The sequence below is a fragment of the Camellia sinensis genome, chromosome 6 (assembly GCF_055761805.1).
Source record: "Camellia sinensis isolate YWXY chromosome 6, ASM5576180v1, whole genome shotgun sequence".
In the NCBI taxonomy this organism is placed as follows: domain Eukaryota; kingdom Viridiplantae; phylum Streptophyta; class Magnoliopsida; order Ericales; family Theaceae; genus Camellia; species Camellia sinensis.
The window spans coordinates 33253075-33311758 of NC_138966.1; the positions used below are offsets into that span (position 1 = coordinate 33253075).

At 38.0% G+C, this 58684-nt stretch overlaps 1 protein-coding gene and 1 long non-coding RNA gene across 5 annotated transcripts; both read left to right on the forward strand.

Moving 5' to 3' along the window:
• The first annotated feature begins 8599 nt into the window (after nt 1-8599).
• Nucleotides 8600-20637, forward strand: LOC145792616 (uncharacterized). Of its 4 annotated transcripts, none has more exons than XR_014332162.1 (5): nt 8600-8695; nt 15130-15361; nt 15464-15657; nt 20018-20167; nt 20522-20637. It is a non-coding gene; the product is annotated as an uncharacterized LOC145792616 (long non-coding RNA). The 4 variants fall into 4 exon arrangements; XR_014332163.1 differs by lacking the exon at nt 8600-8695 and adding an exon at nt 13920-14040; XR_014332161.1 differs by lacking the exon at nt 8600-8695 and having other exon boundaries at nt 14946-15361.
• A 3389-nt stretch (nt 20638-24026) lies between these two features.
• LOC114268362 (receptor-like protein 6) lies at nt 24027-48826 on the forward strand. The gene is made up of 3 exons (XM_082876034.1): nt 24027-24089; nt 45871-47890; nt 48018-48826. Exons 1-3 carry the CDS (start codon nt 24027-24029, stop codon nt 48824-48826), a joined length of 2892 nt encoding a protein of 963 aa, XP_082732160.1.
• Nucleotides 48827-58684: the final 9858 nt, after the last annotated feature.

Below are 58684 nucleotides of genomic sequence, written 5' to 3' on the forward strand. Positions count from 1 at the left end.
TTTACCATCTCATCGAGAGATTGAGTTCTCTATTGATCTAGTGCCCGGCACGACGCCGATTTCTATGGCACCTTATCGTTTTACCCCAACCAAGTTGACTGAGTTGAAGATTCAGCTCCAGGAATTGCTAGCCAAGGGCTTTATTCGCCCTAGTGTTTCGCCGTAGGGAGCACCGGCCCTCTTTGCTAAAAAGAAAGATGGTGCCTTGAGACTTCGTATCGATTACCGAAAATTGAATCGAGCTACGATCAAGAATAAGTACCCTATGCCTCGTATTGATGATTTGTTTGACCAGTTGAAGGGTTCCCGTTGTTTCTTTAAGATAGACTTGAGATCGGGTTACCACTAGTTGAGGGTCAGGGAGGAGGATATTCCGAAGACGGCATTCCATATGCGGTATGGCCACTATGAGTTTCTGGAGATGCCTTTTGGGCTCACCAATGCACTGACAGTCTTTACGGACTTGATGAACCGGATATTCCGGGAATTCTTAGATCACTTTGTTGTCGTTTTCGTGGACGACATCCTGATTTATTCGCCTTCTGAAGAGGAGCACGAGGAACACTTGAGAGTGGTACTTGAGTTGCTTAGAACCCATAGGTTGTATGCCAAGTTTGGGAAGTGTGATTTCTGGCTAGGAGAAGTCAAGTTCTTAGGCCATGTGGTCTCTGGGGAAGGGGTGTCTGTTGATACATCCAAGATTGAGGCAGTGCAAGATTGGGCATAGCCTAAGAGTGTTTTTGAGATCCGTAATTTTTTGGGATTAGCTGGGTATTACCGCCAGTTTGTGAAGGATTTCTCTAGGCAAGCTTCACCATTGACTAGATTGACACGGAAAGGGGTCAAATTTGTATGGAGTGAGACTTGTGAAAAGTCATTCCAAGAATTGAAAGTTAGATTGACCACCGCTCCGGTCTTGATTATTCTGGAGAGAGTGTTGGGTTATGCGGTTTATTGTGATGCTTCACGAGAGGGTTTGGGTTGTGTGCTGATGCAAGAAGGGAAGGTCGTAGCCTATGGCTCGCGGCAGTTGAAAATACACGAGAGAAATTACCCTACACATGACCTAGAGTTTGCAGCTGTGATTTTTTCCTTGAAGATTTGGAGACACTACCTTTATGGTGAGAGGTTCGAGGTATTCTCGGATCATAAGAGTCTGAAATATCTATTTACACAGAAAGACTTGAACTTCAGGCAGAGGAAGTGGATGGAGTTTATTGAGGATTACAACTTCGATTGCATTATCATCCGGGGAAGGCCAATGTTGTGGCCGATGCCCTTAGCAGAAAATCCATTAGTGATGTAGCTTGTATAGCCATTCGGGAGTGGGAGATGTTGGGTGCACTTGACGAGTTTAATTTGCTTCTGGGCGAATCCGTTGAGGCTGCGGCCTTGTTTTCTGTTGTTGCGCAGCCTACACTTGTGACTCGAGTGTTAGAGGCACAGAGAGGTGACCTTGAGGTAGAATTCCTCCGAGAGAAGATCTCCAGTGGGAAGGTTGAGAAGGGTTTGTTTGTGTATCCCGACCTGAGTGTGAGATATCGAGACCGATTGTTTGTGCTGGAGTCTTGCCGAGAGGAGGTACACTGAGAGTTTCACCATTCACACCTTGCGGTGCATCCGGGAGGCACTAAGATGTATCGTGAATTGGGTCGCCAGTTTTGGTGGAGGGGCATAAAGAGAGATGCGGCAGTTTTTGTGTCTAAGTGCCTTACCTATCAGGAAGTGAAGGCCGAACATGTAATGCCCTCAAAATAGACATATAATACCCATCATTCAGACTTGCAGTAATATAAGAAAATCAACACCTTTCCATTCATCAGAGTAGTTCTTACAACAGTATTACATGTTAACAACAAAAGCAAATGCCCTACGGGCTTACAGCTTTCCAAGTCAACACTTGGTTACAAAAAGAAGAGTATTAACTCTATACAAAATAAACCCTTGGCTTGATATACATGTAATACAAACAAAATAATCAAAAAGAGTCTTCAACTCCCATAACCATCTAAGCTATGTCTTTGGAGGTGACATGCTACCTGTACCTGAAAATGATGTCCCATAAAGGGTGAGCCAACGCCCAGTAGAGATATGCTAAACACAATATGGGCAATAACTAAGACATTAGCAATTGATAAATGTTTAACTCCCATAAATCAATTCATAAACCATTTCCATTACATGACCACTATGTCTATATTTCATTTCATTTTCCATTTCTTATCCAATTTCCAAATTCATACCCATGGTTCAGAACCTGGCCACACACTCTAAACGAAATAATAATTCATAATAAACGTTTCCCATTTCGCAATAGATAAGCATACAAGCCGTATCAACACCTCAACAGATAAGCATATAAGCTACATCATCATCTCAACGGATAGGCATACAAGCTGTATCCACACTTCAACAGATAAGCATATGAGCTATATCAACACTTCTATAGATAAGCATATGAGCTATATCAACACATTAACTGATAAGCATATGAGCTGTATTAGTGGAGTCTATCCCCCATCTCCTCCCAAACAACATCCGGTTTAGAGGTCCATCCCCCATCTTTCCCTAAACTGTGGAGTACATCCCCTATCTCCTCCCACACACACAACGTATATACACATAGGTCATATACACAATCAATCAATACATAACGTTAATGTATTCTATCAACCGTCATACTCTATGACACATCCAATTGATTAGTTTTAGTTTGCCTAGTCACCATGCATTGTGTACAACAATCAAAACTACCCTCCACCGGTAGCCCAAAGCAATTATTTCTAAACAGATAATAAAAGCTCCAACAGATAAAATATCAATGTTTTCAAAAGTGAGTGATTAATAAATCCAACTTCACTAATCCATCTCATAATGAGCCAATTTCATTATATTCAACTCAATTCCACATTAACAACATTTCTTCCAAATTAATTATACCAATTAATTTATACAACAAATTAGGGCTCTCTACCCCATTTCTCAATATAGACCCAAGAGTCCAAATATCAACAACCAACAATAATATCATTATTTTGAAACCCAAAATACTCATTTTTGAATCAAAATAACAAACCCCCTTTTATACATTTTGAAACCCTAGATCCCAAAATCAAACCATTTAACAAAGTGCCCAAAATTCTAGGTCAAAACCCGTAAGAGTGAGTAGGAATCCTTACCTCAAAAGATGAAACCCAACGAAGGAGGTGATGAAAAAGAAGATGCTCCAAACCAAAAAATTCTCAGATCAAAAGATCGCCCTCGACGATCAACAACCTTTTTGTAAAGGCCAAAGGTGAGCAAACAACTCATACTAGATCAATACTTAGAGAGAAGGCAAGGTTTTAGAGAGAGAAGCTCTCAAATAGCCTAGCTGCCTTCTGATATACGACATTCCCGCTCGAGCAGAGAACAGGATGCTCGAGCATAAAGCACAAAAATCTGGACACGCTCGAGCGCAAGGAGGTCCGCTCGAGCGCTAAGAAATAAGAATAAAGTGTATCCGCTCGAGCGCGAAAACCAGTCCGCTCGAGGGTAGATTTTCCCCTCCTAGAACTTACATAAAAAACGTACTCCCCGCTCGAGCGCCAATAATCCCGCTCGAGCCCGACTCGCTCGAGCGCAGGAAATCCGCTCGAGTGTAGAAATCACACCTGCAGAAGTTTTGCAGAGCACCAAAAATACTAGGAGTGTGCAATATCCGCTCGAGCGCTAGACGACCCGCTCGACCGGAACGACCAAAAACCTAGCAACAAGAATTTAAACCAAGGCTCAACCCACCTGCTCGAAACATGCCCAACACATCCTAAAACTCAAACATACAGAATCAAAGGATGACACAAGGTATACAACCACCAACTCCACAGAACCAAAGTCCGGAATACAACTGAACAGTAAAGGGAATACCAGGATCGCTATAGAACATCAGAGGCCAGCGGGTTTGTTGCAACCTTTGCCTATTGCCGAGTGGAAGTGGGAGCATGTCACTATGGACTTCGTTGTAGGTCTTCCGAGGACTTAGCGGGGTAGTGATGCTATTTGGGTGGTTGTAGACCGGTTGACTAAGTCGGCGCACTTTATCCCTATGCGCGTGAGAGATTCGGTAAATCATCTTGCCGACTTGTATATTCGGGACATAGTGAGGTTGCAAGGGGTCCCAGGGTCAATCGTCTCAGATAGAGATCCACGCTTTACTGCTAGGTTGTGGCAGAGTTTGCAGAGTGCCTTGGGCACTAGGTTGACCTTTAGCACGGCTTATCGTCCTTAGACTGACGGGCAGTCCAAGCGTACTATTCAGATCCTTGAGGATATGCTTTGAGGTTGTGTTCTTGACTTTAGTGGGTCGTGGGAGAGGCACTTGCCCTTGGTGGAGTTTGCCTACAACAACAGTTTTCAGTCGAGTATCGGTATGGCACCGTTTGAGGCCTTGTATGGCCAACCTTGTAGGTCTCCAGTCTGTTGGGCCGAGGTGGGTGATGCACCTTTGTTGGGCCCGGAGTTGGTGAGGGAAACGACGGAGAAAGTTGAGCTTATTCATCGGAGGCTTGTTACAGTCCAAAGTTGTCAAAAATGTTATGCCGACCGTAGAAGGTGGCCTTTGGCATTTGAGGTAGGTGATCACATGTTTCTGAAGATATCACCCAAGCGGGGTTTGATGAGATTTGGTAAGAGAGGGAAGTTGTCCCCTCGATTTATTGGCCCTTTCGAGATCCTTGAGAAGATTGGCCAGGTTGCTTGTCATTTAGCTTTGCCGCCGTAGTTGTCCGGAGTTCATGACGTGTTTCATGTTAGTATGCTTCGGAAGTACGAGCTGGATCCATCGCATGTATTGGATTGGACCGACTTAGAGGTTGACGAGGATGCCTCATATGAGGAGAGACCGGTTCAGGTCTTGGATAGGCGGGATCAAGTCTTGCGAGGCAAGACCATCCCCTTGGTGAAAGTTTTGTGGAAACATCACGGAGTGGAGAAAGCCACTTGGGAACATGAGTTGGAGGTCCGAGAGAAATATCCTGATCTATTTGTGGATGTTTGAGTATATGTTGTATATTTTATTGTGTTGTTAAACTTTAAGAGCATTGAACGTGTCTTAAGTTGTAAAACATTGTATATGTTTCGGTTTATGGAAGTAATGTATAACTTGCCTTGAAATGAAAGTTTATTATAACATTGTATATGTTGAATGTGTTATAGAAATGGAAATATATCATGAACATGGAATATGTTATGGAATTGTAAATCTTGTATATTGGGAATTGTTGGATTTGAAGGAAATGCATGTTAATAATGCATGTTTGAATGTATATTGTAATATGCCTCTTGAATAGAGATGGAATGGCCAACAATGGGTCAATTTATGGAATTTTGAAATGTAATATTGTTGAAAATTGAGAAAAACTTGTTTTTGAAAACTCGTACTTAATTTCGGGGGCAAAATTCTTTAAGGGGGGGAGGTTATAGCGATCCCGGTCTTTCCCCATTTGGTTGTTGTATCAGGACTTAGGTTCTGTGGAGCTTGTTATTGTATATATCTTGTTGTCATCCTTTAATTCCTTATTTTTTAGTTATAGGATGTGTTGGGCAGGTTTGTTACAGGTTGGGTGTGATTGGGAACAAATGGTTGCTGCCCAGAATTTTGGTCCTTCGCTCGAGCGAGCCTTTCGTCGCTCGAGCGAGCTCTTTGTTTTAGATCCTTCGATCGAGCCAGGGTTTGTTCACTCGAGCGAGAGTTGAGATTTGTATCTGGTGGCTCGAGTGAGAAGTCCTTCGCTCGAGCTTGCGTCTGCGTCTAGTTCTGGACCTGAGAGTTGCATTTCTTGGCTCGAGCGAGCTTTCCTTCGCTCAAGCGAGCGAGGTGTATGTTTTGAGTTTCTTCGCTCAAGTGAGAATTCTGTCGCTTGAGCGTGCTTCTAGGTTGCAGACCTGAAGCTTCGAATTGTTGGCTCGAGCGAGACTTTCTTCGCTCGAGCGAGGGTTCTTTGTGTCTGGTCGCTCGAGCGACCAATCCTTCGCTCGAGCGAGCCTGTGTTATATCAGTAGACAGTAGCGGGTAAACATTTCACTTTTTCACCTCCTCTTTTGTATAAACCCTAGATCCGACTGCTCCTCTCTCTACACTTACCTTCTCTCTAGGGTTTCATCTATCTTTAGTGTGTACCTACCCTAAGTTCTTTGTAAGAAAGATAGAGGGTCGCGAGGGCTTCCTTTTAATCTAAAAATTTGGGAATTTGGAGCATTTTGGTTTTTGGTCATCCTCTCCATTTGAGCTCTTCATTTCGAGGTAGGGATATCCTACTCCATCTTATGAGTTTTGTCTTGAATTTTGGGCATTTTGATATATTGGTATTGTTAGGTAATTTTTTAGAAAGTAGGGTTTGGTTTGTAATTTATAAAAGAGGGGTTTTATGATATTAAACTCCATGTGTATGTAAGGGTTAGAAAATGGAACTATTGTTGTCAAATTGTTGAATTTGAGCCTTTGGGTTGATATATGATAAAGGGGGGAGAATGCCCTAATTATGAAATAAATTAATTTGTATAATTAATTTTGGGAAATGAGAAATTGAGTTGAGAATATTGAAATTGGAAAATTATGGGATTAAATGGTGTAGTTGGATTAATTTATCACTCACCTATGAAAATGTTGATATTATATCCATTTGATGCATTTATTTTCTGTTTAGTAATAACTGCTTTGGGCTATCGGTAGAGGATAGTCTTGAATGTTGTAGACAATGCATGATGATTAGGTGAACTAAAACTAATCAATTGAATATGTCATCGAATATGGCAGTTGGTATAATACATCAAATTTATGTATTGATTGACCTTGTATATGATATGTGTTTGTATACATTGTGTTGTGTGGGAGGAGATACGAGATGTACTCCACGGTTTAGGGAAAGATAGGGGATGGACTCCTAAACCGAACATTGTTTGGGAGGAGATAGGGGATGTACTCCATTGATACAGCAACTATGTGCATCTATTGAAGTATTGATGTAGCAAATCTGTATATCATATATGAAGTATGGAAGTGCTTTGTTGAGATTGATACAGCAATTATGTGTATCTATTGTGAAGTAAGAATTGTTTAATATGAGTTGTTATCCCAATTGAAATGGATGTACTATTAATATGAGATGTAATCTTATTTAAATTATCTGGCTAGGTTCTGAGCCACGTTTATGAAATGAGTTGATAAGTAAAGTAAAGTGGAATGTAACGTGGGCATGATTGTCATGGCACTGTAATATGATATAGATTGGTTTATAAGTGTTGACCATCCATCAAATGCTATAATTTTAGTCATTGTTTATAGTTGGTTTAGTTTATTTCTATTGGGCTGTGGCTCACCCTATATGGGACATCATTTTCAAGTACAGATGGTATGCCACCTCCAAGGACGTAGCTTGGGAGGCTAGAGGCTGACAGACTTTTTGTGTTATATCTTGATTTTATTACATGTAAATTCAAGCCGAGGGCTTAAAGTGTAATTGAGTTAGTACTCTATTTTGTGACCTAGTGTTGGCTTGGAAAGTTGTAAGCCCCTGGGGTATTTACTTTTGTTGTCAACATGTAATACTTCTGCACTTAATTACTCTGATGAATGGAAAGATGTCTATTTCTCTTATATCAATGAATGTCAGGAATAGTGGGTTTTATGTATTATTTTGAGGGCGTTACAACTTGGTATCAGAGCGTAACGGGTTCGAATACTTTGGGTACGCGGAAAGTGGTTAGTACCACAATGGGTTCGTCTCGCTTGTTAGAGACTTAGATGTACTGTTGTATGCTTATGTGATAACATGTTTACGTGACTACTTGGGTATGGAATGTAGTTTCTAGGATGTTGACTGGATCCTTGGGTTTCTGGGAGTCTTGTTGGAAAAGCACTTGATCAATGCTGTTTCTAACCGGAACTCTAGCAACGCCTCGGGACTGTCATTATCCAAAAATGAAATTCGTAAGTGTTTATGTGATTATATGCTTACGTGGAATGAATTACTGTTGTCCATGTATTAGGACGCGGGTGAAATAGCCTCGGCACATTTGTGAATATGCTAATGTTCTTTGTTACCTTTATTAGGATGTCAGGACGAGGACAAGGACGAGGACGTGGAGGTAGACGTGGTAGGCGTGGTAGGCGTGGTAGGCAGGAGATGCCTTTACCGGATGATGTTTCGGCGCAGCAGAAGGGTGTTGGCTAGGCCAATATAGCGGAGCCACTGGTTCAGCAGGCCATGGTTGCCTTAGCCCGCGAGGTAGCAGGAGCGTTGAGGGAATCCATGGGTATTCTCAGAGTTGAGAATCCAGTTCAGGCCCAGGTTGTTGATGTAGGGCCTTCCTTTCTGAAGAAAGAGTTTTTTCGGTCTAATCCGGATGAGTTTTTGGGGGATCCGAAAGAGCCACTTATGGCTGATGAGTGGTTGGAGTAGATGACTAAGACGTTTGAGATGCTTGGCATCGAAGACGGGGCTTTGAAGGTGACCTTGGCGTCTTTCCAGCTAAAGGGGGATGCGGGTCAGTGGTGGAAGTTCACGAGGGGTAGTATTGGTGGCATTTGCCACCTTTTTCTTGTCACTTTGTTCTTGTCACTTTGTTAGCACCTAAGGGGTTTCGATTCCTGAACCTTGAAGGGAGCACACACCCAAAGCCCAAGGCCTTGCTCCTTGACCAACCCCTTGGGATTCTGGTATGTAGAATTTATCTTTGAAACTTTATTTTGTTGGATTATCTCTTGTGGCTTCTATTTATAAACAAATTTACATTTACTTAAGTTTTTTATTTTAAAACTAGCTCCATGCCTTAAATTACTGAATAAAGCAATAGTATCTACTCGAAGGAGTGTTTGTCATAGTTATTGCATAATGAGTCTGGCCTGTTTGGGATATGGTTTGTTTTTGCTAAAATAGTCAATAAAGACAAAATAAGTTAAAATAATCAATAAGACAAAATGTCACAACCAAATCATAATCATTTCATTTTTTCTCCCACAATTATCAAATCAACTATAAAAAAAAGTCAACTATCATGCCAAACAAAACTTTTTTAGCCAGACTAAAATAGCCAAATAGCCAAAAAAATCAATTCAAATAGCCAAGTTCTTATCATAAAAATGAGTATGTAAGATCATAGCTCAATATTTAACCAAAATTGAAATGGAAAAAAATTATAACATGATGATGGGAAAGGTTTATATAAACTTGACATAAAGAGCCAAAGTCTAGACCTTGTATTGGTTGGATGACTTGGAAAATTTTCTCTCTTTTTATCCGCCCAAAGTTGGTTTGTCTTCCATTTACTCTTGCTTTCTAATAACAACTCTAACATTTTCTTGAGTTAGGACCAATCTGGACTTGCTTTGGAACCACTAGAATTAACGCGCAAAATATATTTGGGCAAATTTTATCAATAGTTTATGTATTCTAGTTTTTCATAACAAGAGTGATTATCAATTTTCTAATAAAATGAATCATAAATTGTATGACTTATTTTATTTAATTTTAATATAATATATTTACATATAAAATAATATATATAGTTCTTAAAATGGAAAAAATAAAACAATTTATATAAATAATAATAAATATATGGAAATGCTATGACGTGCACTCCATACTCCTTTAGGGGGGTACATGCCATATGCACTCTAGCACAAAATGTGTAATTCTACTACAAAATCTTATAACATTAACTATAAAATGCGTAATTTCGTCACAAATTGGCATAACAAAATGTGCAAAAAAAATTTAAAAATATATCAATAAATCTTATTTTCAGTAGTATTATTGAGTCTTATTTAATTTCAATGTAGACAACTAAGTGTTATTTTTTATTCTAAAAAAGTTCACTTTTCCCTAATAATTTATTTTATTCCAATTATACCATTGTTATTAAAATACGAACAACAATTATATAAACAATTTTAATTTACTTAAAAAAGTATAATTTTTAATTGAAAAAATTGAATAAACTATATCAAACAAAATCATACTCAACAATTTGATCAAACTATTCATCATCTTTTGTTGCCTTGTACCATGAAAAATATATATAGTAAACAATCGAAAAGGTCTATGTTTTTTTTTTTTAATATTTCATTAAAGAAATTTTGAAAAATAATACCCTAGCAAATTCATATACTTTTCAAACTGTATGATAACAAAAAATGATGAATCTTAAGCATATGCTTTTGTTCAATAAAAAAGCAAAGCAATCTCAAGAGTAATACTACACTTACCACCTTATTACACCATATTTAATGTACTATCTTATGTGTTAGCATATCATTTGACATAAACATGAATGGTGGAACCCATTACACCAATGATGGGTTGACACATGAGATGCTACAGTAAAAGTGGTATAAAAATGTGATAATTGTAGTATTATTGATCTCAAAATGTTCCGTTACTTGCTTTGTATATAGGTGGGGCAATTACCAACTTTTAATTGATTCATGGAAAATTATATTAGTAGTCTTTATATTTTTGCTCTTATGTCATTTTTGTCTTTATAATTTCAATGGACTGAATTTGGATATTAATTTATGATTTTGTCTCAATTTAGTTCAATTGATTACAACTATTAGTTCTTTTCGATGAAAAATAGGTACATGAGTGGCATGTGTCATGCTTTCATAGGCAAAAGAATCCTAATTAGCATTATCAATCGAACCAAATTAACACAAAATATAAAATTGAGCTCGAAATCGAGCTAATTAAAATTACTCAAACTAAAATGGTGCAATCGGCAAAACACATGTGATGTAATTTGCCCATTGGTTTATGGAAAACCATTCCTTACTTAATAGGTTTGGGATCACTGGAATTAAAGACACTCACTGTAACCAACTTTGAAGTCATGGCTGATGGTGGAAGTCATGATAGCTGATGGATACAATTACATAGTTGCGGTGCATCATGATGGCTGGGCTGGGCTTCTCCACCACCACCATAGAAAGACTTAGCAGTGTGCATAAGAACGAGTAATACATTTATTCCTTCTCCATCATCAAACTACTATCCTTCTTACTCTCCTCTCCTTTTCATATCTCTCTCTGAATCCTCCTACCTATAAGAAAACAAAATGAGTTCACTTATGTTTCTTCATCAATTTCTTCCAACATTTCTCTTGTTTTCTCAACTAGTATATATTACTATATGTTCTTCATCATCATCATCATGGTTGTCTTCTTCTATTTCCGCACGTCGTACTTGTCCTGAAGACCAGAGATTTTCACTTTTCCAATTTAAAAGAGCATTTACCATAACTGGTAATGCCTCTTCAGATTGTGAATCTGATTCTCATCCCAAAATGATGTTCTAGAATGAGGGCACTGATTGCTGGTCGTGGGAGGGGGTCACGTGCGACTGGTTGAATGGTCATGTGATTGGACTTGACCTCAGTTGCAGCTGCTTCAGAGCACCATCCAAGCCGACAACACCCTCTTCCAGCTTCTTCACCTTTAAAGCCTCAATCTCGCTTTCATTTACTTCAATTTGTCTAGAATTTCATCCGAGTTTGGCTTGTTTGCAAGTTTGATCTATCCAAATTGATTTCCCTTGATCTCTTTTATTTTTTTTCTCAGGTGAGACTTGAACAATGTACTTTCAATTTGCTCCTTTGAAACCTAACCCAATTAAGAGAACTACACCTTGATGAGCTGCATATCTCTTTCACCTTTACCTCATGCTTTGCTAAATCTATCGTCTTTGACATCTCTCAGTCTTGTTCATTGTTGACTGCGTGGGAAATTCCCAAAAAACATTTTTCACCTTTCAAAACTACAAGAGCTCAATGTGCGGGCAAATTGGGACCTCACAGGTAAACTTCCAAACTTTAATGTGACTAGTTCCCTTCAATTTCTTGATCTCTCTGATATAAGTTTTTCTGGCCAATTGCCTGAATCAATCAGCAATCTTAAAGCCTTGAATAGTTTGCACCTCTTTGCGTGTAACTTTTCAGGATCTATTCCAGCTTCTCTTTCGAACCTCACACAAATCACTAATTTAGACTTCTCGTGTAATAGTTTCATCTGTCAAATCCTCTCATCAATTTCAAACCTTGCAAAGCTTACTGACTTGGATCTTCGCCTAAAAAATTTGAACGGACAAATACCGGATTCCCTTGGCAACATGAGTCAACTTACTTACTTGGGGCCTTCATAGAAATCAGCTAACTGGTACAATACCATCTTTGTTGTTTGTTCTGCCTTCATTGGAAGGTATAGATTTGAGTTACAATAAGCTGCAGGGACCAATTCCAGGATGAGTTTATGAACTCCATAACCCAACATACTTGCTGCTTTCATCAAATAACTTAAGTGGTGTAGTGGAGTTAGATAAGCTTGTAAAGCTTAAAAATCTGTTCTATATGGATCTGCCAGATAATGGTCTCTCATTGAACATCAACAACAGTGTCAACTCTACCTTTACCAACTTTGACACTATAGGATTAGCTTCTTGTAACTTGAGCGAATTCCCAAACTTTTGGAGAGAACAAACTGAATTGTATGTTTTAGACCTATCAAACAACGAAATTCGTGGTGAAGTTCCAAAATGGTTATTCAATGTAGGGAAAGATTCACTGTATTATTTAAATCTTTCTCATAATTTCCTTACAAGTTTAGAGCGAATTCCATGGCAGAATTTACAATATATTGACCTACACTCCAACTTACTCCAAGGACCACTCCCAGTTTTACCCATCACTACAACTGTTTTCTCTATCTCAAACAATAAATTGACTGGAGAAATCCCCCTAACGATTTGCAATCTGATGTCACTTGAAATTCGTGATGTGTCTAAAAATAGTTTGAGTGGCTTGATTACACAATGTTTGGGAAACTTGAGCAATAGTCTCTCGGTGCTGAATTTAGGGAACAATAGATTGTCAGAATAGTGTTAGAATAAGAAATAATATTCCATATATTTTATTATTATTTGATTTTATTTTCCCTTGATTAATGTAATGGGCTGGCCCATAATTTATGCCTAATGGCACTCCTGTAATTACACATTATTAGCAATATAAAAGGGGATGAGGTCTCACTCATTCCCTATCTCTTTCTCTTCTCTAAACTTACATGGTATCAGAGCCATGCCATAGCCATCTCTCTTTCTCTATCACCCATCACCACCAGTTGCCTTCTTTCTCCTTCATACCATACGACACATCCTTTGCAATTCCTTCTAGCCACTTGACAACCTTCCAGCCATGCGACAGCCTCTTTCCTTCTTCCTTTTTCCCCGACAGCCTCCTCTAGCCCCACCCAGGCCTTGCTCTCCCCTCGACACCCCTTACCCAACCTTTCCTTTCCCTCAACATGCCCCTCCAGCCACTATCGAGGGCCCTCATGTGGCTGGCCAGCCTCCTTGCTAGTCTGGTCGAGTTCGATAGCCCTTCTAGGGTAGCCTGGGTTCGTTTCTTCCCTTCGGGGATCTTCTGGTGAAGTACCAAAAAAAAAAGGGGAGGGAGGGGGGAAGGGGGGGTTTACTGGATTCTTAATTTAATGAGTCCATAGTGACCGTTGTGCTTGTTCTTCCACTATCATCTTCTAGATTTGTGATTGGCATTGTGTTTGAGAAGTAATTAGTAGAGTCTTCATGACAGATTTGACTAGTGAATCTGCTACCTCTTAACCATCTAAGGGCGAGAGTTCTGTTATCCATTCTACTATGACTGATAATCTCAACCCTGGCCTTAAAATCATAACCTCTCTATTCAATGGTCAGAATTACCTAGTGTGAGCGCAGAGTTTGACTATTTTCTTGAAGAGTAGAGGGAAGATGGGATATGTTGATGAGAGGGTACAGGCACCCAACACCACATACTCTCGTTATGATCAGTGGGAGATCACCAATTCTCTGATTATCGGCTGGTTGATACATTCTATGGTACCGGAGATTAGAGAGGGCTACTTGTCTATAGACACTGTCCAGGATATTTGGGAGTCTGTAACTACTACTTACTCCAGGAAGGGGAACTTCTCACAGGCTTTCGAGTTACATTGCTCCATTGAAAGGTTGGTACAAGGTGAGATGACTATCCTCCAGTATTTTACCTTCCTTAGCAATGGGTGGAAGCGGCTTGATCACCTTCAGGATTACAGGCTTATCTATCCCACTAATTCTGCTGGTTATCGGAAGTTCGTGGAGTAGGGGCAGGGTTTTGGGTTGCATTATTTGGTTTATGTTGCATATGGTATTTTTCCTCATTTTATCTTCAATTGGTGCCACTTCTAACTTCATGCATTTGTTTCATATTTGCATGCCACTCATCATCTCAACATTTTCATTTCTAGAACCCTGAATTTTTTAAACATGTTACACTGATTTTTTGCCCATATAAATGAAAAATGTTTAGTGTTGTCCCTATAATATAGATAGTTAGTGTGAAAACTTTCAATAATATTTTATCTGCTGTCATTGAGAGTATAAGCCATAGCATTATTTCTTAAAAAGTAACATAAAATGTTCATCAAACAAGAATAGGGATCTTGTAGACCTAGCATCATGGTTAAAAAGCAAAAGAGGATGCATTGATATGGTTTTTGCCTAAATCTAAACAATCTGGCATCATTTTAGTGTCACCAACTTTGTGAAATAGGTGAACATGGTGTTGCTCGTGTGTTCTTTTTGTGTTATTCTCAGAGGTTATTTCTTTTCATCTATTTTTGAATTGGCTGTTGTTAACTCTTTTGAACAGATTTTTTTGATCTTGTTACTTGGTACTTCTTGTTATTTCTCTTAGTCTTAGAAGAAAAAGTACTATGAGATTTCAGTTATGATGTGTTTCTTCCACTATGTGAACATGGGCCATCTTAGTCTCTCAAATGTGGAAATATAGTGGGATACAAGCATTTGGGAGGTTGGGGAGAGAATTTGAAAAATTCATGGAACTACCCCCCTCTCTCTCTCTCTCTCTCTCTCTCTCTCTCTCTCTCTCAAACATAATTGTGATATAATTTTATCATTAAATTAGTTTTTGATAAAATTCATGCTTAATTGTTTTTAAAGTTGTATTCAGGTATTTATATCAATTGAAGTTTTAAATTTTTTATTTTACATCATTAAAATTTACGACATTGTTGTATCTCATATAGAGATCTATGTTTTGCAACAGGGTACCCCTACAATCTTGATTTCGATTATGGTGCTCTGGGATAGTTACAACATTTCACTATTAACAATCTTGGTGATCCATTTATAGAGAGCAACTATGGAGTCCATTCCGGGCAGTTTGAAGTGGGTGTATTGGATTGGTTTGCCCACCTATGGGAACTTGAGAAGAACAAATATTGGGGTTACATTACAAATTGTGGAACAGAAGGCAATATTCATGGTATATTAGTTGGGTTAGTATCAACAGGCTTCATTTTTGTGACCTTTTATTTTTATGATGTTTTGACCTATCGTGTATCTTGTCAAAGTTTAAAAAGATTGTACTAATTCTGCAGGAGGGAAGTGTTTCCAGATGGCATTCTGTATGGCTCACGTGAATTACATTGTTCTGTTTTCAAAGCTGCAAGAATGTACAGGATAGAATGTGAAAATGTCGACACTTTGGTCTCAGGTGAAATTGATTGCAAGGATTTCAAAACTAAACTCGTTTGCCACAAGTGTAAGCCAGTAATTATCAACGTAAACATTGGTACTTCCCTCCCTCCCTCTCTCTCTCTCTCTCAACATAAACATTGCAGTTTCATGTTTCCTCAACTCGTTGAACTGAGAAGTCTGTTGTTATCTACATGATCATCTTTCTATTAATTATTGACAAATAAGATTACACTCAACCATTTTGGCTATCTAAGTGTACAAGCAATGTTGTGATGTGAGATACTTTATGTCACTAGAGTTACATATACGTATATTAATTTTTAGAGTCTTTGTTTCTTCCAGTCAAGTGGAAATGGAAGTCTTCTGCTTCATTTGCCTTTATATTGGTCTTTAACAAGAGGGAAGGTACGAATTGTCCATGTGCTTCGTATCTTAGATTAGCTCTTGTTTTTTATTTCATTTACCTCTCTTTGCAAAGAGAATTTGTGAGTAGTGGGAGTTTAGGATGGTGAAGCACAATATTTTGTGAAATTGCCTGTTTGCCTTTATTTTAGAGAAAGTGTTATGGATTTGTTTTAGAAGAATACAGGGAGCACTAAAACAGTAGTCAGGCTTAATATAATTGAGTGATGAACAAGAAAGATTAGGCAGTCTAACACAAGATTTTCAAATTAAATAAGCTATAACAAACACCCCCATTAAAAGTAAGAGAAGGCTTGCCAAAATTTGGCAATTTGTCAAATCTTGTGCCATTTTTAGCATAAAAGAAAACAAAAATTTAGCAACTCAAATGGCAATTGTACTGAAGCTCTCTTTTTTGCCCAAGCGGCCATATAGTAATGACAATGCATTGAAGACGCTCATAACAACATCTGCTGATGAGCAAGTCCAAGAATTGATTGCGATGCAAAATTATTAGGTAGATGCAAAATTATTAGGTAGTTACAAAATATCATATGACATTGTTCATATGGTACTTCTAACCAATAAAAAAAATCACAAAACACACTAGGTAGACATTTTGTCTCCCAATTACTTTACAAAGGCAGGTCAACATTGTCCCACCTGCAAACATATTCGCTGCATCATTAGTTGGGAGCATTATATGAAAAACATCACGTGATACTCCAGGTTTACAGACACACGCAAAGATCAAAACATTTCCAAAAGACATTCACATGTTATGGTTCAAAACTTTCAAGCAAAACTACATTCTATCAGGTAAACAATCAGAAGGTCTTAGATTTGAGTTCGCATTTTGATATATGAGTTAGATTTTATGCCGAGTCTCACCATTGGTGGCATTAGGGGATTCCTTGTTATTAAAAAAATAAATAAAAATAAAAATAAAAACAGAAAATCCTATAAAACGAACCACGAAACTGCAGTGTCCCTGCAAGTGGCATCAAAATATAGCATATACAAAACAAGAGAACAAATCTTTGGACAACACAAATGCCGAAACAGAAAATTTCATGGACCATGCTAAGTCCATGTCTGCTCATACAATCACCAACAAATTGATCAACATGTCCAGTTCATAGACCTTGCTGTGAATCATAACAAAAGAGATGAACAAGAAGATAACTTACTAAGCTTCTTACTAATGCAATCTTTGTCTCAAAAATGACCATTAGACTAATAAACTTCAAAATGGAAGCAACTGATCACTTATATAATCCAACAAATCAACAGTGTTAGCTCAGGTACTAGAAAACAAACACGCCATAAAGGACAGAGATGCGGACCAGGAACCATCTAACTAACTGCACCAAAATCAAAAACAAAAAAAATAAGTGTCCAACAATTAGTTCTCCAAGCAAAATAATAATAATATTAATAATAATAATAATAATAATAATAATTCAGGCTAGTATTTTAAAATTAATGAACTGCAGAATGTACGAGTGGTCAAACATGAACATTTTCTCAGGTTAGAAAATATGTCCATAACAACAGAAAGTAACCTTGGAAACAAGATCATGACATTTTATTCTCTCTCTCTCTCTCTCTCTCTATATATATATATATATATATATATAATATTAGGCTCCCAAAAAATGCACTGTCAACATTATGAGGGTAACTTGGAACCAATACATGAAGCACCATTGATAAAGATGTAATGTAATTCCTATGCAAATTATTAAGCTCCAAAAAAATACGTCAACAATTAACAGCACTGCACACATGAAGGGGCATCAATCAGCTTGATTTAATGATTTTAGTATTTAACTCCTATCAGTTCCCTCTAATCGTGGAACATAGAAAGCTTTCAAAAATTTAGAAAGTTAGTTTAGTTCGTCACCATTAGCAATAAATTATCTCACTACCATTATTTTTGTCCTGATAATAAAGTCAGTACAAATTATAGGGAAATATTAGAAATAGACGATTAACGGCCAGAACTCTCTTTTAGTGTACATTGTAAGTAATAATAAAAAAAAAAAAATAAAAAAAAAAAGATAAAATTTTATTCAAAAAGCGACCATAAAAGTGGCTCAAACTAGTACACTAGATGTATATAGAAAACAAAACAGGACATATTAAATTGTATTGAACATGACATATTAAAATGCAAGGCCCTATTCTTCTTCTCCAACAGAAACTATCTGTAAGTCAAGGTCTTCTGATCAAAGTAGAAGGATGAATTGTCCACTTGCCTAAATAGGCGGTGAATTTGAGCCAAACCAAAGGCAGGAATTACCCAGAAGAGAAGAAAATAAGGAATTGGTAAGGAAGACATATAAAAGGGATAGTCCCGGTGCACAAGGCTCCTACTATCCTGGGGTGTGAAGAGAAATAGATGTACAGAGTTATAACCATCCATGTAGTGAGACTGTTTATGTGGTTTGAACCATGATGCCTATGTCGCAACGGTAAGAAAAGGCATAGCTATGTGTAAATCAAGAGGAAAAAAAAAGTAAAAGGCAAAACCCTAGGCAGTAGACTGGTGAAGCAAACTTCTGTAGCCAACTATGAACGGTTGGAATGAGATGTATGTATGATTAGACACACAAATTGAGACTAGAAGGACATGACAAAAAACTACAGATGGATAGGATCTTTGATTGTTGAAGAAGAGAGGATACATATACTCCACCAAAAGCACCACATTTTACCCAGCAACACCAACACCAACGCCACCACACCCATGCACAAAGTACAACTATTTAATTCACCAAGTGATTGTACTCTACCATGTTAACAGCCACTATTGCTCTCTAGCAATAGGGCTGTCCAGAAAAGAGGAGGAAAAGAAGAAAAAAGGACAGATATTCAAGGAAAGAAAGAAACTGTTGGCAGCTAGTATCCTTTGTCCTTCAAAAGAGGGAAGACATACCAACTATATAAAACTACCACTTCTTTTCCACCAGCAAGAAGTCCATGCGTCTCTGTACAAATCTTCAATAACTCTTCCATGCTGATTCCCATTACACCAAAGCTGCTGACACCCCGTTCACTTCTAGCAACCTCCATTAAAATGTCACAACCACCACAGCACACCACCACAAATGACCACCTCCACACAACAATCCCATTTGAAAATCTTGTAAAATTTATCAAACTTTTCCTTCCACAGCCTAGAGACATGATACTATAATAGTGTTATTTATATGCCTAGTTTGGACCAATACTCAAAAATATAAAAACAAAAACAATAGGGTAAAGCAATGTACGAAGCTCCAACTAAAGCAGCTGGGTATGATGAGGGCAATACATACACAACCTTACAGAGGTAGTTTTCGTCAATCAAATCTGCACCATCAAGAACCACTGGGCAAAGCAGCCCCCTTTAATACTAAAAAATATAAGATTAATAAAATTTCATTTGCAATCATGCAATATTCGCAGCAGTACAAATCCTTGATTGACCCTATAAAATTGTTTCTTAAGGTCAGGATTTACCCTTTGACCTAGAACTAAGAGTATCACAATGCAAGTGTCAATGTAGTTACATTATAAGTTCTCTGCTCTAATGAATTTAGATAATGAAAGGATGGAAAAAACTTGTGTGTTAATTTGGAGACATGAACACATGAATAGAGACAACATAATTAAAGAGGAATTAAGGTGAAGCATTCACTTGTAAAAGAAGAGTTTGTCTCAATTTCTAACTTTGCAGCAGATATATTCATGGTTGGAATATTGCTTACTTCTGTTAAAAAAGAGGGTAATTGCAGCATCTTTAAGAGATAAAAATAACAACAATAGAAGAGCTCAGTAAGTTGGCTTTTCTTTCTTTGGAATATGTATACCAATTGAAATTTGGGTGCTGGATAGATGTTGTGAAATGTCCATCTAGATAAGGTATGAACTTATTGCTAAACAAAATTACTTAAACATATTTTATATAGGTAGAATGATATCTACTACAGATTATGGTGCAGTAATTAAATATATTATGTTTTGATTCCAAGTTCTAATAAATTTTTGTTCCAATTTTTCTATAGTAGTACAACTATGGTGGAATCCAAGCTAGAATCAATAGTGAAACATTAGAAGGTATTTCTGAACCAGAAAATGGAATTGTGCATGATGAATCTCAAGTGGATATTGTTTCAAGCTGGAATATTGCTGAAAACTTACCCAAGGCAACTCAGGTAGTTACCCAACTATTGTTTTTCTATGTTACTAGTACTTTTAAGATATAAGTGATATTGAAACATTACTTTATGCAATTTAGTCACTAGCTTCATTAGCTACAATGTATTATTTTATATGATCTTCTTTCTTCATATTCTGACTGATATCATTGTCTTTTGGGCTGTTATATAGGATCACTTCATTTTGATTGTCTCTCATTTACATAAACACCTAACCTTACCGGGTTATCATATATATAGAAAATAAGAATTCATTCTTTGTTATGTCTAATTATATCTGGTTGTTGACTTTATAAATCAAACTTTTATTTGCACATGTAATTAAGTACATAATTAACTTCGTTTATACAGGTGGGTTAACAACTTTGGTTGACATGCCTCTTAACAGTTTTCCATCTACAGTTTCTGAAGAAACTTTTGAACTCAAGGTATGGATGGTTAACAACATTAATTTTTCATTTTTTTCCTTGGAGGCTCTGCTTAAAGTAAAAGCCTGTTTATATCTTTCTGTTGAGTATGAATTCCGTCACTTTGAAAGTTCAGCAAATAATAACTTCAAAGTATTCTATTATTTCCAAGAAGTTGTCTCGTGGCTATATTTCTATCTTAAAACAATGAAACACATAATTAGTTTGTCTAATATATATATATATATACATAAAAGAAGAGGAAAAACTAATTAAATATCTAATACAGTTGAATATAAGGTAGACGTATAAGATAATTATGACTTATTTCCAGTCACATTCCTTAGAAATCTCCCACCACCCACCCAAGTTGATTTCATCCTATTCAATCTCTTACAATTATTAAGGGGAATTAAAGCAATACTGTCCATTCAAAAATAAATTAATAATTCTTATTTTCATGTGTCAAGTCATAAATTGAATCATCAATTGATTTTTCAATAAAATAAATTATGAATTGTAAGATTCACATTATTTTATATTTTTAATAAAATGTATACATATAAAATCATATATATAGTTCTTAATTTTTTTTTTTTTAAAAAAAATCTATACATACAATATATAATATTAAAGTACAAGTGTACAATTAAGAATATATATATTAAATATAATATGAATTTTATTAATGTGTGTCCTTGAGACATGTAAAGAAATTTAAAAATATTATACATTATGTATAAAAATAAGTGCAATAAATTAGATATAATACTTTTAATCCATTTACAAAATTAACACAAATTTAAATAAGTTTCAGACAAATAAAATTGGCCGTGCTTAATGGTTTCAAGTTAAGCTTGTCAATTCTAAATTGAGTATGAATTCAGTTACTTTGAAAGTTCAATATGTATAAACTTCACAGTATCCCTTATTTTGAAAAGTTATCTGGCGGATCCATGTTTCAAGGTGGCGAGCGTGTTGTGCCTATAAGGCATAGCAAGCATAACATGGTGTTGTAAGGCTCATTGGATCCTTGTCTCGAGGTCATGTTATTGATCCCAACCTTTCACTGTCTAAGGTATTGAGTAGATCATTCATGAAAAAAATCAAACCACTTGGTTATTTATAACCTTAAAATAAGACTACATTTATTTTTAAAAAATAAACGGTTAATATAATTTTGATAATTTATTGTAAAACAGTTAGGACTTATTTTTTACAAGAATGATATCTTCGATGAATCTTATAATATGAATTGTTCATATCATCAAATAGGTTCGGGACAAGTCTCCATGATACATCAAAACATGCATGATGTGCCACAAGGCACAACACGCACCTCATATCCATGTTTCCATCTTATAACAATGAAACACATAATTAATTTGTCTAAAATATATATAATAAAAAAAAGATAAAAGAAAAACTAATTATATATCTAATATACTTGACTACAAGGCTAGACTTATAAGATAATTATGACTTATTTCCAGGCCGATTCCTTAGAAATCTCCCACCACCCATCCAATTTGGTTTTGTTATATTCTATCTATCTCTAACAATTAGTCAAGATAATGCAATCCATTAATAAGTCTTATTTTCAAATCGTAAAATTCATTTCATTTTATATTTTTTTAATATAATAATATATACTTATATATTTACATATAAAATCATATATATGGTTCTTAAAATGAAAAAAAAAATTATATATATTATTATTATGTTCATTCTAGGATTTGTGGATGATGCCAGTGAATTAAATTTCTTGTTACCCATTTATAAATGCTACTCATTCATAATCCGTTTATGAAATTAATAAAAATAAGTTTGAAATGAATAAAATTGGGCGTGGTTGACGGTTTCAAATTGAGCTTGTCAATACCAAATTGAGTATGAATTCCGCTACTTTGAAAGTTCAACAAATATCAACTTCAAAGTATTCCCCTATTTTCAAGAAGTTATCTCGTGGTTGTATTTCTATCTTAAAACAATGAAACACGTAATTAGTTTGTCTAAAATATATAAAAAAGAAAAAAGAAAAACTAATTACATATATATCTAATACACTTGAATATAGGCTAGACTTATAAGATAATTATGACTAAGGGTGTAAATTGCGCCTGACCCACCCGGGCTTGGGCTCGAGTCGGCCCATGTTGGGCCCCTAGGCTCCTGCTAAAATTCGGGTCGGGCCACAGGTCAGAAAATTAGGCCTAGGCCCAAACTCAGACTTAGGTGTCTTCAGGCCTTGAGCGGGTCAGGCCGACAGGTCTGGGCTCGGGCTTATTTTTTAACTAAAATTTTATTCTTTTCCACTAAAAATAACATTAGGCCTTGGGTGGGCTGTGCTTTGAGTAGGACTTGAGTGGGCCGATGGGCTGGACCATGGGCCGGGCCGGGTTTCAAAATGGCGACCTAGGCCTAAGGTCCCAGGCTGGGTCTGGCTCAGGCCTGGGCCCACCCCGGGCCACGGGTCATTTTTACACCCCTAATTATGACTTATTTCCAATGACATTCCTTAAAAATCTCCCACCACTCACCCAAGTTGGCTCTGTCCTATTCTATCTCTAACAATTATTAAGGGAAATTAGATAAATGTTGTCCATTCAAAAATAAATTAATAAGTCTTAGTTTCAATTGTCAAATCATAAATTGAATCATCAATTAATTTTTTAACAAAATAAATTATGAATTGTAAGACTCACGTCATTTTATATTTTTAATAAAATATATAAATGTAAAATCGTATATATAGTTCTTAAAATTAAAAAAAAAAATCTATACATATAATATATACTATTAAAGTGCAAGTGTACAATTATAGAATATAGAATATATATTAAATATTATATGAATTTTGTTAATATGTGTCCTTGAAACATGTGAAGAAATTTAAAAGTATTATACATTATGTATAAAAATGAGTACAATAAATTAGATATAATACTTTTAATCCATTTACAAAATTAACACAAATTTTAAAAAGTTTCATACGAATAAAATTGGTCGTGCTTAGGGTTTGTTTGGGAAGAAAAAGTCTGGGGGCTTTTTGGCTATTTTAGCCACAAAAAACAAAATAGGTTTTTTAGCCTAATAAGACAAAACATCACATTCAACCCATAATTATTACATTTTTTCTCTCACAAAAGTCAAAAAAGCCAAAAAGTCCATCCCAAACGAGGCTTTTTAGCCCCGGTCTAAAATAGTTAAAAAGCCAAAAAGCCAACCCACATCCCAAACTAACCCTTAATGGTTTTGATTTAAGCTTGGCAATTCTAAATTGGGTATGAATTTAGTCACGTTGAAAGTTCAACATATATAAACTTCACAATATCCCTTATTTCCAAAAACGTTATCTGGTGGATCCATGTTTCAAGATGGCTGTGCTTCCATGGAATTGGTGAGTGTGTTGTGCTTACAAGGTGCAACAGGCACAACACGGTACTATGAGGCTCATTGGATTCTTGTCCCACGCTCATATTATTGATCCAAACTTTTCATCGTGTAAGGTTTGTTGAGTAGATCATCTATGAAAAAAATTAAATCAGTTGGTTGTTTATAACCTTAAAATAAGACCACATTTATTTTTCAAAAAATAAACAATTAATACAATTTTAATAATTTATTTTAAAACAATTAGTATTTGATTTTTTACAAGGATGATATATTCGATGAACCTTACAATATGAATTGTTCAGATCATTAAATAAGCTCAGGACAAGTCTTCATGATACATCAAAACATGCATGATGTGCCACAAGGCACAACACCATGCACCTCAAATCCATGTTTCCATCCTATAATAATGAAACACATGGGTCTGTTTGATCTAATTTTAGAATTATGATTTGAGTATGGAGTTGTGTTTTGAGTTTTTGAATTATAGTTTGAAAAGAGAAAAATTGTTTGATTATGAGTTTTGAAAATAATTTTGGAATGATTTGTAATTTTTTTTTTGATTGATTGATGTATAAAATGTGAGAGAATGTGATAGGAGAGAGGAGAGATGAGAGAGAAAAAATGATTGATTGATTGATTAATAATTATAGCGATCTGGGTTTTCCTCTCATATTGTTGTATTCCGGACTCGGTTCCGTTGATAGTTGTTGTTGTATGTATTTCGTTTCCGTCCTTTAACTCTCTGTATTTGAGTTTAGAATTGTCTCGGATGTATTTCGAATGGATTGGTTGAGCTTTTGTCCCAACTCTTGTTGCCCAGATTTTCAGTGATCCACTCGAGCAGTTCTTTTTGCGCTCGAGCGGAGTTTGCACACCTTCAGTAGTTTGTCCTTCTGCAAAAGTACTGCAGATGTGTTTTTCACGCTCGAGCGGATTTCCTTACACTCGAGCGGGTTGCACTCAAGCGGGTGTTTGATGTCTATAAAAGTACTGGAAGAGTGTAATCTACGCTCGAGCGGGTTCCTTTTTGCGCTCAAGCGGGTGGTGTCTTGTTTTGTGCCTTGGCGCTCGAGTAGGTATTTTTGCGCTTGAGCGGGTGAAGTTTTTGTGTTTAACACTCGAGTGTCCTATTCTCCGCTCGAGCGGGTCATACGTATATCAATTGGCAGCTGGGTCATTTTAGATCACTTTTTCAACTCTCCCTCTCTCTCTTACTTTTCAAAATCTATTTTGAGAGCTTCTCTCACTACATTTCACCTTCTCTCTAAGGTTTGATCTAGTTTGAGTGATCTTCTACCTTAGTTCCTTTGCAAAAAGTGTAGAGCTTGGCTTGGGCTACCTATCAATCCGAAAATCTTGGGATTTGGAGCACTTTCGAAATTCTTCATCTTCTCCATTTGGTCTCATCTCTTGGGATAGGGATAACTACTCATGTTTATGGTTTTTGACATAATTTTGTAGTCATTTTGATGTAATGTTGTAGTTGGGAAAGTTTGGGAGTTAGGGTTTCAAACCCTTAAAATGTAAAAAGAGGGCTTTTCGTTTCATTGAACTATATATGTGTATGTGAGCCTTAAAATGAAGTCATTGAGGTCTATTGATGATATTTGGACCTTTGGGTCATTAGTGTAATTAATGACTTTCATTGTGAAATAATGAAATTGAGAAGTTATGAGAATAAATGGTGGAGTTGGATTGATTAATCACTCACCCTTGAAAATATGGGTAATTTATCTGTTGATGCATTTATTGTCTGTTTAAAAATAATTGCTTTGGGCTATCGGTGGAGGATAGTCTTGATTGTTGTAGACACTGCATGATGATTAGGTGAATTAAAACTAATCGGTTAATTATGTCATTGAAAATGGCGGTTGGAATAATACATCGAATTTGTGTATTGATTGATCTTGTATATGATAATTGTTTATATACATTGTGTTGTGTGGGAGGAGATAGGGGATGTACTCCACGGTTTAGGAGGAGATAGGGGGTGGACTCCTAAACGGGATGTTATTTGGGAGGAGATAGGGGATGGACTCCATTGATACAGCAAATCCATGTATCATTTATGAAGTATGGAAGTGTTTTGATATGACATTGATACAGCAAATATGTGTATCTATTGTGAAGTCAAAAATGCTTTAGAGCTCTAATATAGGAGCTCTAATAGCTCTAATGGGAAGGTGGGTCCCACCCTGATGTGATGTTTGTGCCTTGCTTTGTTTGTTTGTTTGTTTTTTTTTTTTTTTTTTTTGCTTTGACACATCATTAGAGCTCAAATTAGAGCTCTATATTTAGAGCTCTCTATCATTTCCCATTGTGAAGTATGGAAGTGTTTGTTATGAATTTTAATTCATTTGAATCGTTGATATTGGAAAGGTTTTTAACATGAGCCGTAGTCTCATGGGAATTGTTTGGCCAGGTTCTGAGCCATGTTTATAAATCGAAATTTGTTAAGTAAAGGAAAGTAAAATGAACATGGACATATTTGTCATGGGATTGGATGGTGTTGTAAGTTGGTTGATCAGTGTTAACATTTATCGAATGCTCATGTTTTAGTCATTGTTCATATTATGTTTAGCATATCTCTACTGGGCGTTGGCTCACCCTATATGGGACATCATTTTTAGGTACAGGTGATATGCCGCCTCCAAGGACTTAGCTTGGGAGATTTTAGAAGCTGAAGGCTTACTTTTGTAATTATTCTGTGTATTACATGTAATTCAAGCCAAGGGCTTATTTTGTGTTTTGAGTTAGTACTCTCCTTTTTGTAACCAAGTGTTGGCTTGGAAAGTTGTAAGCCCGTAGGGCATTTTCTTTTGTTGTCAACATGTAATACCTTTGGATTAAATACTCTGATGAATGGAAATATATTTATTTCTCTTATGTTTATGGATGTCACGAATGTATGATTTATGGGTTTATTTTGAGGGCGTTACAACTTGTTATCAGAGCGTACCGGGTTCGAATACTTTGGGTACGTGGGAAGTGGTTAGTACCACAATGGGTTTGTCTCGTTTGTTAGAGACTTAAGTGTAATGTTGTATGTGTATGTGATGACATGCTTATGTGACTACATGGGTATGGGATTTAATTTCTAGGATGTTGATTGGATCCTTGGGTCTCTGTGAGTTTTGTTGGAAAAACACTTGATCAATGTTGTTTCTAACCGAAACTCTAGTAATGCCTCGGGACTATCATTATCCGAAAATGAAATTCGTAAGTGCTTATGTGATTATGTGCTTACGTGGAATGAATTACAGTTGTCCATTGCATTAGGACGTGAGTGTTATAGCTTCGGCACATTTGTGAATGTGCTAATGTTCTTCGTTACCTTTGTTAGGATGTTAGGACGAGGACGTGGTGGTAGGCGAGGTAGGCCTAAGAGGCAGGAGATGCCTATACCGGATGAGATTCCGGCGCAGCAGGAGGGTGTTGGTCAGGCCAATATGGCCGAGCCAGTAGGTCAACAGGCCATAGGCACCTTAGCCCGCGAGATGGCAGGAGCTTTAAAGGAATCTATGGGCATTCTTAGGACAGAAAATCAAGCCCAGGCCCATGTAGTTGAGGCAGGGCCTTCCTTTTTAAAGAGGGAGTTCTTCCAGTCTAACCTGGACGAGTTTGTTGGAGATCCGAAAGAGCCACTTAAGGCTGATGAGTGGCTTGAGCAGATAACGAAGACGTTTGAGATGCTTGGCATCGAAGACGGGGCTTTGAAGGTGACCTTGGCGTCTTTCCAATTGAAGGGAGATGCGAGTCAGTGGTGGAAGTTCATGAGGGGTCGTGTTGGTGATACATGGGAGGCCTTTGTAGATGCTTTCCAAGAGAAGTTTTTGTCTCCAGCTATTAGAGAGAGGTTGAGGGACCAGTTTTGTCAGCTCAAGCAGCTAAGTATGCCAGTGGCCAAGTTTGAGGCCACATTTACCAGTTTATCCAGGTTTGCACCTGAGCTTGTGGCATCTAAGGAACGTCGTTGCATTGAGTTTGAGAGGAAGTTGAGACATGGACTTAAGACCAGAGTTGGGGGATCCATGACTCGGGAGTATGGGCGCCTTGTGGATGCCGCGACCCATATGGAGATTATGATGCAGGAGAAGGAGAAGAGGATGAGGGGCTCCAAGAAGAGTCAGGATGGCCAGGGGGATGGTCGGAGGCAGAGGGGTTCTAACCCTCAGCAGTCCGAGGGTGCTTTTGCGATATCTACCTTTCCAGTGCCGAGTGCAGGTTTTGGGAGAGGTAGTCTAGGAGACATTACCTGTTACAAATGTGGTCAGCTGCGCCACAAGTCTCCAGCTTACCCGCAGAGCGGAGGAGGTCAGAGAGCAGCTTCATCTTTGGCTTGACCTTAGAGCCAGAGTCAGGACAGAGGCCAGCCTCTCTCTTGTTACTAGTGTGGTCAGGCAGGGCACCTGAAGAGGTATTGCCCACAGTTGAGTGGCACATCAGGTGCGTCTGGTTCGAGGTAAACGCAGAGTTTTCAACCAGCATAGTCAGTTCAGGCCTCGAGGGCGAATCAGGGAGCTACATTGTCCCATTCTGTGCAGCAATCTTTAGCTCCGAGAGGTGAGCAGGTAGACCAGAGACCTTCTGGGCTCGTGTATGCTGTTACCGCGCAGGATCTTGTACCGGCTCCATCTGTTATGAGAGGTACTTTTTTATTTTGCAACTCGGTTGCCAATGTGTTGATTGATACGGGTGCATCCCATTCCTTTATATCTGCTGCATTTGCATCTGTTTTGGGTTTGGAGTTGGCGCAGTTAGCATCCCCTATTTGTGTTGTATCACCTATTGGGGGTGAGTTGATTTTGAAACAAGGGTGTCGGGGCTGTGATATAGAGGTCGCCGACCGTCGGCTTCCATTTTCTTTTATAGTTATGGTTATGTCGGGTTTTGATGTGATTTTGGGTATGAACTGGCTATCGTCGTACCGGGCTGTTATTGATTGTTACCGCCAGAGGGTCACTGTATGTACCTTAAGCGGGGATTGTTTCCATTTCTTGGGGGATTGGGTTGGTAGAGTGTTGCCACTGGTGTATGATCCGCGAGGGCGGAGTGAGCTTAGTGGTCTCCTCGCTGGCTTTATGGGTAGTGAGTGTGATGAGATTCAGATTGAGTTGCCCAGAGTGGTTTGTGAGTACTCAGATGTCTTTCCCGAGGATCTTGTTAGTTTGCCACCACATCGAGAGGTGGAGTTTTCCATTGATTTAGTGCCCGGCACGGCACCGATTTCCATGGCACCTTATCGTTTTGCCCCAGCCGAGTTGAGTGAGTTGAAGATTCAACTCCAGGAATTGCTAGATAAAGGCTTCATTCATCCTAGTACTTCGCCGTGGGGAGCACCGGCCCTCTTTGCTAAAAAGAAAGATGGTGCCTTGAAACTTTGTATTGACTACCGAAAATTGAATCAGGCTACGGTTAAGAACAAGTACCCTATGCCCCGTATAGATGATCTGTTTGACTAGTTGAAGGGGTCCTGTTGTTTCTCTAAGATAGACTTGAGATCGGGTTACCACCAGTTGAGGGTCAGGGAAGAAGATATCCCAAAGACGGCATTCCATACGCGGTATGGCCACTATGAGTTTCTGGTGATGCCTTTTGGGCTCACCAATGCACCGGCAGTATTTATGGACTTGATGAACCGGATCTTTCGGGAATTCTTAGATTGTTTCGTGGTCGTTTTCGTGGACGACATTTTGGTTTATTCACCTTCGGAGGAGGAGCACTTGAGAGTGGTGCTTGAGTTACTTAGAGCTCATAAGTTGTATGCTAAGTTTGAGAAGTGTGATTTCTGGCTAAGAGAGGTTAAATTCTTAGGCCATGTAGCCTCTAGGGAAGGGGTGTCTGTTGATACATCCAAGACAGAGGCAGTGCAGTATTGGGCACAGCTTAAGAGTGTTTTTGAGATCCGCAGTTTTCTGGGATTAGCTGGGTATTACCGTCGGTTTATGAAGGATTTCTCCAGGCTAGGTTCATCGTTGACTAGATTGACGCGGAAAGGGGTCAAATTTGTATGGAGTGAGACTTGTGAAAAGTCGTTCCAGGAGTTGAAAGTTAGACTTACCACCGCTCCAGTGTTGATTATTCCAGAGAGAGGTTTGGGTTATGCGGTTTATTATGATGCCTCACGAGAGGGTTTGGGTTGTGTGCTGATGCAAGAGGGGAAAGTGGTAGCCTATGGCTCGTGGCAATTGAAAATACACGAGAGGAATTACCCTACGCACGACCTAGAGTTAGCAGCTGTGATCTTTGCCTTAAAGATTTGGAGGCACTATCTGTATGGTGAGAGGTTCGAGGTGTTCTCGAATCATAAGAGTTTGAAATATCTGTTTACACAGAAGGACTTGAATTTGAGGCAGAGGAGGCGGATGGAGTTCATTGAGGATTATGACTTTGAGTTGTACTATCACCCGGGAAAGGCCAATGTTGTGGCCGATGCCCTTAGTAGGAAATCCATTAGTGATGTAGCTTGTATAGCCATCCGGGAGTGGGAGATGTTGGGTGCACTTGGCGAGTTTGATTTGCTTCTGGACGAATCTGTAGAGGCAGCGGCCTTGTTTTCTGTTATTGCGCAGCCTACACTTGTGAATCAAGTGTTAGAGGCACAAAGAGGTGTCCTTGAGGTAGAATCCCTTCGAGAGAAGATCTCTAGTGGGAAGGTTGAGAAGGGTTTGACTATGTATCCCGACTTGAGTGTGAGATACCAAGACCGTCTGTTGGTACCGGAGTCTTGCCGAGAGGAGGTACTCTGAGAGTTTCACCATTCGTGCCTTGCGGTGCATCCGGGAGGCACTAAGATGTATCGTGATTTGGGTCGCCAGTTTTGGTGGCGGGGTATGAAGAAAGATGTGGCAGTTTTTGTATCTAAGTGCCTTACTTGTCAGCAAGTGAAGGCTGAACATTAGAGACCAGCGGGTTTGTTGCAACCCTTGCCTATTGCCGAATGGAAGTGGGAGCATGTCACTATGGACTTCATTGTAGGTCTTCCGAGGACTTAGTGGGGTAGTGATGCTATTTGGGTGGTTGTAGACCGGTTGACTAAGTTGGCGCACTTCATTCCTATGCGCGTGAGAGATTCGGTAGATCATCTTGCCGACTTGTATATTCGGGACATAGTGAGGTTGCACGGGGTCCTAGTGTCGATCGTCTCAGATAGAGATCCACGTTTTACTGTTAGGTTGTGGCAGAGTTTGCAGAGTGCTTTGGGCACTAGGTTGACCTTTAGCACGGCTTATCATTCTCAGACTGATGGGCAGTCTGAGCATACTATTCAGATCCTTGAGGATATACTTCGAGGCTGTGTCCTTGACTTTAGTGGGACATAAGAGAGGCACTTGCCCTTGGTAGAGTTTGCCTACAACAACAGTTTCCAGTCGAGTATCGGTATGGCATCATTTGAGGCCTTGTATGGCCGACCGTGTAGGTCTCCAGTTTGTTGGGCCAAGGTGGGTGATGCACCTTTGTTGGGCCCAGAGTTGGTGAGGGAAACAACGGAAAAAGTTGAGCTTATCCGTGGGAGGCTTGTTGCAGCCCAGAGTCGCCAAAAGAGTTATGCCGACCGTAGGAGGGGGCCTTTGGCATTTGAGGCGGGTGATCATGTCTTTCTGAAAATATCACCTAGGCGGGGTTTGATGAGGTTTGGGAAGAGTGGGAAGTTGTCCCCTCGGTTTATCGGTCCCTTTGAGATCCTTGAGAGGATATGTGAGGTTGCATACCGTTTAGCTTTACCGCCGCGGTTGTCCGGGGTGCATGACGTGTTTCATGTTAGTATGCTTCGGAAGTACGAGCCGGATCCATCGCATGTATTGGATTGGACCGACTTAGAGGTAGATGAGGATGCCTCGTATGAGGAGAGACTGGTACAGGTCTTGGATAGGCGGAATCAAGTCTTGCGAGGCAAGACCATTCCCTTGGTAATGGTTTTGTGGAAACATCACGGAGTGGAGGAAGCCACTTGTGAACATGAACTGGAGGTCTGAGAGAAGTATCCGGATCTATTTATGGATGTTTGAGCATATGTTGTATATTTTGTTGTATTGATGAACTTTAAGAGCATTGAATATGTCTTAAGTTATAAAACATTGTAAATGTTTCGGTTTATGCAAGTATTGTGGAACTTGCCTTGAAATGGAAGTTTATTTTAACATTGCATATGTTAATTCTGTTTTAGAAATGCAAATATATTATGGGCATTGAATATGTAATTGAATGGTGGAATGCGTGTTGGAATTGGTACATTTCAAGGGGAAGCATGTTGATAATGCATATTGAGTAAGATATTGTGATTTGCCTTTTGAAAAGAGATGAGATGACCGGTAATGGGTCAGGTTGTTGAATATTGAATTGTATTATTGTTGAGAATTGAGAAAACTTGTTTTTTGAAAACTGGTATCTAATTTCGGGGACAAAATTCCTTAAGGGGGGGAGGTTATAGCGATCCCGGTTTTCGTCTCATGTTTACTATATTCCAGACTCGGTTCCGTTGATAGTTGTTGTTGCATGTATTTCGTTTCTGTCCTTTAACTCTCTGTATTTGAGTTTAGAATTGTCTTGGACGTGTTTTGAACGGGTTGGTTGAGCTTTTGTCCCGACTCTTGTTGCCCAGATTTTTAGTGATCCGCTCGAGCGGGTCTTCTTGCGCTCGAGCGGAGTTTGCACACCTTTAGTAGTTTGTCCGTCTGCAAAAGTACTATAGATGTGTTTTTCATGCTCGAGCGGATTTCCTTACGCTCGAGCGGGTTGCACTCAAGCGGGTGTTCGATGTTTGTAAAAGTACTGGAAGAGTGTAATCTATGCTCGAGCGGGTTCCTTTTTCCGCTCGAGTGGGTGGTGCCTTGTTTTGTGCCTTGGCGCTCGAGCAGGTATTTTTGCGCTCGAGCGGGTGAAGTTTTTGTGTTTGATGCTCGAGCGTCTTATTCTCCGCTCGAGCGGGTCATACGTATATCAGTTGGCAGCTAGGTCATTTTAGATCACTTTTTCAACTCTCACTCTCTCTCTTACTTTTCAAAATCTATTTTGAGAGCTTCTCTCATTACATTTCACCTTCTCTCTAAGGTTTGATCTAGTTTGAGTGATCTTCTACCTTAGTTCCTTTGCAAAAAGTGTAGAGCTTGGCTTGGGCTACCTATCAATCCGAAAATCTTGGGATTTGGAGCACCTTCGAAATTCTTCATCTTCTCCATTTGGTCTCATCTCTTGAGATAGGGATAAGTACTCATGTTTATGGTTTTTGACATAATTTTGTAGTCATTTTGATGTAATGTTGTATTTGGGAAAGTTTGGGAGTTAGGGTTTCAAACCCTTAAAATGTAAAAAGAGGGCTTTTCGTTTCATTGAACTATATATGTGTATGTGAGCCTTAAAATGAAGTCATTGAGGTCTATTGATGATATTTGGACGTTTGGGTCATTAGTGTAATTAATGACTTTCATTGTGAAATAATGAAATTGAGAAGTTATGAGAATAAATGGTGGAGTTGGATTGATTAATCACTCACTCTTGAAAATATGGGTAATTTATCTGTTGATGCATTTATTGTCTGTTTAAAAATAATTGCTTTGGGCTATCGGTGGAGGATAGTCTTGATTGTTGTAGACACTGCATGATGATTAGGTGAATTAAAACTAATCGGTTAATTATGTCATTGAAAATGGCGGTTGGAATAATACATCGAATTTGTGTATTGATTGATCTTGTATATGATAATTGTTTATATACATTGTGTTGTGTGAGAGGAGATAGAGGATGTACTCCACGGTTTAGGAGGAGATAGGGGATGGACTCCTAAACCGGATGTTATTTGGGAGGAGATAGGGGATGGACTCCATTGATACAGAAAATCCGTGTATCATTTATGAAGTATGGAAGTGTTTTGATATGACATTGATACAGCAAATATGTGTATCTATTGTGAAGTATGGAAGTGTTTGTTATGAATTTTAATTCATTTGAATCGTTGATATTGGAAAGGTTTTTAACATGAGCCGTAGTCTCATGAGAATTGTTTGGCCAGGTTCTGAGCCATGTTTATAAATCGAAATTTGTTAAGTAAAGGAAAGTAAAATGAACATGGACATATTTGTCATGGGATTGGATGGTGTTGTAAGTTGGTTGATTAGTGTTAACATTTATCGAATGCTCATGTTTTAGTCATTGTTCATATTATGTTTAGCATATCTCTACTGGACGTTGGCTCACCCTATATGGGACATCATTTTCAGGTGCAGGTGATATGCCGCCTCCAAGGACTTAGCTTGGGAGGGTTTAGAAGCTCAAGGCTTACTTTTGTAATTATTCTGTGTATTACATGTAATTCAAGCCAAGGGCTTATTTTGTGTTTTGAGTTAGTACTCTCCTTTTTGTAACCAAGTGTTGGCTTGGAAAGTTGTAAGCTCGTAGGGCATTTACTTTTGTTGTCAACATGTAATACCTTTGGATTAAATACTCTGATGAATGGAAATATGTTTATTTCTCTTATGTTTATGGATGTCACGAATGTATGATTTATGAGTTTATTTTGAGGGCGTTACAATAATAATAAGAGATGAGATGAGTTTTGAAAGTAATTTTGATTTGTATTTTAAAAATATTTTTGGTCAACACGTTACATTCAAATCATGATTTAAAAACAGTGTTGAATTTTGAAAAGTAAACCAAAGGCTGTCATAATTAATTTGTCTAAAATATAAATAAATAAATAAATAACTAATTATATATCTCATACACTTGAATATAAGGCTAGACTTGTAAGATAATTATGACTTATTTCCAGCCAGATTCCTTTGAAATCTCCCACCACCCATCCAAATTGGTTTTGTCATATTATCTATCTCTAACAATTAGTCAGGGTAATGCAGTCCATTAATAAGTATTATTTTCAAATCATAAATCGTAAAATTCACTTCATTTTATATTTTTCTAATATAGTAATATATTCTTATATATTTACATATAAAATCATATATATGGTTCTTAAAATGAAAAAAAAAACAATTTATTTATATAATATTAAATATAATATGAATTTTATTAATGTGCGTCCTTAAAGTACATGTTAAGAAATTTAAAAGTATTGCGCATTGTGTATGAAAATGAGTTCAATAAATATAATACTTTAAAGTTCTTTCAATATTTACTTTAAGGGCACACATTAACCAAACCAATTGGTTTGTATTTTTGAAATAATTTTGAAAAATAATTTTTTGGAAAAAGTTTACAAAGCTTAAAATTTTGTTTGGTTGCATGTTTTGAAAATAGTTTTGGAGTTTTGGAGGTTGGGATAATTTGTAGTTGAATAGATGGGTGTGAGAGAAAAAATCATTGATTGATATGTAGGATGTGAGAGAAAGAGAAAAGAGAGAAAAAGTGATTGATTGATGTATAGTAAAGAGAAAAATGATTTTGAATTTTTTTTCCAAAAATTTCAACCAAACAAATTTTTGAAATTTTTTTTTATCAAAAATTGACTCTCAAGAGACAAACCAAACAAGGCCATTATTAAAGAATAACACCTGCAATCTTTTTCAGCATAATTTAATACTCTTTCCAAATAAAGCGACCCACAAACAAAGTCACGGAAGTCTTGTAAAAAACGACATGGAAAAATATGAAATAAGATTTTTTCCAATATCTTTCTTGCAATAATCAAGATTATTGTAAAATAATAGTGTTTTAGACTTAAAGCATCTATTTACATTTTCACTAATTAAAGTTTTGAGCTTAAATTACTTATCTAAATTACCTTTGCAAGATTATTCCAAGGTGATTATGATTCTAATTTGAAAAATATGAGACCCATGAAAATAACAATGAGAAAAAGACAACCATCTATCAAATAAACACTGCATAACTTTAGATTTTGGTAGAAAAAGGATTATTGTTGCTTGATTTCTTGGTCGACTGATTTGCTCCACTTCCATCTTTGATTCCCTAATTTGTGTTGGAAATGGTGGAAAAAATTCTGGGTAAAACCATAATTTTTCCTCAAGTTTGGTCTATTTTTTAGGTGGGCCCCGAGTGTCGTTTTACTCGGGTCAAAGTGGTAACGCGTTCTATGCTGCGTTGTGATTCACGTGGTATATTTGGTTGCTCAAAACCATTACCGAGTGAATGGGAAATTGAAGCCAAAGTGTGCTCCATGGAAATGGAGTTTTGGTAGGAAATTCCTTAAGGTTGTAAATTGGCTTGTCCCACATTGATTTGGTGGGAAGTTTTGAAAGGGTTTATAAGGCTTGGGTTTGATACTTGGGGTGTGCCCCAAGGGGTACCCAAGTGTTTTAGAGGGAGAGGTTATGGACAAAATGGGCTAGACCCATTGGATCCAAAAATCACCACATACGCGCGCGCCGTCGCCGTCCGTCCGGTCGGCTGGACCTGGGCCTGGGCGCGGGTGCGTGGTGTGTGGTTGGGTTGGGCTTCTAATCTTTTTGGGCCAAAAACATTTGAATTTAATTTTATTTTTTATTAAAATAAAATCCAGAATTCAAATTAAACTGGTTTGGATTTATTGTTCATCCAAACAGGGCTCTTCCCGTTTTCAAACAGAATTAAACTGTTTTGGATTTATTGCTCATCCAAACAGAGCCCTTCCCATTTTTATCTGTTTGATTTATTAACCCAACAGATTCAAATCTATTTAAATTTGAATCTAACAGGTTTCATACCTGTTCAATTCAAAACCAGGAGTCACCTTTGCATCTATAAATAGACTAGCCTCCCATTTGGATTTCATTCTAATTTTTCGTACTCCATCCTCTGCAAATTATATTCTTCATCTTGCTGCATTTTATTTCCGAAAGAAAGAGTGTAAACACTTAGTGTGTTCGTAAGGCAAACAAGTTGTAGTGCTGCTATTGTTTGTGGTAAGATCATTTCATCCTGGGAGATAGACGTCCAAATTCTGAAAGCACTGTGGAGAGGACGAATCTGCCTTATGGACACAGTGTTAAACACTGGACTTGATCAGAAAAGTTATTCAAATAAATTAACCAAGTAAGTTGTTTAATTTTATTCTGTTTTTATTTGTTTATTTAATCAGATTTTAATTTTGTTTTTGTAACAAAATAAAATCTGTGGTTTTATTTATTTATTTATTATTTTGAGTTTGATTTTTGTAATCAAACAAATTCTCTCATTTTCTCTATTTCTTTTATTCTTGTTGTTGTTTTGTACACAACAGAATTTAATCTTTTTAAATACAGTGAAGATTGCCTAACAATCTTAAGACAGAATCCTTTTTGGGTATCTTCATTGTATTTAATTTTCTGTGTTTTCAAATTAATATTCTGGTTGGAAAAACAAATAGTGATTTATGCTATTTGACAGATAGTAGTAATATATTGTCTCTTTTCTTTGACAACAACTAGTAGTACGATACTGGTGTCATTAACAATTCAGAATATTATTTGGTATTACAGAAAATTCTTGTGATATTTTATTTTTCTAGTTTTAGTAACAAGGAAAATAAAATTATTTTGTTGTTATAATTATTTTCTGTTTTTAGTAACTAGAAAATTAATTTGTGTTTTAATATTTTCTGATTTTTGTAATCAGAGATTATGGCTACTACAACTGAAACTGCATCTGGTAGTGGTACTCCTATTGTTACACCTACATCGGTCCCTATCCAGAACCATGTTCATGTACCAATCAATCATGGAGAAAAATCGAAAAAATTTAACGGTACCGAGTTTAAGAGATGGCAGCAGAAGATGCTGTTCTATCTTACAACTCTTAATTTGGCCCGGTTTCTCCATGAAGAGGCTCCAGCACTTAAAGAGGGTGAAAGTGATCGGCAAGTTGTTGCCGCTGTAGATGCTTGGAAACATTCAGATTTCCTGTGCAGAAACTACATCCTAAATGGCATTGACAATATGCTGTATAATGTATACAGTCCTCTGAAAACAGCAAAAGAATTGTGGGATTCTTTGGAGAAGAAATACAAGACAGAAGATGTCGGCACGAAGAAATTTGTCGTCGGTAAATTTCTGGACTTTGTTATGGTAGACTCCCAAATGGTAATATCTCAAGTTCAAAGTTTTCAAATAATTTTGCATGATATTCATTCAGAAGGGATGTCTCTTAGCGAGTCATTTCAAGTCACTGCTTTAGTGAAAAAGTTACCACCGGCTTGGAAAGATTTCAAAAATTATTTAAAACATAAACGCAAAGAGATGACTATGGATGAATTGATTGTAAGATTAAGAATTGAAGAAGATAACCGAAAGGCTGAAAAGAGGAATGGGAAAAATCCCATTGAGTCCAAAGCTAATGTGGTTGAACAAGTTCATAAACCACATAACAAAAAGAGGAAGTTTACTGGAGATGGTCCTAAACAAGGCGATAGTAGCAAGAAGTTCAAAGGAAAATGCTATAACTGTGGCAACACTGGACATCGAGCTTCTGACTGCCGCCGCCCTAAAAAGGATCATGGAAGTACAAGTAAGAAGACCACCAATCAGGCCAATGTAACAGAATTGGATTACATCTCTGACGGAGTGAATGACATCAACCTTTCTGCTGTGGTGTCTGAGGCTAACTTGGTTGGAAATCCCAAAGAGTGGTGGGTTGACACTGGAGCAACTCGTCACATATGTGCGGACAAGAAGATGTTCACTACCTACAATGAGGCAGCAAATGGTGAACACCTTTTCATGGGAAAATCTTCTACTTCTACTGTGGCTGGACAAGGGAAAGTGATCTTGAAGATGACATCAGGGAAAGAACTGACCCTCAACAACGTACTGAATGTACCTGACATCCGAAAGAATTTAGTTTCTGGGTCTTTGTTAAGTAAAAATGGTTTTAGGCTTGTATTTGAGTCTGATAAATTTGTATTAACAAAGAGTGGTATGTATGTTGGTAAGGGATACATGAGTGATGGTCTCTTTAAGTTGAATGTAATGACAGTTGTACCGAAAGTTGCTATGAATAAGAATAACACATCTTTTGTTTATATTCTTGAGTCAAATTTATGGCATGGTAGATTAGGACATGTGAATTTTGATGCTTTGCGTAGATTAATTGGTTTAGATCATATACCAAAGTTTGAAATTAATCCTAATCATAAATGTGAAATTTGTGTAGAAACAAAACTAACTAAGGCTCCATTTAAATCGGTTGAAAGAAAAACCGAACCTCTAGAATTAATTCATACTGATGTATGTGATTTAAAATTTATTCAAACTAGAGGAGGCAAAAAGTATTTCATAACATTTATCGATGATTGCACAAGATATTGTTATGTTTATTTACTTAGAAGTAAAGATGAAGCCTTAGAAATGTTTAAACTCTACAAAACAGAAGTTGAAAATCAACTTGGTAAAACCATTAAAATGGTTAGAAGTGATAGGGGTGGTGAATATGATGCACCATTAAATGAATTTTGTGCACAACATGGCATTATTCACCAAACTACAGCCCCTTATTCTCCACAGCAAAATGGAATTGCTGAAAGGAAGAATAGAACCCTAAAAGAAATAATGAATGCCATGTTACTAAGTTCAGGTTTACCACAGAACTTGTGGGGGGGAAGCAATATTGTCTGCTAATTATGTTCTTAATAGAATACCCCACAAGAAAACCAAAAGCATTCCTTATGAATTATGGAAAGGTCGACCACCTTCCTACAAATACTTAAAAGTGTGGGGGTGTTTGGCAAAAGTTGAAGTACCTGTTCCTAAAAAGACTAAGATTGGACCAAAAACAGTAGATTGTGTGTTTATTGGTTATGCTCAGAATAGTAGTGCATATCGGTTTCTGACTTATAAATCAGAAATACCTGATATAAATGTGAACACTATTATAGAGTCAAGGAATGCTGTGTTTTTTGAACATGTCTTTCCTTACAAGAAAGGACAGGAATTAAGTTCACAGAAAAGAACTTATAATTGTACACAAAGTCAAGAGACTAATGACAATCAAACACAAGAGACTAGTAATAGTCTCGACCAACATGATTTAACTAATGATGAACCACGACGAAGTAAAAGAGCGAGAACATCAAAATCCTTTGGTCCAGATTTTCTGACATACTTGTTAGAAAATGAACCTCAAAGCTTTAAGGCAGCAATGACAGGTCCTGAAGCACCTTTGTGGAAAGAGGCTGTTAATAATGAAATTGAATCCATTATGCAAAATCATACTTGGGAATTGGTGGATCTTCCACCAGGTTCTAAACCTCTTGGATATAAATGGATATTCAAGAGAAAAATGAAAGCAGATGGTTCAATTGACAAGTATAAAGCAAGACTTGTTGTTAAAGGTTACAGACAAAAGGAAGGTCTGGACTATTTTGACACATATTCCCCTGTGACAAGAATAACATCCATTCGCATGCTTATTTCTATAGCAGCGTTGTTTAAATTAGAAATACATCAAATGGATGTTAAGACAGCTTTCTTAAACGGTGATCTAAATGAAGAGATCTATATGGAACAACCCGAAGGGTTTGTAGTATCAGGACAAGAAAAGAAAGTTTGTCGACTTGTAAAATCCCTTTATGGATTAAAACAAGCACCTAAGCAATGGCATGAAAATTTTTGATCAAGCAATGCTTACTAATGGGTTTAAGATAAACGAATGTGACAAATGCGTCTATGTTAAAAACACTGACCAAGGATATGTCATAGTTTGTCTTTATGTGGATGACATGCTTATCATTGGAAGCAGTCAAAACATGATCAAATCAACTAAGCAGATGCTTAAACAAAAGATTTGATATTAAAGATATGGGGGTCGCAGATGTTATATTAGGAATGAAAATTACTAAAACATCTGACGGATATGCATTATCTCAATCTCATTATATTGAGAAAATTCTTGATAAATTTATCAAGGATGATTTGAATTTAGCTAGAACACCTGTAGACATCAGTCTTTATTTATCGAAAAATAAAGGTGATGCAGTGTCTCAGTTAAAATACTCCCAAATCATTGGAAGCCTAATGTATCTAATGAATTGTACTCGTCCTGATATAGCTTATGCTATCAGTAAATTGAGTAGGTACACTAGTAACCCTGGAGAAGACCATTGGAAAGCGATCATTCGAGTTCTTAGATATCTAAGATTTACTCGTGATCATGGTTTGAACTTTACTCGATATCCAGCAGTACTCGAAGGTTATTGTGATGCCAATGGGATATCGGATACTAAAGATTCAAAATCCACTAGTGGATATGTCTTTACTCTAGGAGGCGCTGCTGTTTCTTGGAAGTCCACGAAACAAACTTGCATGGCACGATCCACAATGGAATCCGAGTTCATTGCTTTAGACAAAGCAGGTGAAGAAGCAGAATGGCTTCGTCACTTCTTAGAAGACATTCCAATGTGGCCAAAACCTGTGCCAGCTATTTGCATTCATTGTGATAGTCAATCTGCAATAGGCAGGGCACAGAATCATATGTATAATGGTAAGTCACGACATATTCGTTGTCGACATAATACCGTAAGGCAATTGTTGTCAAACAGAATAATCTCAATAGATTATATAAAATCTAAAGAGAATATTGCGGATCCGTTAACAAAAGGTTTGACAAAAGAGCTAGTGTATAGTTCATCGAAGGGGATGGGATTAAAACCTATTACATAAGAGTTGTTATAATGGTAACCCTACTTATATGACTGGAGATCCCAAGAACTAAGTTCAAAGGGACAACTAAGTTATGTATGGCTCACCATAAATCACCAAGGGATTCAAATTCCTACCCATTCCTATGGTGAGAGTGATATCTGCAACATATGTTGTCTGCAGGGGTATAAGGATAAGCTTTGCTTTTAATGATTACTTATATCTTGATTAAGGCATAAAATCAAGATGAGTATAAGGAGATACTCACAATAAGAATCACCTATATGAGTGTTGAACTGGGGCCGGTTCTATGAGAATGAAAAGGCTAAATTCTCTAGAAACACTTATGAAAACCAGGCGCGTTCAAGGCCAAAATGAACACAACAGTGAGAACCACGATGTGTTAGAAGATATTTTGTGTGAAATCTATTGTCTTGGCTTACACAAACGGCTGAACAATTCAAGGCATCGCGTCCATTGGTTAGCCAGTAAGTCCGATAGGTTATCACTAGGGAAGGTTCAAGGCCGAAAACTACCTATCCTGATGCAAGATATTTTCGACTTATACTCTTTCGTTAAGTCTGCATATTGTTGCATTTCCGTTGTCATCAAATTCCATTAATGTGGGGGATTGTTGGAAATGGTGGAAAAAATTCTGGGTAAAACCAGAATTTTTCCTCAAGTTTGGTCTATTTTTTAGGTGGGCCCCGAGTGTCGTTTTACTCGGGTCAAAGTGGTAACGCGTTCTATGCCGCATTGTGATTCACGTGGTATATTTGGTTGCTCAAAACCATTACCGAGTGAATGGGAAATTGAAGCCAAAGTGTGCTCCATGGAAATGGAGTTTTGGTAGGAAATTCCTTAAGGTTGTAAATTGGCTTGTCCCACATTGATTTGGTGGGAAGTTTTGAAAGGGTTTATAAGGCTTGGGTTTGATACTTGGGGTGTGCCCCAAGGGGTACCCAAGTGTTTTAGAGGGAGAGGTTATGGACAAAATGGGCTAGACCCATTGGACCCAAAAATCACCACACACGCGCGCCGCCGCCGCCGCCGCCCGTCTGGTCGGGCGGGCTGGGCTTGGGCTTGGGTGCGTGGTGTGTGGTGTGTGGTTGGGTTGGGCTTCTAATCTTTTTGGGCCAAAAAAATTTGAATTTAATTTTATTTTTTATTAAAATAAAATCCAGAATTCAAATTAAACTGGTTTGGATTTATTGTTCATCCAAACAAGGCCCTTCCCGTTTTCAAACACAATTAAACTGTTTTGGATTTATTGCTCATCCAAACAGAGCCCTTCCCCTTTTTATCTGTTTGATTTATTAACCCAACAGATTCAAATCTGTTTAAATTTGAATCTAACAGGTTTCATACCTGTTCAATTCAAAACCAGGAGTCACCTTTGCATCTATAAATAGACTAGCCTCCCATTTGGATTTCATTCTAATTTTTCGTACTCCATCCTCTGCAAATTATATTCTTCATCTTGCTGCATTTTATTTCCGAAAGAAAGAGTGTAAACACTTAGTGTGTTCGTAAGGCAAACAAGTTGTAGTGCTGCTATTGTTTGTGGTAAGATCATTTCATCCTGGGAGATAGACGTCCAAATTCTGAAAGCACCGTGGAGAGGACGAATCTGTCTTAAGGACACAGTGTTAAACACTGGACTTGATTAGAAAAGTTATTCAAATAAATTAACCAAGTAAGTTTTTTAATTTTATTCTGTTTTTATTTGTTTATTTAATCAGATTTTAATTTTGTTTTTGTAACAAAATAAAATTTGTGGTTTTATTTATTTATTTATTATTTCGAGTTTGATTTTTGTAATCAAACAAATTCTCTCATTTTCTCTATTTCTTTTATTCTTGTTGTTGTTTTGTACACAACAGAATTTAATCTTTTTAAATACAGTGAAGATTGCCTAACAATTTGTTATGTTCTAATTTCTTTCATCAGCTGGTATGATATGTATCGATTTATTCTACTATTTTATTTTTATTTTTTGTTGGGGGTCAAAGACACCAAATGAGGTCATTTAATAGCATTGGGAGTAAAAAATGAAAATAATTCAAATTAAATTCATTCCGACTCTACGATTCCATTTTTGAATTGCACGATTCCAACAAATTTCTTATTCTTAGCTACAATTTGTATTGCCCTATGTAAAACCCATATAGAATTATACGAATCATATTTCGAATTGTATGATTCAAACCACTATTTCAATATTATTAGTGAGTGCTACCAAATTTTAATGTGAACAATTAAGTCTTATTTATTCTAATTTATTCTCAAACAAGTTCACGTCTCCTTAATAATATATTTCATTACAAATTTACCATTCTTATAAAAATATGAATAACGATTGTATAATTAATTTTAATTTACTCTAATTATATATTCTTTAGTTGTAAATATTGTTAAAACTATATCAAACAAAACGATTTGATAAAAAAAAATACTATACATAATCCAGGTGGTTATGTGGGAGGAATTATTCTGTTTCGCATGTATCAACCTATATTAACATCAAGGTATTCCCTGATTTCCAAGTTTTCTAGTGGATCCATTCTACTAGGTGGTTATGTGCGATGAATTATTTTGTTTTGTGGGAATTTCACATTGGCCATGTGCATGGTGAATAGCAGGGGCTAAATGAATACATGACTTCAAAATACGAAAATAGTGGAGAAATTATTGAATATTGTTGGACGGCACATGGACACGCTGTATTCTAAACTTAATAAAAAAAATTTGATTGTGTGCTGATCTTATAACAATGAGACACATAATTAGTTTGCTTCAAATGTAACAGAAAATGTATGAAAAATTAATAATATGGCCTTGTACACTTAGGAGGACAAACCACATAAAATATAGGTTAGTCCTATATAATAATTTTTCTCATTTCCAATCACATTCCTTAGAAATCTTCTATCTCTAACAATTATCAAGGAGAACTAGAGCAACGCAATCTGTTAAAAAATAAATTAAAAAAAAAATTAGCAATAAATCTTATTTTCTATTAATGAGTCATTTTCAATGTAGACAATTAAGTCTTATTTATTTTAATTTATTCTGAAAAAGTTAACTTTTCCTTAATAATATCTTTTATTCCAATTATACCATACTTATTAAAATATGAACAAAAATTACATAAACAATTTTAATTTACTTAAAAAATATATATTTCTTAATTGCAAAAATTGAATAAACTACAACAAACAAAATCATACTCAACAATTTGATGAAAATAACTATATCATAGGAGTCATCATTTTCTATTACCTTGTACTATGAAAAATATATTTAATAAACAATTTAAAAAGTCTATTTTTTTTTAAATATTCCATTAAAGATATTGTGAAAATAATACTCTAAAAAATTCATATATTTTTTAAACTACGAGACAACAAGAAAAATAATGAATCTTACGTTTATGCTTTTGTTCAATTAAAAGCAAACCAGTCCCAAAATGTTTTATTACTTGCTTTATAAATAGTCAAGGCATTACCAACTTTTAATTGATTTAAGGAAATTTATATTCGCACTCTTTATATTTTTACTCTTGTTATTTTTGTTTTTATAATTTTAATTGACTCAATTTTAACATTAATTTATGATTTTATCTCAATTTATTTTAATTGATTATAACTTTTAGTGTTTTTTTTTTTTTTTTGTGAAAAATGTACACATGAACATGTTTCATCTTTTATAGCTAAAAAATTGTAAACTTATTCGATTCAATTCCCAACTAACTCAATAATATTTTTTCTTTCAACAACCATAATCAGTGTTATCAATTGGACTAAATTAATATAAAATTCAAAATTCAAAATAGAATTAATTGAAATTATTCAAATTAAAATGACATAATGGACCAAATGTAGGAATTATCAACATAATTTTTCATTGGAATTAAAGACAAAAATGGTTGTTGCCAACCTGGACGTCATGATGGCTGATGGATAAAATTGCATAGTTACCATGCTTGATGGGCTGGGCTGGGCTGCTCCACCACCATAGAAAGACTTGGTGTGTATAAGAATGAGTAATACATTTTCCTTCTCCATCGTCAAACCACTATCCTTCTTACTCTCCTCTGCTTTTCATATATCTCTCTTTCTCTCTGAATCCTCCTTACCTATAAGAAAACAAAATGAGTTGGCTTATGTTTCTTCTGCTATTTCTCTTGTCTTCTTCTACTTGTGCACGCCATACCTACCTTGAGGACCAGAGATTTTCACTTCTCCAATTTAAAACAACATTTACCCTAACTCCTGATGCCTCTTTTCCTTGTGAATCTGATTCTCATCCTAAAATGGTGTTCTAGAATGAGAGTAGTGATTGCTGCTCGTGGGAGGGGGTCACGTGCGACTGGTTGAATGGTCATGTGATTGGACTTGACCTCAATTGCAGCCAGCTTCAGGGCACCATCCAACCCAACAACTCCCTCTTCCACCTTCGTCACCTCCAAACCCTCAATCTTGCTTTCAATGACTTCAATTTCTCTACAATTTCACCTGATTTTGCCTCCTTTCCAAGTTTGACCCATCTCAACCTCTCTAAAACTAATTTTGTAGGCCGAATTCCTTCGAAATTCTCCCATTTGTCCAAATTGATTTCCCTTGATCTCTCTTTTATGAATTATTATTCTTCTTCTCGGGTGAGACTTGAACAACACACTTTCAATATACTCCTTCGAAACCTAACCCAATTAAGAGAACTACACCTTGATTCGTTGAATATCTCTTTACCTGTACCTCATGCTTTGCTAAATCTGTCTTTTTTGACATCTCTCAGTCTTGGTCATTGTCATCTGCGTGGGAAATTCTCAGAAAACTTTTTTCACTTTCCAAACCTACGAAAGCTCAACTTACAGGCTAATTTTGAACTCACAGGTAAACTTCCATACTTCAACTTGACTAGTTCCCTTCAGTTTCTTGATCTCTCCTACATAATTTTTTCTGGCCAATTGCTTGAATCAATCAGCAATCTTAAAGCCTTGAATATTTTGTGCCTCTATTATTGCAACTTTTCAGGGTCCATTCCAGCTTCTCTTTGGAACCTTACACAAATTACCGATCTAGACATCGGGTATAACAGTTTTGGCAGTCAAATCCCCTTATCAATTTCAAACCTTACAAAGCTTACTAACTTGGATCTTTCCAAAAACAATTTGAACGGACAAATACCGGATTCCCTTGGCAACATGAGCCAACTTACTAACTTGTATATTTCCAGAAACAATTTGAGTGGTCAAATACCGGATTCCCTTGGCAACATGACCCAACTTACTAACTTGGGTCTTTCCGAAAACAATTTGAATGGTCAAATACCGGATTTCCTTGGCAACATGACCCAACTTACTAACTTGGGTCTTTCCGGAAACAATTTGAACGGTCAAATACCGGATTCCCTTGGCAACATGAGACAACTTACTTACTTGGGTCTTTCCACAAACAATTTGAACGGTCAAATACCGGATTCCCTTGGCAATATGAGCCAACTAACTTCTCTCTTTTTGAGTTCTAACTCACTAAATGGGACATTACCATCTTCGATGTTTGCTCTGCCTTCACTGGTTGGAATAGGATTGAGTAACAATAAGCTACAAGGACCAATTCCAAGATTAGTTTATGAACTCCAGAACCTAACATACTTGCAGCTTTCATCAAATAACTTAAGTGGTGTAGTGGATCTAGATAAGCTTCTAAAGCTTAAAAATCTGATCTATCTTGATCTCTCATATAATGGTCTCTCATTGAGCATCAACAACAGTGTCAACTCCACCTTGACCAACTTTGACACTGTAGGATTAGCTTCTTGCAACTTGAGTGAATTCCCAAACTTCTTGAGAGAACAAGCCAGATTGCGTTCTCTAGACCTTTCAAATAACAAAATTCACGGTGAAGTTCCAAAATGGTTATTCAATGTGGGGAAAGATTCATTGTATAGTTTAAATCCTTCTCATAATTTCCTTACAAGTTTAGAGCGTCTTCCATGGAGGAATCTACAACACATTGACCTGCACTCCAACTTACTCCAAGGACCACTCCCTGTTCCACCTAACACCACATATGTTTTCTCTATCTCGAACAATAAATTGACCGGAGAAATCCCTATATTGATTTGCAATCTGAGCTCACTTGGAGTTCTTGATTTGTCTAATAACAGTTTGAGTGGGTTGAATCCACAGTGTTTGGGAAACTTGAGTCTCTCGGTGCTGAATTTAGGGATCAATAGCTTTTCTAGCACCTTTACTGCAACATTTACCAAAGGCAATTGGCTAAGGAATCTTAACTTGAATGGCAACCAAATTGAAGGACAAGTTCCGCGATCTTTGCTCAATTGTGAATACTTGGAAGTTCTAGATCTTGGAAAAAAACAAGATAAATGATACATTCCCCCGCTGGTTGGAAACTCTTACAGAATTACAGGTTCTTGTCTTGAGGTTTAATAGGTTTTATGGTCACATAGGCACCTCTAAGACCAAAGGCAAACATCCCTTTCCTAAGTTGAGAATTATTGACATATCTTGCAATGAGTTCACTGGCCTTTTGCCAACAAATTATATCAAACAATTTGGATCTATGATGAATGTCGATGAACATGTGAAATTTAAATACATGGGCGAAATATATTATCAAGATTCTGTGGTGGTGGCGATGAAAGGAAATGAGATTGAATATTCAAGAATCTTAACAGTCTTCTCAATCATTGATTTTTCAAGAAATAAATTCCAAAGAGAGATTCCGAAATCCATTGGGAGGCTTAATTCACTTCGGGGTCTTAACTTATCCCATAACAACCTCAAAGGCCACATTCCAACTTCACTTGGAAATTTGAAAAACCTTGAATCGTTGGATCTTTCCTCAAACAAGTTTGTTGGGGAGATTCCTCAGCAATTGAAAAGTTTGATGTTTCTTGAGGTACTAAACCTTTCAGACAACCAACTAGCAGGACTAATTCCTCAAGGGAGCCAGTTTAATACATTTGGAAATGATTCATACAGTGGGAACTTGGCCTTATGTGGATTCCCTTTATCAAAGAAATGTAAGGAACTACAGCTATTGCCACCTCCACCAACACTCCAACAAGATGAGAATTTAGACAAGTCAAGCGGATTTAATTGGCAAGTTGTAGTGTTGGGGTATGGATGTGGATTTTTATTTGGAATGGTTATGGGATATCTTATGTTTGTAACTCGAAGAGCAGAATGGCTTATGAAAATTGTTGAAGGAAAACATCAAAAGAAGGTGAAAAGGTCTAAGAATGGTGCCCACTGATGTAGTGAATGAAGAAATCAACAAAGACAAATGGCGTTATCCGGTAATTGGAATTTATCTTTGAAGCATTACTTTGTTGAATTATCTTTTATGGTTTCTACTTATATGCTATATTTGAGTTGTTGATGTTCTTATTTCAAAACTAGGTATGTTCCATTAAGTAGCACAATAAAGCAATGGTATCCACTTGAAGGGGTGTTTCACCAAGCTGCTACATTTGAGTGGGTGAGCATCTGGATAACAGCCATACAAGACCACTTCAAAAGCTTTACCCTTGCTACTGTATTGAATTCTAAAGCTTTGTTAAGTTGTTTAGTTTTCTTAAAGCACTAAGTTAAATAAGAGTTTTATGTCATGACTCTTTCTTGTTTTTTTTGCTCGCATAATTTAGCAACCTTTTGGAGATTTTCACTTTTGTATGTAAGTTGCTTTTAAATTGAATTTCAGTCATAGAAGACTGGGCCTTACCAAGTTTTTAACTTTGAAATGCAATCTTACAAGTTACAACTCAAACCATTTCCCTTGTTATTTTGAGTAATATAAATGCTGGCTACTAGATAGAGAATTCATGTTGAAAATAATGTTGCATGTTAATCTTTGAGCAGTGCTTTTACTCATTACTATTCTATTTTTTTTTTTTTCATCTTCAATGGCAATTGAGGGATCAAACTGGAGATATTTACTAACACTTGTTCTATAGAAGTGGGAATTTTGTGATTAATTGTAGTATGAAAATGGTGATATGGAGAGTATTGATTGAAAAGGTTGCTCATATTTATTTTTTTGTGAAATTTTACTAGTGCAAGTGTTGTCATGAATAGGAGCATATTAGATTTTTTAAAAATTCAAGTTGTTTAATTTATTCCAGGTTGTTTGATAAGTAAAAATTTGGTGTTGCAAATTCATGTTTGAGTTTGGTAGGTATGTATCATTAAAAATATTAGTTACTCCATGAAGGAGATTAAAGGATTTGTGTAGTTTTATTCGCTGGCCACAAGCTCACACATCCAATGAAGATATTAATCTCCACATTTAAGAGTAATTTGATAACTGTGGCCAAAAAATTTTAAACAAAATTTTGGCTCCTTTCCAAGTTTGACTCATCTCAACCTCTCTTTCTCTAATTTTACAGGTCGAATTCCTTCAAAAATCTGCCATCTGTCCAAATTGGTTTCCCTTGACCTCTCTCACCTTGATTATTATAATTTTTATAATAATCATTTATATGTAGGGAGACTTGAACAACACACTTTCAATATGCTCCTTCGAAACCTAACCCAATTAAGAGAACTACACCTTGATTGGTTGAATATCTCTTCACCTTTACTTCATGCTTTGCTAAATCTATCTTCTTTGACATCTCTCAGTCTTGGTTATTGTCATCTGCGTGGGAAATTCCCAGAAAACATTTTTTACCTTCCAAACCTACAAAAGATTAGCTTATGGAGAAATTCGGAACTCACAGGTAAACTTCCATACTTCAATATGACTAGTTCCCTTCAGTTTGTACCTCTTTTATTGCAACTTTTCGAGGTCCATTCCAGCTTCTCTTTGGAACCTTACACAATTCACCGATCTAGACATCGGGTATAATAGTTTCGGCGGTCAAATCCCCTCATCAATTTCAAACCTTGCAAAGCTTACTAACTTGGGTCTTTTTGGAAACAATTTGAACGGACAAATACCGGATTCCCTTGGCAACATGACCCAACTTACTAACTTGGGTCTTTCCGGAAACAATTTGAACTATCAAATACCGGATTCCCTTGGCAACATGACCCAACTTACTTACTTGTATCTTTCCAGAAACAATTTGAACGGTCAAATACCGGATTCCCTTGGCAACATGAGCCAACTAACTTCTCTCTATTTGAGTGATAACTCACTCAGTGGGACAATACCATCTTCATTGTTTGCTCTGCCTTCCCTGGTTGAAATAGGATTGAGTAACAATAAGCTACAGGGACCAATTCCAGGATTAGTTTATGAACTCCATAACCTAACATACTTGTAACTTTCATCAATTAACTTAAGCGGTGCAGTGGATCTAGATAAGCTTCTAAAGCTTAAAAATCTGATCTATCTTGATCTCTCATATAATGGTCTCTCATTGAGCATCAACAACAGTGTCAACTCCACCTTGACCAACTTTGACACTATAGGATTAGCTTCTTGCAACTTGAGCGAATTCCCAAACTTCTTGAGAGAACAAGCCAGATTGTATTCACTACACCTTTCAAACAACAAAATTCATGGTGAAGTTCCAGAATGGTTATTCAATGTGGGGAAAGATTCATTACAAAATTTAAATCTTTCTCGTAACTTCCTTACAAGTTTAAAGCGCCTTCCATGGTAGAATCTACAATATATTGACTTGCACTCCAACATACTCCAAGGACCACTCCCTGTTCCACCTAACACCACATATGTTTTCTCTATCTTAAACAATAAATTGATCGGAGAAATGCCTACATTGATTTGCAATCTGAGTTCACATGGAGTTCTTGATCTGTCTAATAACAATTTGAGTGGGTTGATTCCACAATGTTTGGGAAATTTGAGCAACAGCCTCTTGGTGCTGAATTTAGGGATCAATAGCTTTCGTGGCACGTTTACTATAGCGATCCCGGTCTTTTCCCATTTGGTTATTGTATTCCGGACTCGGTTCCGTGGATGTGTTGTTGTCTCATTCTCATTTTCATCCTTCACTCTTTGTATTTGAGTCTTGGGTTGTGTTGGGCAGGTTTAAAACAGGTTAGTTGTGCTTTAAAACCAAAAGTTGATGCCCAGAATTTGGCCTTCACGCTCGAGCGAGGCTTTTGACACTCGAGTGGGCCCTTTGTTATTGCTTCTCTACTCGAGCAGGCGTTTTGATGCTCGAGCGTGAATTTTCATCTCCCAGTATTTTTCTCTGCAAGTCTTCGTACACTCGAGCGGGAGTTTTGACGGTCGAGCATGACCCTTTGATTTTGTTCCTTTGCTCGAGCGGGGAGTTTCACACTCGAGCGGGGACCATGGTCTACAAAACTTCTAGAAGTGTGCAATCGACGCTCGAGCGGCGCTTTTCATGATCGAGCGTGAGTTTGTGTCTGACGCTCGAGCGGGGCGACTTTTATATCAGTCCGAGTTTTGACTTTTTGGATCACTTTTCAACATCCTTTCTCTCTCTTACTTTTCAAAAACCACCATTGGAGAGCTTCTCTCTCTAAAACCTCACCTTCTCTCTAAGAAATCATCTAGCCCTAGTGATCCCCCACCTTTGGGTCTTTGTAAAAAGTGTTGATCTTGGTGTGGGCTATCTTTTGATCCGAAAATCTTGGGATTTGGAGCACTTTGAGATTTAATCACCTTCTCTGTTTAGCTCCGAAATTTGAGATAGGAATAACTACTCATTTTTATGATCTTTGACATAAGTATTTAGTCATTTTGATTTAATGTTGAAGTTGGGTGATTTTGGGTGTTAGGGTTTCAAATGAATAAAGAGGGGTTTTTGTTATTTTGACTCCTAAATGTGTAATTGGGTCTTAAAATGATAGTATTGTTGTTATTGAAGTTATTTTGGGCCTTTGGGTCAACATTGAGAAAAGAGGGAAAAAGCCCTAAATTGTTATGACAAATTAATTCATGTAATTAATTTGGGAAATTATGGAATTATGAAATTAAGTTGGAAATAATGAAATTGGCATAAAATGGGATGGAATGGTGGAGTTGGGTTTATTAATCACTCACCTTTGAAAATAGTCGATAAATTATCTATCTCGCGGGCATTTACTTTTGTTGTCAACATGTAATACCTTTGAAAATAGTCGATAAATTATCTGGAGTTGGATTTATTAATCACTCACCTCAGGGCATTTACTTTTGTTATCAACATGTAATACATTTTGTAAGGAATTCTATGATGTTGATTGGATCCTTGGTTTTCTGTGAGTCTTGTTGGAAAAGTACTTGACCAATGTTGTTTCTAACCGGAACTCTAGTAACGCCTCGGGACTATCATAATCCGGAAATGAGATTCGTAAGTGCTTATGTGATTATGTGCTTACGTGGAGTGAATTACAGTTGTCCATGCATTAGGACGCGAGTGTTTTAGCTTCAGCACATTTATGAATGTGCTAATGTTCTTCGTTACCTTTATTAGGATGTCAGGACGAGGATGAGGAGGTAAACGTAGACGTGGTAGGCGTGGTAGGCAGGAGATGCCTTTACCGGATGATATTCCGGTACAGTATGAGGGTGTTGGTTAGGCCAATGTGGCCGAGCCAGCGGGTCAGCAGGCCATGGGTGCCTTAGCCCACGAGATAGCAATAGCCTTGAGGGAATCCATGGGCGTTCTCAGAGCCGAGAATCCTGTTCAGGCCCAGGTTGTTGATGCAGGGCCTTCCTTTCTAAAGAGAGAGTTTTTCCGGTCTAATCCGGACGAGTTTGTGGGGAATCCAAAAGAGCCACTGAAAGTTGATGAATGGCTCGAACAGATGACGAAAACGTTTGAGATGCTTGGCATCGAAGACGAGGCTTTGAAGGTGACCTTGGCATCCTTCCAGCTTACGGGGGATGCGGGTCAGTGGTGGAAGTACATAAGGGGTCGTATTGGTGGCACGTGGGAGGCTTTTGTAGATGCTTTCCAGGAGAACTTTCTATCTCCAGCTGCCAAGGAGAAACTGAGAGACCAGTTTTGTCAGCTCAAGCAGCTGAGTTTATCAATGGCCGAGTTTGAGGCTACATTTACCAGTCTATCCAGGTTTGCACCTGAGCTTGTGGCGTCTGAGGAACACCGTTGTCTGGAGTTTGAGAAGAAGTTGAGGCATGGCCTCAAGATGAGAGTTGGGGGTTCTATGACCAGGGATTATGGGCGCCTTGTGGATGCTGCGGCCCATATGGAGATTATGATGCAAGAAGAGGAGGAGGAGGAGGAGGAGGAGGAGGAGAGACAGAGGGGCTCCAAGAGGAGTCAGGATGGCCAGGGTGATGGCAGGAGACAAAGGGGTTCTAACCTTCAGTAGTCTTAGGGTGGTTTTGTTAGATCTACCTTTCCAGTGCCGAGTGCAGGCCCTGGGAGAGGCAGTTAGGGAGAAGTGACTTGTTACAACTGTGGTCAGCTAGGCCACAAGTCTCCATCTTTGCCCACGGAAGGGCGGAGGGCAGAGAGCAGCTTCATCTTCGGCTCGACCTCAGAGCCAGAGTCAGGGTAGAGGCCAGCCGCTCTCTTGTTACTAGTGTGGTCAGGTGGGGCACCTAAAGAGGTTTTGCCCGCAGTTGAGTGGCACTTCTGGTGCATCTAGGCAGAGGCAGAGTTTTTAGCTAGCTCAGTCAGTTCAGGCCTCGAAGGCCAATCAGGGAGCTTCGTCGTCCTAGTCTGTGCAGCAGTCTTTTGCTCCTAGAGGTGAGCAGGTAGATCAGGGGCCTACAGGGCATGCGTATGCTGTTACCGCGCAGGATCTTGTACTGGCTCCATCGGTTGTGAGAGGTACCTTCTTGTTTTGCAACTCGGTTGTCAATGTGTTGATTGATACGGGTGCATCTCATTCTTTTATATTTGCTGCATTTGCATCTGTTTTGGGGTTGGAGTTGGCACAGTTAGCATCTCCTATTTGTGTTGTATCACCTGTTGGGGGTGAGTTGATTCTGAAACAAGGGTGTAGAGGGTGCAATATAGAGGTCGTCGACCGCCGGCTTCCATTCTCTTTTATAGTTGTGGCTGTCGGGTTTTGATGTTATTTTGGGTATGGACTAGTTATTGTCATACCGGGCTGTTACTGATTGCTACCGCCAGAGGGTCACAATATATACCTTGAGCGGAGATTGTTTCCATTTCTTGGGGGATCGAGTTGGTAGTAATTTGCCACCGGTGTATGATCCGCGAGGGCGGAGTGAACTTAGTGCTCATCTTGCTAGCCTTATGAGTAGTGAGTGTGATGAGACCCAAATTGTATTGCCGAGAGTGGTTTGCGAGTATTCGGATGTTTTTCCCGAGGATCTTGTTAGTTTGCCACCACATCGAGAGATCGAGTTCTCTATTGACTTAGTGCCCGGCACGGCGCCGATTTCTATGGCACCTTACCGTTTTGCCCCAGCCGAGTTGAGTGAATTAAAGATTCAGCTCCAAGAGTTGCTGGATTGTCCGCCCTAGTGTTTTGTCGTGGGGAGCACTGGGCCTCTTTGCTAAAAAGAAAGATGGTGCTTTGAGACTTTGTATCGATTATCAGAAATTGAATCGGGCTACGGTTAACAATAAGTATCCTATGCCTCGTATAGATGATTTGTTTCACCAGTTGAAAGGGTCCCGTTGTTTCTCTAAAATAGACTTGAAATCGGGTTACCATCAGTTGAGGGTCAGGGAGGAGGATATTCCAAAGACGGCATTTCATACGCGGTATGGCCATTATGAGTTTCTGGTGATGCCCTTCAGGCTCACCAATGCACCGGCAGTGTTTATGGATTTCATGAACCAGATATTCCGGGAATTCCTAGATCGTTTTGTAGTCGTTTTCGTAGACGAAATTCTGATTTTTTCACCTTCTGAGGAGGAGCACAAGGAACACTTGAGAGTGGTGCTTGAGTTGTTTAGAGCCCACATGCTGTATGCTAAGTTTGGGAAGTGTGAGTTCTGGCTAAGAGAGGTTAAATTCTTAGGCCATGTGGTTTCCGGGGAAGGGGTGTTTGTTGATACATCCAAGATAGAGGCAGTGCAGGATTGGGCATAGCCTAAGAGTGTTTTTGAGATCTGCAGTTTTATGGGATTAGCTGGGTATTACCGCCGATTTGTGAAAGATTTCTCCAGGTTAGCTTCGCCGTTGACTAGATTGACACGGAAAAGGGTCAAGTTTGTATGGAGTGAGACTTGTGAAAAGTCGTTCCAAAAGTTGAAGGTTAGATTGACCACCGCTCCAGTTTTGATTATTGCGGAGAGAGGTTTGGGTTATGCTGTTTATTACGATGCCTCACGAGAGGGTTTGGGTTGTGTCCTGATGCAAGAGGGGAGAGTGGTAGCTTATGGCTTACGTTAGTTGAAAATACACGAGAGGAATTACCCTGTACATGAGTTAGAATTAGCAGTTGTGATCTTTGCCTTGAAGATTTTGAGGCACTACCTTTATGGCGAGAGGTTCGAGGTATTCTCAGACCATAAGAGTTTGAAGTATCTGTTTACACAGAGAGACTTGAATTTGAGGCAGAGAAGATGGATGGAGTTCATAGAGGATTATGACTTTGAGTTGCACTATCACCCGGGAAAGGCCAATGTTGTGGCCAATGCCCTTAGTAGGAAATCCATTAGTGATGTCGCTTGTATAGCCATCCGGGAGTGGGAGATGTTGGGTGCACTTGGCGAGTTTGATTTGCTTCTGGGCGAATCCGTTGAGGCTGCGGCCTCTTTTTCTGTTGTTGCGCAGCCTACACTTGTGAATCGAGTGTTAGAGGCAAAGAGAGGTGACTTTGAGGTAGAATACCTTCGATAGAAGATCTCCAATGGTAAGGCTGAGAAGGGTTTGTCTGTGTATCCCAACTTGAGTGTGAGATACCGAGACCGCTTGTTTGTGCCGGAGTCTTGCTGAGAGGAGGTACTCCGAGAGTTTCACCATTCACGCCTTGCGGTGCATCTGGGAGGCACCAAGACGTATCGTGATTTGGGTCGCCAGTTTTGGTGGCGGGGAATAAAGAAGGATGTGGCAGTTTTCGTATCGAAGTGCCTTACTTGTCAGCAAGTGAAGGCCGAACATCAGAGGCCAGCGGGTTTGTTACAACCCTTGCCTATTGCCGAATGGAAGTGGGAGCATGTCACTATGGACTTCGTTGTAGGTCTTCCGAGGACTCAGCGGGGTAGTGATGCTATTTGGGTGGTTGTAGACCAGTTGACTACGTCGGCGCACTTTATCCCTATGCACGTGAGAGATTCGGTAGATCACCTGGCCGACTTGTATATTCGGGACATAATGAGGTTGCACGGGGTCCCAGTGTCGATCGTCTCTGATAGAGATCCTCGTTTTACTGCTAGGTTGTGGCAGAGTTTGCAGAGTGCTTTGGGTACTAGATTGACCTTTAGCACGGCTTATCATCCTCACACCGACGGGCAGTCCGAACGTACTATTCAGATCCTTGAGGATATGCTTCGAGGTTGCGTCCTTGACTTTAGTGGGACGTGGGAGAGGCACTTGCCCTTGGTGGAGTTTGCCTACAACAACAGTTTTCAGTCGAGTATCGGTATGGCACCGTTTAAGTCCTTGGCTGACCGTGTAGGTCGCCTGTTTCTTGGGCCGAGGTGGGTGATGCACCTTTGTTGGGCCCGGAGTTGGTGAGGGAAACAACGGAGAAAGTTGAGCTTATCCGTAGGAGGCTTGTTATAGCCCAAAGTCGCCAAAAGAGTTATGCCGACCGTAGGAGGAGGCCTTTAGCATCTGAGATGGGTGATCATGTTTTTCTAAAAATATCACCTAGGCGAGGATTGGTGAGGTTTGGGAAGAGTGGGAAGTTGTCCCCTCAGTTTATTGGTCTTTTTGAGATCGATGAGAGGATTGGTGAGGTTGCCTATCGCTTGGCTTTGTCGCCGCAGTTGTCCGGAGTGCATGACGTGTTTCATGTTAGTATGCTTCGGAAGTATGAGCCAGATCCGTTCCATGTGCTGGATTGGACCGATTTGGAGGTCGACGAGGATATCTCGTATGAGGAGAGACCGGTTCGGGTCTTGGATAGGCGGGATCAAGTCTTGCGAGGCAAGACCATTCCCTTGGTGAAAGTTTTGTGGAAACATCACGGAGTGGAAGAAGCCACTTGGGAATGTGAGGTGGATGTCCATGAGAAATATCCGGACTTGTTTGTGAATGTTTAACCATGTATTGCGATTTTATAATATTGATGAACTTTAAGAGCATTAAATATGTCTTGAGTTGTAAAACATTGTATATGTTTTGATTTATGGAAGTATTTTGAAACTTGCCTTGAAATGGAAGTTTAATGTAACACTGCGTATGTTGAATGTATTATAGAAATGGAAATATATCATGAACATTGAATATGATATAGAATTGTGAAATATGTGTTGAAATAGGTAAATTTCAAGGAATAGCATGTTGTTAATGCATATTGAGTTATATATTGTGATTTGCCTCTTGAAAAGAGATGGGATGACCGGTATTGGGTCAAGTTGATGAATGTTGAGTTGTAATACTGTTGAGAATTGAGAAAAAACAAGTTTTTGAATCCTGTACTTAATTTCGGGGATGAAATTCTTTAAGGGGGGAGGTTATAGGGATCCCGGTCTTTCCCCATTTGGTTATTGTATTCCGAACTCGGTTCCGTGGATGTGTTGTTGTCTCATTCGCATTTCCATCCTTTACTCTTTGTATTTGAGTCTTGGGTTGTGTTAGGCAGGTTTGAAACAGGTTGGTTGTGCTTTGAAACCAAAAGTTGATGCCTAGAATTTGGCCTTCACGCTCGAGCGGGGCTTTTGACGCTCGAGCGGGCCCTTTGTTGTTGCTTCTCCGCTCGAGCGAGCGTTTTGACGCTCGAACGTGAATTTTCATCTCCCGGTATTTTTCTCTGCAGGTCTTCGTACACTCAAGCGAGAGTTTTGACGCTCGAGCATGACCCTTTGATTTTGTTCCTCCGCTTGAGCGGGGAGTTTGACGCTCGAGCGGGGACCATGGTCTGCAAAACTTCTGGAAGTGTGCAATCGACGCTCAAGTGGCACTTTTCACGCTCGAGCGTGAGTCTGTGTCTGACGCTCGAGCGGGGAGTTCCACGCTCGAGCGGGGCGACTTTTATATCAGTCCAAGTTTTGACTTTTTGGATCACTTTTCAACATCCTTTCTCTCTCTTACTTTTCGAAAACCACCATTGGAGAGCTTCTCTCTCTAAAACCTC

Coding starts and splice junctions, on each gene's coding strand:
- LOC114268362 (XM_082876034.1), top strand. CDS start 24,027: ATGAGGCTCATTGGATTCTTGTCCCACGCTCATATTATTGATCCAAAC. Junction 24,090..45,870: donor CAAACTTTTCATCGTGTAAG/GTTTGTTGAGTA, acceptor ATGGTGTTCTAG/AATGAGAGTAGTGATTGCTG. Junction 47,891..48,017: donor TCCGCGATCTTTGCTCAATT/GTGAATACTTGG, acceptor ATGGTCACATAG/GCACCTCTAAGACCAAAGGC.